The following is a 72,089-nucleotide window of genomic DNA, read 5'->3' as shown; positions in this document are numbered from 1 at the left end:
AAACACTTATTATGTAATTTCTAGATTTAATGTGGTGGATTGAGTAAAAAAATTGCTATAGATAAAGCACTTTTTGCTAATCTATTTCAATTAGTAACATTTTTTGCTAGGTTCACAATTTTTTATGGCTATAATTTTTTACTTTTAAAAAAATTATAAATGTAACATTTTCTTAGTGTTACCGGTGATACAAGAAGTTTTACAATAATGTAGCATTCTGCAACATTTTTTTATTTTTACATATAATACTATAAAATGTAACTAGAGCTCTTTAGTAACATGGGTTTTACCTAACAATTATTCAAATGTTACTAAATTTAATCAGTAACATTTTTTTTGATTTAGTAACAATTTTCAAGTGTTACTAGATGTCAATTATGTTGTAGGGATACTATGATATGGTGACACTATAAATAGACCAAGTTAAATTACCTAAATCATTTCAGCTTCGCAAACTTGCACAAACAAAAACCTCACTTTATTTTCAAATCACACCTAATTAATTGATGGCTTTGATTTCATCCTTGTTTTGTTGTTTTGGCGCTTCTTCAAAATTGTCAAAGGGGGCTCCAATTGTAGTTTAATTAATTACCATTTCCATCAATTTCTCTTTAAAATTTTAGCTCCAACTGTATTATTTGTCTTCAAAATTCTTCAAAAGAGCAAGGATAAATCAAAGGGGGCTCCAATTGTAGTTTAATTAATTACCATTTCCATAAATTTCTCTTTAAAATTTTAGCTCCAACTGTATTATTTCTCTTTAAAATTTTAGCTCCATAAATGAGTATGAAAAATTGTGTGTAAGGTAAAAAAAAATATATATATTTTGAGGTCTTAGACAAAGACCTAACTTGGATAGGCCCTATATATAAGTGGAGATACGTAATGAGAGGATCTTTACTCCACCAAACAAAGACAGAATAGATATCATGTAAATAGAAAACTATTTAAGACAACATCTAATGATATGATTCGATGAAGTACTGATCCCAAATTCATTATCACATGCATCCTGTCACATTATTTAAGACAACATTTATTTTTCTTCTAAGTTCTAAAAAAAAAAAAAAAAAAAAAAAACTCTTTTTTCTGTAACATATAAATTTGCTAAATTTCCAATTCAACAATTACGTTTAAAAAGTGAAAGGAACTATCCCTTTTACAAAAAACACTAATTAAGAGGTAAAAAAACCCCAAAAAAATATAAAATAGATAATTCAATTCAAAATTGTAAAACTTGAAGGATAAGAAAATTAATCTAAAAGAGAAAAAAATAAAAAATACTACTGTATATTGTAGCTTCTATTTCATCTACGAAGTTCAAACAAAAAAATGTCCATTTAAGGCATGTAAACCTACGAAGTTCAAACTCTTACTGACAACTTGTTTTTTTTAAGGAAACTGTACAACTTAATGCTGTTAAGTGAGTTGTTCATAACTTGGTAGCTTGATGCAATTAATGAGAGAGCAATTGGAAATCCAGTGATACAATATTCTTTGTATTGAAATGATACTTGCACACACGCCATTTTTGGACAAATTTGTTTTTAATAAAGCAAAATATATTACGAACAATAAAGTATCCTTAAGAGCATAAAATGTGTCAATAAGGACCTCAAAAGTATACAAACGATCAAGGCATAAAGAAAGCGAAAATATAACAAATTAGTCGATTCCCAGACAAACGGGCTCGACCACCACATATGAAAATTTAGACGAATATTAATATTAGTAATCTTCATCCACCAAAAGGAATGTAGTTTCACTTTATCTAGTAACTGATGGATATGACTTTTGGTGTTCTTAAATATTCGGTTGTTCATATCATTCCACACAACCCAAATGCAACAAAGTCAAACAAGCTGCAAAAAGGAACGACGAGCTCTCAAACCACCTTAAGAATAAGTAAACTGAATAGCATGCTCCTGAAGTTGAGACGGATCAACCGTAGAAATGTCAGGCCAAGACCATGCAAGGCCCCACAGAGAAGCGAAGCAAGGAAAAGACAAAAACAGATTATAAGCAGTCTCTAACCCTCCACACCCAGTCACACATAACTGATTATCCTGAGAAATAATGTCGCGCGCCATCAGATTATCCTTTGTCGGTAACCTATTCCGGAGGAGTCTCTAGGCCAAAACCAAAACCTAATTTTTCGACACCCCCCATGGTTTTGTGTTATACGAGCTCAGTAGGGATAGTAGTGGCCAACCAGTGACGGATCCAGAAATATTAACTATTGGGGGCATGATTATTTATCTAAAATATTTATGAAACAATTTATAAATTACAAATATTGTATATCAAAAAATTAAAGACAACTTAACATATATTAATTATAATTAATTACCTCTATATGTCTTCATGTTTTTTGAAAAGTAGTAAAAAAAAATTATTACTCAAATATATCATAATCAATTTATATTTTTTTGGTAGTGGTTCTTTATTTTTGGTAGTGATAATATAATCAATTTATATGATCACACAATTTAAATTTGGGAGACAGAAAAAAGAGTATACGTATAAAAAAAAAGGAGTAAAAAATTTAATTTTTCTTTGTATTATTTTTTAGGAAATAAAAATAGGAGTATATGTATTATTGGTTAAGAGAATAAAAATAAAAATATTGTATTGAGAAATGGTGAAAAGTTGTTAATTCAATGTCAACATATTACCTTTAGTTTCCTTAACAAATACCTTTAGACACTGGTTAGCATAACCTTATTTTTTATTCCCTAATAAACCTTTTGCATTGAAGCCCCACTCTTGTGTCTCTCTATCTTGAAAGTTGAAAGATTAGGTTCTAGTATCTTGGCATCCCTTTTTTAACGCAATCTTCTCATATTTATTTGCAATATTTTAACACTACAAAATAATTATTTTTTAGATGAACCCTGTAAATAATTTGTGTATGTTTAATAATCAAAAAACAATAATTTATGTATGTATTTTCATTAACAATTTTTATGTGAGGGCAAAACATAAAATTATCATATTATTAGTGAAAAAATAATTAAAGAAGTGGGGTCAAGCGACCACAATGAGCATTGAATGGATCCGTGGCTGTGGCCAACCTCATCAAAGGTTAACTATGATGTAATTTGTGGTCCATGCCCTCTCCTGGCTTTATATCATTTCTTGCTTTATAAAAAAAAAGTTATACAAATCAAAATCAAAATGTAATTTTAATAAAGCAGTGTGACATCAAATCAAAATGTAATTTTAATGGTTTGCAAATCACCTATGATTTTAGTGGTTTATTCTACGCTTCTACAACAACTAACTATTGTTGGAATTCTTAGTTGTTGGAATTTTGTTTGTTTTTTCATTTGGATCTAACGATGACGGTTAACTGCTGTTAAAGACGAATGATAGTTAAGTATCGCTAGAATTAATTAGATAATTTTCTAGTGTGAAAATTGAAAAACTTATTTTTTTTCTATACAAAACTTATGTTTTTTTTTTATCCTTAACTTGTACTCTAAGGGCACAAGTTAACAAGACTCTTTTTTAAAAGGTTACGCTAACCAATGTCCTACGGATACTAGTTAAGGAAACAAAAAATGGTAAGTTCGCATTGAATTCAACAATTTTTTAACTTATAAAAAAATCAATTTTATCACTTTTCACCATATTGCTATACAATATTTCTAAATTTTTTCTCTTAACAAATGCCTAAAGACGTTCATTAGCGTTTCCCTTTTTTAAATTTAAAAGAACAATTTCCGTCATATTTTAAGGATCATAGCAATAGAGAGATAAAGTTAAAGGTAATGTGAGTATTGGTACGTTATGGGTGTCAAATAAGTTGTCACTAGATAAGTTGTTCAAATAACACTCCTCTATATAAATTGAGTGGTAATTCCACGGGAGACAATCTCCTCAACTTTAAATTATTTATAGTTACGAGGCAGTTAGTGCAAGTCTTTATTTTGAGTGACAATATGGACACCCTAGTGATATTAGTGACATTTATTAATTACAATGACATAAGTAGCTTTATTATTTCTCTTTCATAGGAATATTTTGTTTTTTTTACATTTGTGATATTTTGGTTGGCCAATATCAACAATGTTACCAACCACAATGTCATCTAAGTGCTACCCGTGGATCCGCCACTGTCTGGGAGGTTCGAACAAAAAATATTACTTGAATATGAACCTCATTTTAAAAAGCAAATATTAATCAAAGAAAATTTAATTTTGATTATTTGTGAAATAAATAGGTACAATTTTTAATGTATGTTTTTTATTCCTTCCATCTCAAATATAAAAAGAATATTATTTTGAGATAGAGGGAATAATAAATGCATCTTGTAATTTCAAAAGAGACTAATATTTAGAGATAAACTTTTATTACAATGCATACAGCTATAATTTTTTAACACCTATATAATACCTATAGAATGTTGGGACACTCGTTAACAAAACTTTTATTTTTTATTTTTTATATTATCACCAACATATCACCAACACTTGCATAGAACTCGTCTCAGTCTTATTATATAAATAAGGGTCTTGCCAACTAAGGGCACTTGTTAAGGATTTAATAATAGAAATAATCGATAAGTTTTATGTAAAAAAAAAATTACTTTTAAAAGTTTCAATACATCTAATGAATCATTTCCAAGACAAAGTTTCTTTTTTAAACTTCGTGCCTTGAGGGCACTTTTGGGGTAGCACTTTGGAGCCATTAATGGCACCGTGTCATTAAATCTGGGTCATTAATGGCACCAAGATAGATGTGTTGTGTGGCCCAGATGCAATGGCAATGTGTTTGTGTGGCCCATATTTAATGGCACGGTGCCATTAATGGCACCAAAGTGCTACCCGGCACTTTTGTTAGCGTTTTCCTATAAATAAATGCTATTGCCATTGTCATATTCAACGTAAAACTTTGCACCATATCTTAAAAAAATGGTAACCATTACTGCTTCTCACACCGTGATACCAGAAGGAGCAACTCCACAAGGTTGCTTATGGCTTTCTGATATAGACCAGGTGGTAAGGCTCCGCCACACACAAACCATTTATATTTACAAACCAAAACAAAACACAGAAAATGCCATAGGAACCCTAAAGAACTCACTCAGCAAAATCCTAGTTCACTACTATCCAGTAGCCGGTCGTTATTGTTACAAAGAAGGTGGTAGAATAGAGTTGAATCTCAATGCAAAAGGTGCCATTTTGCTTGAAGCTGAAACCACAAAAACAGTTCATGATTATGGTGATTTTTCACCTTCCGACTCCACCATGGAGCTTGTTCCAATAATAGATTACAATCAACCTGTGGAAGAAATTCCATTGTTTGTGGTTCAACTCACAAGATTTCAAAACAAAGATGAAGACCTTGCAATTGGTGTTGCTTATTCCCATCCTTTATCAGATGGACTTGGAGCCATTAGATTCATCAACTCATGGGCTAAAATAGCAAGAGGAGAAACCCTTGAGGCTAATGAGTTACCCTTTTTAGATAGAACAATACTCAAATTCTCACACACCCCTTTAAAACCACGTTTTGAACACAAGGAGTTGAAGCCACTACCACTAATTCTTGGAAGAACAGACACAAGTGAAGAAAAAAAGAAGAAAACTTCAGCAACATTGTTGCGACTTTCACCGGAACAAGTTGATAAGTTGAAGAAAAAAGCAAATGAAAATGACATTCTTGCAATCAAGAAAAAAGGGTCAAGACCATTTAGTAGATATGAAGCAATTAGTGCACATATATGGAGATGTGCTTCTAGGGCACGAAAGCTTGAAGAGAATCAAGAAAGTGTTGTTAGATTCAATGCTGATATTAGAACAAGAATGGTTCCACCTCTTCCTAAGAACTATTTTGGGAATGCTTTGACACAAACAGCAGCAATAGGGTATGTTGGAGAAATCACATCAAAGCCTTTAGGTTATGTTGCACAAATTATAAGGGAAGCAACTGAGTTAGTAAGTGATGAGTTTATAAGGTCACAAATTGATGTTATTAGGGGTTTTGAACATTTGGATGATGCAAGAAAATTGTTTTTAGGTGGTGAAGGAGAAAATATTCCATATTTTGGAAATCCAAATTTTCATTTAACTAGTTGGATGAGTATGCCTATTTATGAAGCTGATTTTGGATGGGGGAAGCCTGTTTATTTTGGATTAGCTTGTGTGTCTCCACATGATAGGGCATTGATTCTTCTTAGTCCTGATGGAGATGGATCTGTTCTTGTGTGTTTGCATTTTCAGATTGCACTTTTGGAGCTTTTTAAGAAGTTCTTCTATGGGGATATATGAGATTTCTTTGTTATGTACTATCATTTCATTTAACAAATCATTTTGTGCAAGTTTGGTGTAGGATATTAAAATCACGATGAGTCGCCGTGATTCTGTGAAACACCCAGAGATCATGATGTTACTTGTGTTGTGTTAGTTGTTTAATTTGCATTGTATTGTTTTGTTTTTCGTTTTCATGTTTGAAAGTAGAGATTGAGATGAAGTTGTGTTAGTTGTTTACTTTAATGAAAATGTTAACCGGTGGCCCGGGGCACTGGTTAAGGAAGCAAATGTAGAAGCTTTTGTATTGAAAATTGTGTAATCAAGGCTTCAAAAGTCAAAAAAGTATCTATTTTTATTTAATATTTTCTTTTTTAAATATCTTAACCAGTGCCCCGATGGCACCGATTAACACAACCCTTACTTTAATTGTTTCACTTAGATATTTTGTTGGTGACTTGCACGAATTAATTTTCCAATTGAAGTTTTTTTATTATTATTATTATTATTATTATTATTATTATTATTATAATACTTGATATTTGCGTGCAACTTTGCCACAACTCTCGTTACTTTTATTTTTAAATTGGAGTGGGTGGTGCTTTGTATGTGGAAATGTGCGGTTTGTACTTTGATCTAGATATATTCGGGTATTTATCATCTTAGTGTAGAAAGTGAATATGATACGATCAGGGCCGGACCCTGGGGAGTGCAAGAGGTTCTACAGAACTGAGCCTCCAAAAATGATGGGCCTCAAAAAAATTATAATACACACCCCGACTTAAATTAAAAAATTACATGTTACTTTTTTTTCTTCAGTACACGAATGAGTTTTTTCTAGACTCTAGTTCTACTTTCTGGACATAAATTTGATGCTATCAAACTACCATCAATTTGTATAATCACTTAATCAGTCAATTTGAAAGGTTATTTCATTGAAAGAATCATAACAATTATTTCTTTTTCGCATAAACTATTCGTTTTCCCCTTTCCTACAACGTAGGAGTGACATTCGAAATGATACCGTTAGGTAAATTTCACCTCTCTTTCACTTACTTTTATTTTGTTTTGTTTTGTTTCATGTTTAAAAGTTCTTCTGATTCTGACTTTTTAATGAAGCTTAGCTGCACAAAAAAATGCGTGTTTATTTTACTCGGTATTTTAAAAATAGAACCGAGCCTCCTATTTCATAGAAACGGCCCTGGATACGATAATGTAGAGTGCACTCTTTGAATCAGCGTCAAACTCCAAATTTTACTCAATAACTACTTATTGTTTTCTTGATTCCTTTCAAAAGCATCCAGAGATCTATTTATACACAAAATATAAAACTAAATTTCCTATTGTTACTAGATTGTAACAAACTAAGATTCCTATTTTTATTAGATCATAACAAACTTGTTATCCTTATTGTTGCTAACAAAACCCTTCAATTTATCATCGTCTGTTTTTCTTCCCTTCACTTTAGCATCGTTTGTTATCCATTATTCGATTATTCGATGTTGCTTCTTCTTGGTTAATGTTATCACTACTCCACTCCTCAAAATTGACCTTGTCCTCAAGGTCGAAGATTTCCATAAATAGAGAGACAGTCAGGTGGTTTTGGAGGTGGAGGAAATGGTGGGATTAGAGAACAAACCCTTTCTAGTGATTGAAGAACAAACCTTTTTTAGTGAAGATTGTGGATCTAGTAGTTTCAGTGGCGGGGAAAGCACCATTTGATACGATAATGTAGAGTGCACTCTTCGAGTCAGTGCCAAACTCCAAATTTTACTCACTAACTACTTATTATTTTCTTGATACCTTTTCAAAGTCTCGAAAGAGTTATTTATATACAAGTATATGAAACTAAAGTCCCTATTACTACCCCTAGCATAACAAACGAATTTAAAACTACTTTCCTATTGTTAATAGATAGTAACAATTTTGCTAATCTGATTGTTACCAGCTAGTAACGTAATCCCTTCATTTTAGCATTATTTGTGGCCGTGAGGGTGGATAGGAAGGACGATAGTCCAGGGCACCATTTTGTAAAAGGCACCAAAATTATTATTTTTACTTAATAGTGAATATTTGATGAGTCATTAATTAGTGCTTTTTATATATTATTTGAGTCTGTTTTATTTAGATTTTATATGTTTTTATTTCCTTTTTAGAACTGTTTTACTTCAATTGCAAGTTATTTAATTTCAGGAACAAATATTTGAAAGATTGAGTCTTGGAGCAAAAGAAAGTCGATTTGGAGCTGATTCAGGCCAAAATTACGAAGATTTGGTACAAAAATATGAAGCCACTACCACAGCACTCCTTTTGCTGCTTTTGCTTCTCCGACAAGCTGCCTATTTAGTTTATTTCTAACCTAAAGCCCGTAGTTTCTTGTGGAACACTCTATTGATGTATTTCTTAGGGCTTAAGTAGTTGTAGACAATAAATAGAGCAGCTAGCAAACATATTCATTCATCTCTTGTTCTTGGAAATAATAAGTGACAATTGTTTCTTTGAATAAAAGTTCATCTTTATTTTCTTGTTATTTTATTTTATTTCTTCTTCTTCTCTACTATGTCTATAATGAACATGAGTGAGTAGACTTCTTTGTCTTGGGATTGTTGGATGAGTTTAATGACCTAATCCCTATCAAACCAAACCTCGAACCCTAATTTTATGTAAATATATTTTCTAATCTATTTCACCGTTTTTATAATGAATTAACAAGTATTAAATCAATAAACTGAAAGACGAGGGTTGATAGTTGTTAATTCATAATCACAAATATCAAGCGAAGGATCGAAAGATGAAGTTTTGATGTTGGAACAAATGAAATTAGACAAGGATTGCGAAACATGAGAATAGTCTAGCAAACCTTGAGACAATAAAGTTTCGTGCTTCAAGGATTTCAATAGCAATCAACCATGAGAATAGGCGTGGTTTCTAGAGAAAAACACTCACTGAGACCGAAAGGAGATGTGATAGGCTAAAGAGAAACTTGTCTTTAGGAAATAGGTCCAACATAAAATTCTAGGTTTAGGGTTTGGTTTGTGAAGGATTTGTCACCATTACGAACCAATAATCCCAAAGGCGCCTTTTTATTATATTTTCATTTAAAAAACAAAATCAAATCTTTTCAACTTGAACTCTCATCTAATCATTGTTGAAAGTCAATCAAATTCATAACTCCCTGTCGGAACGATATCTTTATTACTACATCGGTAAACCGTGCACTTGCGGATTTACTACATCAATATTATATAGGTATATTTCCTTTTAACTCCACCATTTGATTAAATTCTACTGAAAATATGTTTTCAGAGAACCTTGATTATTTTTTGAAGAGGCCAAAATGAATTATATTACTACGATAAAATGCCTTCCTAGCGCAAGATGCGCCGAGGAAGAAACACCAAGGTCAATACAAGGTATAAACAATAGTTACAATAATTACAAGGCTAATGCCTTAACCCAGAGAACCAAACCAGAGATCACTAGTAATTAGCCTATGCCTATAATGGTGAACGGATTAAGCCACCAACCATGATAATTGAAGGGAAGATAGGTAAATTTCACCCTCAACCACCTGTAAGTTACCGACTTAATCTTGTTCACTACCTGCATAATTGAGCATTCTTTTGCATTGAAGATTCTGTTATTTCTTTCTTTCCATATTACCCACACTATTGCAAACCATATCACCTGTAATATCATGCGCCTCGACTAAGCAGTGCCACCTAAAAAAGCGAATTGATTAAAACGACCTGCTACCTCAAGAGGCAAAACCGCAACAACTCCAAGACACCGCAAAATGTGGTTCCAAACAAAGCCAAAAAAATTACATAGTAAAAATAAATGAGTTGATGTTTTGATCAACCCGCAGCCTCCAACACAAAATTAAGCATCATTGTCTAGGACATTACGACGATGAAGATTATCCTTGGTAGGAAGGTGATCACAAAATAAGCGCCACGCGAACAACACCACCTTCAAAGGAACATCATTATGCCAAAGAGAAGACACAAACACCGCATGATCAACAGGAGCCTGAACATTCAAGAAATTGTGCACTACAGACTGAATAAATGTTATTGGGTTCCAAGATCCAATTCCATCTATCCTCCCTGAGCACCTGCAAAGAAACATTTTGAAGTAAAAACCTAAGTTCCCTTAACTCCTCCTCCTCCCATGCAAACAATCTACGCCTCCAATCCCACGCCTTCCCTTCTAACCCCCACCCTAAAGTACTCATGTCAAACACTGACTCCCCCTTCAACATAGACAGTTCATACAACCTGTTATACCTGTCTCGTAACGACACTTCGCCCACCCAAATGTCCGTCCAAAAAAGCGTATTTTTACCATCACCCATAGAGTGACTAACGTGACTAGGAAACCACCCAGCCAATCGCAGTGTAGATATGTCCCTCCACCAAGTAGAGACATAACGCCCCCCCCCCCCCCCCCCTCTCCATCACACAATCGGCCACCAACAACTCTGTACCTCGCCGACAACACCCTAAACCACAAACTATGCCTATCCTTCAACAGTCGCCAACACCACTTCCCTAATAAAGCTAAATTAAATTATTTAATTCTCCTTGCCCCCAAACCTCCAACCTCCTGACTCCGACAAATAGAATGTCAATCAACCCAAATATTTTTCCTGTGGTCTGCACTGCCCCCCCCCCCCCAATTATTATTTTTTTATTTAAAATAGATACAATAGAGGAAATGATACCTGACGGAGCCTTGAAAAAATAAAGAGCATAAACATGCAGAGACGATAGGACAAACTTCAACAAAACTAGACAACCACTCGAAGACAAGTATCTCGATCTCCAACCCGACAGTCCAGAGTTAATTCGATTAATAAGAGGCTCCCAAAAAGCCAACAGGCTAGCATTCCCACCAATAAGCAACTTAAGGTACATAAAAGGAATAACACCAACCTTACAATTTAGAACCAAAGCAGCTTCCGACAACCAAGACCCGCTAACATTCACACCAACCAGTAAACTCATAGAAAAGTTCACCTTTAATCCAGACAACTCTTCAAAAAGTAATAAAATGGCTCGCATTGCTCTGATATTAGCCCACGATTTTCACTTAAAATTAAGGTGTCGTCAGCAAATTGTAGGTGCGATACCACCACCGGATCATGGTTGCCCATCTTATAACCAGTAAAAAGATTATTAACAGATAAAGCATCCATCAAAACATTAAAGCCCTCAGCAGCCAGAAGAAACAAGAAAGGCGAAAGAGGATCCCCTTGCCTTAATCCCCTCCCCAAAGGGAACTCATTTGTTGGCGACCATTCACCAAAACCGATGTTGTAGCCGTCCCAATACATTCTTTAATCCACTTACGCCAAATAGTCGGAAACCCCATTTTCACCATCACTTCCTCCAAGTAGTTACAATCAATGGAATCATATGCTTTCTTAAAATCAACCTTAAAAAGTAACAAATGTTTTTTGCATTTGCGAGCTTCATCAACCACCTCATTTGCACCAAAATCCCATCAAGAATCTGACGGCCTTTAATAAAGGCCGACTTTGAATCAGAAATGACAGAGTCAATGACCAATCAGAGCCTATTAGCAAGAACCTTCGCCAAAATTTTATACATCCCACCAATGAAATGGGCCTAAAGTCATTCAAACGTTGGGGATTATCAACCTTAGGAATAAGAGCAATGAACGTGTTATTTATGCCTTTGGCTAACTTTCCGTTCCTATGAAATTCCAACAAAACACGCATCACATCGATCTTCAAAATGTCCCAAAAATCCTTTATGAACCGAAAAGTAATGTCATCTGGTCCTGGACTCTTAAAATTATCACAATCCCACACCGCCGCCTTAACCTCATCCACCGAGAAAGGTTTAGTCAAATCTGCCCTTTCTCGATTGGATAAAGAACGAAAATGCATAACCTCCATACTTGGGCGCCTATCACGTCGAGATTGAAAATGGGAAGAAAAATGAGTGTACACAGTTGAGCGGACATTATCCACTCCTTCTACCAACACACCATCCACAAGAAAGAAGGGGATATCATTCCTACGATTCCTGCTTGACATAATGTTGGGAAAGAACTTTGAATTCGCATCCCCTTCACTTAACCATTGCATCAGAGAACCTTGATTATTAATGAACCTTTTACAACAAAAAATACAAAAAGAGAGACATTTAAATAATTAAAAGGAGAATGATAATCAGTGTCTCAAGGACATTGGTTAAACATCTAAAAGTACTCCCTCCGGTCCTATTTATAAGAGAAGTTGGGTCAACAAAATTTGATATATCTAGTTAAATAATCAGTCTAGATACATTAACTTTTTTGACCAAACTTTCTCTTATAAATAGGACTGGAGGGAGTAAATTTTTATGAAAATATCTTATATTTACAAGATAAAATTTCTATTTGTAAATTCATTAATCATTGCTCTGGTTTACTTTTTATTGATTTGCGGATGACACAAAATTTAGTACCGATCCTGCCATAACTGGTGGGATTTAGCATGGGTCAGTGGAGTTTTTTCCCACCAATGGAAAGTTCTTTTAAAACCATCAGATCAAAGAGGAGTACCGATCATATTATAGTCTTCCCACATCATATCTTTTCTCACTCTGTCTTCAACCTCACCCACCCACCCCCTTCTCTCTCCTCCATGCCATCCACCACCAGCAACATCACAGTCGTCGTTTCATGCGTGATATTCGTTCAATTCATTCATGTTTCGTGTGAGGTGATTACTTTTTTATTTTTTTGCAGCAGTTAATATTATTCGTTTTTGTTTGTTGAAAAATGGGTTATTCTTTTTGAGTTGTATAACTGTTGAATTAATCCTTATGTGTGAATGCTTTATTTAATGGTGTATTGTTTTGCAGGTACCCACCACCATCATTATTCACATTTCATAGCATAAGCACAAAGGAATATGAAATCAAATTAAATTGTACAAATGTTCATCCGCAGAGGCATAAAAACACATTCGAAATCACCAATTCAAAGACAGAGATCATCAAATAAATTAAGAAAACATAAAAATGAAAATTGAAAATAGATATGAAGAAATGAGAATAATCATGGAAATGGATCTCGAGTTAAAAAAAAAACACAAAAGCAGATCTGGAAAAAAGAGTTACTGAGCGAGAATCAGATCTAGAAAACACAAGGCATTGGACATAGTGGTTAGCGAGTAGTTTAACCGGACGAAGGTGAGTGAAATCAACGGCGGTGAGTGGAGGCATCGAAAGGTCCGTCGGAAGCTCTGAGACGGTTGGTTGGATATTGTTTCCGATGGAGGATAATGGGGATGGAGGAGAGAAGAGTGTGAAAATATCTAGTGTTAAGAATCCATGATAATATTATGTTCTCCATCTGATCTAATGGACATAATCAACTTTCCCATGGTGGGAAAGAACTCCCCTTTCCCATGCTAAATCCCACCGCCATAACTAGTTCCTCCCCAAAGCACCAGTTCCATGCACCAAATAAAGCTTTGAAAAGGACAAAGGAAACAACATGTCGAATACATATGACTAGATTAAAACGTGTCCAAAGCAGCCACAAATGAATTTTTTTTCAAAGTGGTCCCATTTATGCTCTCCTTGGTCGCCAAGCAATTTGACTATCATCATATCTCATATGATATGATATTTTTTTATGAGTCTATAAATAGATCAAGTTAATTACATGGTTCAACCCACAACTAAATCATTTCAGCTTTGCACTCTTACATAAACTAAAAACCCACTTCAAAGTGCAAATTAAATCACTTTTTATGGCTTTGATTTCATCCTTCTTAAGTTGCTTTAGCCATTCTTCAAATTCATCATCTCAAGTTTCTGATTTTGATGAAAAATCATCTACATTGAAATCTTCATCTTTAGAGAAACAAAAGAGCAAGGAAAAATCAAAGGGAGCTCCAATTGTAGTTTCTTATTTCCCTGTTAACTCTTATCTCTCACGTTTGTAGTCATGTTGTATTAAACTGCATCCACTTCTTATCAAGAGACTAGAGCAATCGACATTTATTTATTTATTTATTTATTTATTTTGCCACTTTTTTTAGTTTGAAACATTTATGTTGGTACATAATTTTCTTTTGTTTCTACTTTCTTGTTTTAACAAGAAAAAAAAATACATGATTTGTATAAATAATTAATATTGTACTCTCATGATACAACTCAAATTAAAAAATTCTACGTTGCAGTTGGCTATGATGTGCTAGATGGATTTCAAACGTTTGGATTGGGCTCTCAAGAAAATGGAATTCTCATACAAATATTTCTATACTCATTTTACATGTCAAATACTCTATCCGATCCTATTTATAAGAGATATTTAAGTCAACAAAAGTTAATATATCTAATTTAAATTTAAAATCAAGTACATCAACTTTTGTTGATCCAAATGTCTCCTATAAATATACTATGCAGGGCCGTCTTAACAAATTTGTTGGCCCTGGTTTAGATTTGAAGGGATGAAAAAAAAAAATTAAATTTTGGGCCCGAAAAAACTAAATAAAACACTATAAAGAGTGGCGTGTGCATTTATGATGGAGTCTGATGATGTGGGTTCAACTCCCACCAGAGATTTTTTTTATTAAAAAAATTCTTTATAATAAAAAAATCTATGGTGCGAGTTGAACCCACATCATCAGACTCCATCATAAATGCACACGCCACTGAAGCACTTCGATCTACTTGAAATGTTTTCGCATTATATCTATATAAATATTAATTAAGTGCCTTACAATTTAAAAAAAAAAATGTTTTTGGGCCCCAAAAAAATCGAGGCCCAGTGCCATAGCTCGGCCTCGACAGGCTATGGGCCGGCCCTGATGCTATGGGGAGTAATATCCCTCCAATGAACATGTCTCCTATAAATAGACTATGGGGAGAAATATCCTTCAAACAAATCAAAAAATGTTTACCTAGTTCGGCCTAACAATGACCTACTCTGGGGAGAGATTGATCTCTCCAATACACTATCAATGAGTTCTTCACAAAGAGATACAAAATGTTTACAATAAATCTACTTCAACAAGCTCTCGAAGAACAAAACTTAATTTTACCCTTTTCTCAATCTCTTCCCAAGAATAAGAGGCTCAAAGATTTCACTCACACAAGGTGTTTACAAATGTTTTCCAACCCAAAAGAACCTCTCAAGAGAACCTCATGACACTCAACCATAAAGTTACCTCCTTTGATTGTTTCACTCTCTTGAACCTCTTCTCAAGACATGAAGAACGAAGTCTTATATTGTGCACCGAACCCGAGAAAACTGTGCCCCGATTATACGCAATCGTGCCACGATTTCATGTTAGTGCATGGTACATTACTAACGTTATCCACAAAATTGTGTCACAAAATTTCACCTCTTCGTGCTACGAAAATCATACCCCAATTTTACCAATCGTACCACAATTTCTTCCTAACCTTCAATCATCAAATTTGAAACAATATATTTTCAACAGGATGGGTTGGAACAATGGGTACGTGTTGCCTTGGAAAACATTTTTTATTTTAATAAAAAAAAACTAATTTTCACCTTGTCCAATTAGACCATGCTATGTGTAAAAAAAATCCATATCACCTCAATTTGGCAAGTTGGGGGTGGTAAATCCAAAGGGAATAAAGTTGAGGGGTCAAAATTGCACGTTTTATATTTAGACCATGCTAAAGTGTAAAAAAGAGTCGTTAATATATGATAAAAAGCGCTATAGATTAGTTTTAACTGATTTTACCTTTGTGTTAATGATTGTAATTGGTTACTAAATACATTTCATGAGTTATTAACGAAAACATTCATCGTCCATCTCAGATTCCACCTCTAAATACATTTGTCTCTGAATCCATCTTTAAATACATTTTTCTCTTGATATACCCGCTCTAAGTCCATAGTTGACGGTTGCTATAAGGACTGAATGGTACGTGTCGAGTTGTGGAATACTCCCTAGAAATTCTTTTAACACTATCCTAAATGTGGCCTAGTATAATAACTAATTCATCATGCTCGTCTTTTACTTTGTAAGGCACTCTCAAATAAGTTTGAGATTATGAATATTTTAAAAAGGTGTTTGACGTCATTAACCATCATGTTGATCTCTATATTTAACCACTTATCTACAATTTAATCATTAACTTATCATAAAATTTGATCTTTGACTCTTGGAATGACTCATATGAGTAAAATTTGATAAAATCAACAAAAGAAATTACATAACTCAAGAACGTATTTAATCATTTACTCTATCATTCAAACTTTATTTGTGGAATAATTGTTCATCTTACTTGTCCTACTTTTAGTTCCATGTATTGCACCATAAAGAAAACAATTTAGATAAAATATCCAAATCTATTGGTTCTTGGCTGAAAGAAATTCCTATGGACCCGACGAAGAAAGTAAATAGTACTAATACAAGCATAGAAAATAGCATGGTATTGTCTGATTCATGAGGATAAAAAGACGGAATGTTTTTAGTACCAAAATAGGTACTACCAAAATTGTTAATTCTGTCTAACCCTTCAAAATTATATCACGATATCCTATGATATGATTACACAGTTAATTTCCTGAATTTAATTCACAACTCAATCATTAAATTCTCTTGAATAAACGAAAATCCCATTGCATTTTTGGTCTCACTAATTTAATTTTTGTGGAATTTCTTTGGTCACCCTCCATTTTTTATGATATTACATCATCATGTTACTAAGTATATGTTTGGTATTCCGATAGATTGTCAAAATCACGACGATCCATTGTCTACATTGGATACCAAATATAGGCTAAGACCACGACTAGTTCCTCCCCAAGCAAGGCACCCGTTCCATGCACTACTAGGAAAAGCAAAATTAAGGAGAAAAATTAAGGACGAAAAAAATAAAATCCTTCATAAATTTCTTTGTCGTAATATTTAGTGACGAAATAAGAGAAAGATTTCACGTTTTCCCTCACAAAATTTCCCTCGCTAATTTTTTAATCAATGATGCACTAAATAAAGCTTTGAAAAGGACAAAGGAAACAACATGTCGAATGCTTGATTAACAAGTGTCCAAAGCAGCCACAAATGATTTTTTTTTTTCGAAGTGGTCCCATTTATGTTCTCCTAGGTCGCCAAGCAATTTGACTATCATCATATCTCATATGATATGATATGATGACTCTATAATAGATCAAGTTAATTACATGAAGTTCAACCCACAACTAAATCATTTTAGCTTTGCACACTTACATAAACAAAAATCCCACGTCAAAGTGCAAATTAAATCACTTTTTTATGGCTTTGATTTCATCCTTCTTAAGTTGCTTTGGCCATTCTCCTGACTCATCATCTCAAGTTTTTGATTATGATGAAAAATCATCTAAATTGAAATCTTCATCTTTAGAGAAACAAAAGAGCAAAGAAAAATCAAAGGGTGCTCCAATTGTAGTTTATCATTTCCCTGCTAACTCTTATCTCACACGTTTGTAGTCATGCAGTATTAATTTGCATCCACTTCTTATCAAGAGACTAGAGCAATCGTCATTTATTTATTTATTTTGGTACCTTTTTTTTTTTTTTTGTTTGAGACATTTATATTGGTACTTTTTTTTGTTATCTTGTTTTAACAAGAAAGTTACATGATTTGTATAAATAATTAATATACTGTCATGATATTATTTGATGTAAATTTAAAATTTACTTCATTTGTAAAGTACTGTCATTGAATTCTTCTGCCAAATCTTCTATTTGAACAATAACTCGAAAAATTTTGTATGCAAAACTAAAGCAAATTAATAGGAAATTTTACAACACCTCCAGGCACGGATCTAATGTGGGGGCAATGGGGTCAAGCGACCCCACTTGCCTCCACATGTGTATTGTATTTTTAAACCAAATTAAATATATATCTAGTTTGACCCCTATTTATATAATATTATTGTCTGTACATACTTTATTTATTACATATATAAAATATTACAAAACTAAGAAGGATCCTAACGAGTGTTCTAAGAGCACTAGTTAATAAATCAGAATAAGTAGTTTTTTTTTTTTTTTATAAAAAGTTGTTATAATTATTATATCAATACAAATAATGCTTATTTTTAAGATAAAATTTTCTTTTATGAAATCTTTAACCAATTATCTCAGAGCATATCGTTAGCAAGACTATACAACTATTATTATAATATAAACTATTCTTATATTTGTTGAAAAAGGTAGTGACTGACGCTACGTTGGTGGTGAAAAAATAATTAATTATGGTTATATTATTTATACCCTGCTAGAAATGGACAAATATTTTAAAAAAAAATCAACATTTTAGGGTAATTATAAATATAACTTGTATAATTTTCGCACGCTTACGCATTTATAAATTTTTTATGATATAACTTGACTCCACTTATTAAAATTTCTGGATCCGCCACTGAACACCTCTAGATATTATTTTAGTAATTGAAGTTGTACCTATTCTTATGTAACAATCATAATTTTAAGGACTCTCTTGCAAGCAATGGTGTTCCCCATTTTCAAGCAGCTACCGGATTTTCGAACACAAAGATTGCAAAATTAACACTAATTTTATAATTAAATTACTCTATTGAATTAGAAAAGTATATGATTTTTTTTTTCGAGAAATACTAACATGTGTCTTAAGGATACAAGTTAATGACTTCACAATCGAAATTGTGTTAATTTATTTATTAAAAAGTTGAAAATTAATTTTTATGAATAAATATTTGCTAATTGTGCGATATTAGCCTGTGTCCTCAGGCTACATGTTAACATGACCCTATTTTAAGAGAAAAGTTTATCGTCGAAGGTAATTGGGACGAAAATATAAAATATGAGATTAAAAAGATTTAATTGCACTGTTAACCCCAAGTTTTCCATTTTGGCCCCCTAAGTTTAAAACTTAAGATGTAAATGAAAACGCTATGTTGCACTATTGCACTATCTCAACCCGCCCACTGTTCCATTTTCTTCTCAAATCTTTTTAATTATTCATCAAATTCATCAATTAATTGAAGTTCTTTTCAACTATATTTTCCAATTAATAAATTTGTCACACATAACTCTAGACTAGCATAACACTTGGGTACTCAAAGTCATGGATGCAACTCAAATTGAAAAATTCTACGTTGCAGTTGGCTATGATGGATTTCAAACGTTGGATTGGGCTCTCAAGAAATGGAATTCTCATACAAATATTTCTATAATTATTTTACATGTCAAATATTCTATCCGGTCATATTTAAAAGAGATATTTTGGTCAACAAAAATTAATTTACACTACTACAAAAATGGGCTTATATAGCGCTTTTTTTTGGCTTTAGGTAGCGCTTTTGAAGCGCTATTGTAAATGGCGCTGGTAAAGGTAATATAGCGCTTTTTTTCTGTATAAAGCGCTAGCTATAGCAGGGTTTATATAGCGCTTTATGTCAAAAAGTGCTAGCAAAGGTTATCCTTAGATAGCGCTTTCAAAAATAAACGTCATCTAAGACAAGTTTAAAAACAGCGTTTTTGTTTTAAAAGCGCTATGTAACAATAGGTTTAGATAACGCTTTATAAAGGAAAAAAAGCGCTAGGAAAAGCATTTATTTTATTTTATTTTTTTCAAAAAAAATTCCTTTCCAGATAGCGTTTTTTTATTAATTTAAAGTTATATATATATATATATATATATATATATATATATATATATATATATAAAGTCTGAAATTTAAAGGGAAATGTATATAATTTAGGCACATTATAATTGAGACTATTATTTATCGAATAAAACATAACCATATCATAAAAAATGTATGTATATATAGCATAAAAGTCAGAAATGTATAGCCTCTAATATGGTAACATGGATATCTCTAAGAGTTACAACTAATTAGTTGACATAAAGATCAAAATCTTCTATGGTATCATGCAGTCTTCATCTATCTTCTTGGTTTTCTCAACATTTTTATCCAAAACAAGCACGCAAATCATCATTCATTTCCAAATTTCGTTCACTCTCCTCCACCTGAATATATACCAGAAAACGCCCTTAAGCAATAATGCTATATTATATTAGAGATAAATTCAAAGTACTACTGATCATGAGTAGAAATTAAAGCAAGATTATAAATTAAAACAACTACGTACCACTTCTAGCAAATATATTTAGAAACATTAAACTCACCTTATTATAAAAAAAATCATATAACTTTTAGGCTGATCATGAACCGACACCATTCTTCTTAGATTTCTATTAGTTTATCTTTTGAGTATGTCACACACTTGAAACCATCAATGTACTGTATATATTATAACATTAAAAATAACCATGTTACTTAATAAACTTAATTATACATAGATATTATACTTTAATATAAAAAAAACATACCAACTTTGGAATCTCATTTAGTTTTGAAATGAGAATATCTTTCATAAACCTCATCACAAAGTACCCGCAATCTATACCATTTTCTTGGCAAGGACACTACAAAAAATAAAATAATAAGTAATTGTATAAGTTAGTTTATTTGGTATGCCATGTAGAAGTCACGATGGATGATTATGGAATTGATTAGTAGGTTATACAAAAGGCATATGCATAGTGTATATCATATTATCACATCATTCAATTAGTTTAATAGAAAATAATTCTAGTCACACACAAAAAGTGTTATTGTTTATATATATAAAAAAAAAAATTGAACCAAAAGAAAAATTATTCATCTTACTAGTTGTGTAGAGTTTAATTAAACCCAAAATCTTTAATAAACAATTGTCAAATTTCAGTAATTATTCATCAAACAAAAATTTTGAATTTTCTATTGTCAAATTCATCCTAATCACTAACAGTGAAGTCTTAAATTTAGTTTGAACCTTGAAAACCTAAAATATCCAGATGAAAATATGAAAAAATTAAAGAATATTTGAGTTAAATTGAGGTAAGGAAAGAATGAAGATGGTACCTGAGATGAAGAATTGAGTATTGAAAAAGCTGTAACCGGTCGACGGCAGCGACGATATGATGCACCGCAATTAAGAGTGAGATAGAGGTGGTTGTTCTGGAATGAATCGAAAGAGACGGTTATGGTTTTGGAATAGATCGAAGGAAGCGAGTGATGGTGATGAATGAATTGATAGATATAGGTGGTTGGTGATGAATGAATTGATAGATAGAGGTGGTGGTTCTTGACTGAATTTCCTGCACACGATCTAATGAAAGTTTTGAGTAAAGTAGTTTTGGGTTATGTTATTAATTGCTTTAAAAAATACGTTTAATGAAAATTATGTTATAGTTTTTATTTTATCTTTAGGATGCATTAAAATAGGGATTTCCATTAAAATTGGGATTCTTTGTTACTTTTGAGTATATAACAAAAAGAAGTTACGCTTTGTTGTTAGTGTATAAAGCGTTTTTTTTTTTGTGTAACAAAAAAAAGCATTTTTTTTCAAATATAAATAAAAAAAACAAAAAACGCAAACTTCATGAAAATTATGTTATAGTTTTTATTTTATCTTTAGGATGCATTAAAATAGGGATTTCCATTAAAATTGGGATTTTTTGTTACTTTTGAGTATATAACAAAAAGAAGTTACGCTTTGTTGTTAGTGTATAATGCGTTTTTTTTCAAATATAAATAAAAAAACAAAAAACGCAACGTGCAAAGTAGGATTTATGGAAAAGTAGGATTTAGTGGGACCAGGACATTTGATTTGTTTTTTTAGTTTGGATTTGTTTTTTGGGAAATAGTTTAGATTTGTTTTTTTTTTAAAGTTTAGATTTAGTTTGTTATATATAATATACATAACAAAGGTTTGTTATATATATGATAAAAGAATTAAAAAAGGTTTGTACCAATTTTTTTAAAAAAAAAAGGTGTGCTTTGTTACTGCAATCCATTTTTCATAAAAATTCAAAAAATATTTGAAATATGCTATGCAGGGGATCGAACAGGGGACCTGTTAGTTAATGTACATTAAATCAGTTAATAAAATGGCGCTTTTTTTAACCTATAAGCGCTATCTTTCTCAAGCATACAATAGCGCTTTTTTTAACCTATAAGCGCTATTTAAGGTTGATTTATATATAGCGCTTTTCATAAAAAGTGCCATATACGATTAATCATGTTTTTTATTTAAATAACTATTATTTTTATTTAGCCTATACTGACACTTTCAATACAAAGCGCTATATATACTTAAAATGATAGATAGCGCTTTTTCAAAAAAGCGCTAGCTAAGACCTCCGTGTTTTAATTTATAGCGCTTTAGTGTTAAAAGCGCTATTTATGAGACGCTATATTTTCCCAATTTTGTAGTAGTGATATTTAGTTTAAATTTTGAATTAAGTACATCAATTTTTGTTGACTTAAATGTCTCCTATAAACAGACTAGGAGGAGTAATATCCTCCAATGAACATGTATCTACAGTTGGTAAGTTTCTTACTTATTTATGTCTTGACTTTTTTCATAACAATTGAAGCTCAATTGGTTGTAGTTTCATTTACATTAAGTGATTATTTTTTTTCAATTGGAAAACTCCCTGCAAAAGGTGCATGTGAAGAGAAACTAAGAGATGAAGATGAAAAGAGTTCGGTTTTTCAAACTGAAATGGTTCAAAAACTTCCCTAGAATGAGTAGTAAAAAGGTATGGAGATATAAACAGCGGAATTGAATTTAGGAGGTGGTAGAGGTTTTGTTAGAAAATTTGCTAACTGTTCTTCAATGGAAATAGGAAGTAATCTCAGTATTCCCTTTTGCACCTTTTCTCTCACCAGATTGTGGAGCAAGGTTGATTCATTGACAAAACTGATATAATAGTAGTCATTCCACCACTTGGTAAAATCTTCAGTGTAGAGGAAAAAAGCTTGGAAAGTTATAGGTGTGAATTATGGAGCTTTAGTTGTCGAATCTAGAAGTCGTTTTTGGTAATAAGCCTCAATCATGGTGAATAAGCCAATACAAATTTCCTTTTTCTTCCTGTACATGGGGGCATGTCGAAATTGGCTTAATCTGAATTGCTTGGCCAATAGATTGGGATGATAACCTAGAAGCCCTATGCTATTTTTGTCAGTAGCCATTCTAACTGACAAAATTGGTGGAGTCAAATATGTTTTCCATATTTCGATTGTTTCTTCTTAATATTTTGGGTTGTTTGCTGGAAATTCTCTCTTGAACCATATGAGGCCATTGGTTCGATTGATGAAAGGATCCATAAAAGGGATAAAAAAAGGTGCAGCGCAGGAATGTATTGAAGTATTATGAAAAAAGTTGTGGAGTCGAAAGATTGATATCCCTTCTTGTAAGGAAAGTCAATCTTGTTCCCTCTACTTTTCGACTCTTCGCCTCTCACTACTACAAAAATGTGCTTATATAGCGCCTCTTTTTTCTTTAGATAGCGCTTTATAAGCGCTATGTAATCTTGCGCTGCTAAAGGCTAAATAGCGCTTTAAAATATGTAAAAAGCGCTAACTAAGGATGATTTTATATAGCGCTTGTGCTTTAAAGCGCTATCTAATGGTGTCTTTAGATAGCACTCTCCCTACAAAGATCTATGTGAGATTGCTTTTGCATAGCGTTTTAGCTAATAAAAGCTATAACAATGTGATTTACGATAGCACCTTTTACAGTAGTAGTGCTATTAAAGGATGGCATATAATAGCGTTTTTTTTATTTCTTTTCATAACCTATACCAATATACAATGGTACTTTTTAAGTTTCCACATAAAATTCAATATTACCATTGCAATGAAAATATATATTATATATATTTGCACGTAATAATTAAGATTGTTATTTATCCAATAAAACTTTAAATATATCATAAAATGTATGTAAATTCTTTATATAGCATATAAGTAACAATTGTATAACCCCTAAAAAGTTATAAATGATTGATTATTTCTAAGTTACAGCTTAATCAACAGAAGCATAAAACTCTTAGGTACGTAGCATTCAATCTTCCTTTGTCTTCTCGGTCGTCTCAATCTTTCTCCCCATAACAAACGGATAGATCATGATGCACTTTCATATTTTGGGAACTGCCTTCACCTGAATATAGAAAAAAGACATTTGTAACTCTTTGGTTGAACTCAAATGTGTACCCGTGTTCTGATATTATATAGGCTATGATTATGTGGCTTCTTAGAAACTCTTTGGCTTATCAAGGATACAAACATATATATTGACCAAATCTTTATTCAAAATGAGTAAAAGATAATTAAAAAAAAGTTGATTAATTATATTGATTAAGTTTGTTACCTTCCCATCATATTCTCTTCTTGACAATCCCTCTGGTGCAATATGAGCAAGGGTTCATACAATATATTTTGGCTGAGAATGTAGACCATATGGTTGAAAAAATTCAGAACAGTGTCAAAATAGTGTATAATTAACAACACTCTGAAACATATGCTAAAAGTGATTTAAGTAACAATTATATCTTGCATTTTAGTAAACCAAAGTCCATATTTTGAGTCATTGTTGAGCTTCCAACTAGAAGTATATTTTCTAGCTTTAAGATATGTACGTAAACTACATGTAAGTGTTCAAATGTGACAACTAACCACAACTGAAAGAGCCACATAGGTATTGAGAACGCAAGTGTTTTTTCCTTCCTCCAAGTGTTGCATTGATTGACTACTATAACCCAAAGACTCATAGAGGCATCCTAAAATGAGTCGACCTAAGCAGAAGTTGTTGCCTTCATGTAGTTGGATAGCCATTCCCATAAACTTCTTGGCCACATGTAAATAACTTGTACAGAACACGTAGTGAGATAACCAATAGGTGAGAAATACAATGTGCTCTTGGTCGGAAACATCATTGGTGTCAATTTTGTAGTGGTCAGAAATGTAATTGGGGTAGCCGGCTCTCTTAGCGGGGAAGTCGAAACTATGTGTTGCTAATTCGATGAAAAACTCACACCAATAACAACTTGATGTGTGGAGCAAGGGATAATTAAGCAGCCAAAATCAAAGTGTATGGAACAATTATAATCGCAAGCCAAAAGTAGAAAACAACAGCGAGAGAAAAGGAAGAGAGAACACAAAGAATTTGTTGACCCAGTTCGGTCCAAATTGACCTAGTCTGGGGGAGAGAGCAGCCCTCCGTTCCACTATATGATGAGTAACGTTACAAAAGAGATGTCAATGGGTTACAAGAATAAGTCTCCTGCCTAATTCTACCCAAATCCCAGCCTCTTCCCGTAACCAAGAGACTCAATCCTAATAGTGTTTCCCAAGGTGAATCAACCCTCAAACCCTAGTGTTTGTTCCAAAGAGACAAACTCTACACAAACCCTAGATTTGTTGTTGCCTTTCTAAACCCTTGTTTCATCCCCCTCTATCTCTCAAGGTTTACACTGATACAATGTCTATATTTATAGTAAAAGAATCCTCAATAAAACTGGAACAAATCTAGGCCCAAAAATATGTTTCTGTTTTATTTTCTACTGTCAAAATCGGCCATCGTGCTCACCAAATCGGCCACCGATTTTTACAGAACCAACAGACAAAAAAAACAGAGTCCAAAATCGGCCACCGTGCTTTGAAAATCGGCCACCGATTTTCTGCTACCAGAATACCAATTTCTTCAATTTTGAGGCACTTTCACAACAATCTCCACCTTGACTCAAAATTAGTGATGATGCCCATTTAACATCAACACCTTGCTGCTCTTTCCCTTGCTTCCCTCTACACCAAGTAGCTCCACAAGTTTACACCGTAATCCCTTCAGCCATCGGAATGTCTTCCGCCTTCTCGAAGGTACTTGCAGTCCAACTACGCTAGCAATTTTAGGTAGTTCCACAAGCCTTTACCTCAACCTCTTCAGCCATCGGAACGTCTTCCGTCTTCTCGAAGAGTCTTTGCAGTCCAACTACACTAGGAGTTTTAGGTAGTTCCACAAGCATTCACCATGACATCTTCAACACAGGACATCTCCCGCTTCCTTGAAGGTCTCCTTGCATCCAATCACCTTTGGCCTTCTTTTAGGGTAATCCCGCAAGCCGTGCTATACATTCTTCAACCTTATGAAGAAATCCCTTGCTCACCATAGAGCATAGCACCCAAGGTCCTCCATAGTCGTACCATTACCGGTGTGTTCAACTCCACCTCACGCTGAGCGTACTCTACCTCAACTAGCAAATGCGTACATCCCACTATGTCTTCAACCTTGAAACTCCACCTCAACAGGTAGATCATGAGTATTGTTGCCTCCGCCTTTCCAGACTGATAATGAGTATTATTACCACCGCCTCTCCAGGTTGATGTTGAGTGTTTAACGTCTCTCCAGACGAACACCGCTCCACTAGGCATCAATACCAAGGTGACCAACTGATGAGTCATAGATAGTATAATTTATTGCCTTATTTAGTTTAGTTTTATTTTAGATTTGATTTAGTTTTATTGCATTTTATTTTATATTAGAATATTTTACTTCAAATTGTATTTTATTTTATTTTAGGAATAAATATATGGTGGAAGGTGCCTTGGAGCAAAAGAAAGAGGACTGGAGCAAAATACAGCGCAAGAATACGAAGATACGGGGCAAAAATATATTCCCCCAACTCAGAAGCTTGGCACGGCCCGTGCCAACATGTGGCACGGCCGTGCCCGTCCCAGAAACCACTTTTGCTGCTTTTTCTTCAAGGCCAAGTTACCCTGTTGCGGCTTTACCGTTTTATCCTTTTAGTTGCTTAGTTTCTAAGTCAATTGTAAAGCTATAAATAGAGTAGCTCTCCACCATAAACAATCATGCTTTACTTTGTTTATTTCAATTGCTATTTTAATAAAAGTCTTTATTTTTCCTTTTACTTTCTTTGCAATTTATTTTACCGTATTTCTCTCTTCTTCCCCCATGTCTACAATGAACGTTAGTGAGTAGACTTCTTTGTCTTGGGATTGTTGGTAAGTCTAATGACATAATCCTAAACAAACCAAGCTTAAACCCTAATTTCTATGTAACCCTAATTTCTAATCTAGATTCACCGTCTTAACGTGGATTAACAATTATCAAACTGTGGAAGCGAAAGCGGAGGGTTTGATAATCGTTAATCCATCATCCCAAACATCAATTCATAAAGCGAGAGCGGAGCTTTGATGTTGGAACAAGTGAATCTAGACAATAATTGCAAAACAGTGAAATAGTCTTTGCAATTATTGAGACAAAGAGTAGTTTCAATCCTCTATGCATCTTCTAGTAATCAAGTCAGCGAAATAGGCTTGGTTACTAGAAGTAAACTCTCACCGGACTTTCATCGGAAAGGTGAGGGGCTAAGGGAAACCGGTCTTTAGAAATTAAGGTGTAAACCATGAAATTAGATGTTTAAGTCTTGTCTAGTGAAGGGTTTGTTATTGTGATAAACCAATAATCCCAAGGCTCTTTTATTATTATTGTTATTCATCTTTAGCAATTAACCCCCTATTTCATAATCTTTCTTCTCTTCTAATCATTCTCTAAAAGTTAATTGAATTCACAACTCCCTAGCGGAACGATACTCTTCTTACTACTATTACTTCGATAGGCCGTGCACTTGCGGTTTGGCTCTATCAAGTTTTTGGCGCCGTTGCCGGGGAGTTGTTGAAATTTGATTAACTTTTTAATAGTGATTAGACTATAAAAAAAAATAAAAAAAAAAAATCTTTTTCGTTGTTTTATTTTATTTTATTTTATTGTTTCTATATTTCTTTCTATAAAAAAAAAAAAATCTTTATTTTATTCTATTTTATTTTATTTACTTCATATAAAAAAAAAATCTTTCTCTTTATTTTATTTTATTTTATATATATAAAAAAAAATCTTTTTCTATTTCTTCTTTTGCCTTTAACTTCTTGGGAAGATAATAACGATATGGCTAAGGAATGCACTCTCATAGAGTATGCAATCCCATCTTCAAATGAGTCATACGATGCTATTGTGTACCCAACGGTTGATGACAATTTTGAAATAGAACCTGAACTTATTGAGTTAGTTCAGCAAAATCAATTTTTCGGATCAACCACTGAGGATCCGAATTTTCATATTTCAACTTTTTTAAGACTCAGTGGAACCGTGAATGCAAACCAAGAGGTCGTAAGGCTGCACTACTTTCCTTTTTCCTTAGGGGGAAGAGCTAGTGCTTGGTTTAATTCATTAAAACTTGGTTCTATCACTTCATGGCAACAAATGAGGCAAACTTTTCTTGCCCAATTCTTTCCTCATTCTAAAATTGTTCACTTAAGAAAACAAATCATACAATTCACTCAAAAAGATGGAGAATCTCTTTACGATGCGTGGGAGCGTTTCAAAGAAATGCTTAGACTTTGTCCCCATCATGGTTTAGAAAATTGGCTTATTATTCACACTTTTTATAATGGCCTTTTGTATCCCACAAAAATTTATGTTGATGCAGCTGCAGGTGGAGCTCTGATGAACAAAACATACACAGAAGCATATGCTTTGATCGAGGACATGGCACAAAACCACTATCAGTGGACCTACGGAAGGGACACCACTAATGTTGCTCCTTCACCCTCTCAGAAAGAGGTAGGTATGTATGAAAATTCTTCCCTTGATCATCTAGCTACTAAAGTTGACGCACTCACACAAAAATTTGATAAAATAAATACTAGTGCTGTCACACCTCCCCCTGTATCACCTCTTTGTGAAGTTTGTGGTGTATTTGGCCATATTGGCATTGATTGCCAACTAGGTAGTGTTGTTAGAAGTCCTGAGCAAGTAAACTATGCTCAATATAATCAAGGGTTTAAAAATAACCAATTTTTTTTTTCAAACCCCTCAAAATCTTTTTGGACAAGAAACAACACCACTCAGTTATGCAAACAACCAAATAGTCCCTCAAAAATCCAGTTTGGAACTTTTTTTAGAAAATTTTCTTATAAATCAATCTGAGCAGCTCCAAGAGTTTAAAAACCAAACTGAATTTTTGAAGGACTCTCTTGCCAAACATACATTGAACGTAGACTCCATAGTTACTCACAGTAAGATGATAGAGACTCAGACTTCCCAAGTACCCCAACAGCTGGCTACTCCCTCTCAAACCTCCGAAGTCCTTCTAAGCCAAACCGAAACCAACCCCGAAGACCATATACGTGCTATTATTTTTAGGGATGGTAACCAATTAGAGGACCCCGTTGTGAAAATTAAGAACAATGAACGAGAGATAGGAAGTGATAAGCCTCAAAGTGAGAAAGCTATAGGAGAGAATGACAAGCCATTTGTTTCACCATCTCATGAGCCTAAAATTCCTTTAACACAAGAGTTTGCTAAATCCAAGTTAGATGAGCAGTTTAGAAATTTTATTGAAATACTTCCAAACAAATTGCCACCTAAACTTAAGGATCCAGAGAGATTTTCCATACCTTGTGTCATAGGATATAAAACATTTGAGAAAGCCATGTGTGATTTGGGAGAGCATGTTAGTTTGTTGCCATTATCCCTTTCTGAGAGATTGGGTATAGGATAGATAAACCACCTTCTAACCGTCAAGCTAGTGACTCTAAACAAGCGCTTCGTGGGAGGCAACCCATGACTTTTATTGCTTTTATTTTGTTTGTTTTGTGTTGTTTTAATTTGTTTTGTAGGTACTTGTCCAAATATGATGCGAAAAAAAAAATGAAAAAAATTGAAGTCATTGACCCGTGCATGGCACGGCCCGTGCCCGTGCATAGCACGGCCGTGCTAACCAAACCTACCCAAAACCATTTTTTTTCCAGAAGCTTGGCACGGCCGTGCCTGTCCAAAAAAAAAAAAAAAATCCCGTGCATGGCACGAACAGTGCCTGTGCTTGGCACGGTCCGCACTTGTGCATTGCACGGCCGTGCCTGACTTTTTCTCCCTAAATCCTTAATAACCAGAAACCTTCAAACCTTCATATCTCCCTAAAAACTTCACCAAATCAATCAACTCCTTAACCCAATCAACTCTTAACTTCATTCTACACAAAACCCTTCCATCAAAAACAACTTTCATCCACCCAAACCCATAATTCACCAAAGCCTTATTTCCCTAAAACCTAACCCAAAAACCACATATTCTTAACCAATCTCCATATCTATACTCATAACCCTTACTTGAACATCAAACCCAAACCTAAACCAACCTTTCCTACCAAAATTCTTCCCAACCCTAACCTTGACCCAAACCACACAAAGTCAACCTAAGGTTAATGGCTTCAAGAAGAGGTGGTAAAGAAGTAGCAAGCTCTTCCGGAGGACCTCAAGCAAAGAAGAAAGCACCGGCAAAGAATCATGGAATCCAATTCAAAGACAACACACAAAGGGATAGGTATAAAGTTCTAACTTCTAAACCTGTACATCCTTGTCGATATCCTGATTCTCATAGCTTGAATGTGCTAGGCATTAGAGATAATGTGTATAAGTTGCTAGGAAACTTAGGATGGATTGAGATATTGAAACCTATGAGAGGGTATGAGAATTTCACCTATGAGTTCCTAAGTTCAATTGTTTTTTTTTCTAAAAATAGGTTGACTTTTGATAATCCTAACCATAGAGTTGTTTCCACTTAGGCTATGAACACTTGTTTCTACTTGCTTGATTATCTTGCGATGTAGGTAATAGACCTGCCGGAAAGGGGGAGATAGTAGTGGGTGGCATCATCACATACATAACTAGGCAATTTTGAGTGGGTGAAAATGAGGGGGTAAATCCAATTGAGAGAAACAATAGGCTAAACATAGAAACCCTCATTGCAATGAACTTCATAAAACATCATCCGCCCATGCAATATTCACTCAAGCTTCATGTGTCTATTTTGTTACTACTTCCTAATCCATCTCGGACTAGCATCGAGGTGAAGCAAATTTGTTGTATGTTGATGATAATCAGGTACATGAAGAGAACAATCTTGATGAAGGAGACAGTGCTAACTTGCACCAAGAGGAGGAGCACCATGGCCATAACACCGATAATCTAAATGAAGATCAAAGATGGACATGGATCCACAATGAGATTGAGAGGATGAGCACCGAGCAACAAAGGCAAGGTGTTGAAATCTTCGGGCTTCGAAATGATGTTCAAATTTTTAGAAGCAACCGCTTAACACAAGAAAATAATGAAATGCTCCGCCGGATGATGCAACACCTTCATCTCCAAGGTCCTCCCTATGGACCTCAATGAACAATTGTGAGCTTTCCTCTTCCTCTCTTCCCTTATCTTTTCTTCTTCATCTTCTTCTCCTATTCTTCTTCTTCTACTCCTTCTTCTTCTTCTCTTTTAATTTCTTTTTCTTTTTGAATCATTGAGGACAATGCTTCTCCTAAGTGTGGGGGGGCCTAATAAAGTGTCTAGAGTCGTAGTGTTCCAAACTCCCTTGAACTTTATTCTTTTGTTTTGTTTTTATAGCAAGAGGCATGACTAGTAGCTTGTTTTTAATGTAAAAATTGGCATGAATTTTTTTTTTGTTTTGTCTCTTCTTTAAAAGGTTGCTTCTTGTACATAAAAGTAGTTTCTTGTGTTTCTTATGTTCTTGCTATACCCATATCATGTTTTATTGTGAAATTCTCCAATGAGAAAAGCACCCGGTTGCAATCCTTGAGTAAATGTATGAATAGGTATTTTAAGGAACACGTTCTAGCTTTAGTGTTAACTTAGACCCTTTAAAGTCTTAAGAGTAAAAGTAGTATAAGTTTGTGTGGGAAAATTAATCAAATTGTTCTTAATTGTTATATTCTTTTTAATTTGTTAATGTTAAATGGGGCGGGAGAATGGCACCAACATGTGGGGGAAAGGACAATCCCTAACTTCCTAATTGTGGTGGTGACTCCCTAATTTGAACCTAAAGTGAAACAAATCCATTAATGCTAGGGGGAAAGGACAATTACATCCAAAAAGACTTCCTACGCGGAGATGAAACAATAATTTTGCAGCACTGCTTAGGGTGATTTTGAATCTAGGGGGAAAGGACAATTACATCCGAGAAGACTTCCTATGAGGATAGATAGCCCCTAAGCATCTGCAGCCCCTTGTGCTCAATTGTTATATCTAATTTAATTTTTAACTCAAATTCCCATCACTCCTATATGAAATGAAGAAAGGACTTTTCTCGGTTACTTTAGCACTAAGGATAGAACCTATTCCTCATAATATCTGTCTTATACAGGAGCAAGAAAAGGGTTGGACTGCACACACACACTCACTTGAGACTTGATGTTGGGTAGAATAGGTTCATGAGAAGTATTTGAAATTGTAATTAGTGTGCTTGAGGCAAAGCCTTTCTCTAGAGACATTTGCTCTTAATATTGCCATAATCAAATCTTTTGTTGCTGCTATGTTTGCTGCCTTTTGCTTGAGGACAAGCAAAGATTCAAGTGTGGGGGAGTTTGATGAGTCATAGATAGTATAATTTATTGCCTTATTTAGTTTAGTTTTATTTTAGATTTGATTTAGTTTTATTGCATTTTATTTTATATTAGAATATTTTACTTCAAATTGTATTTTATTTTATTTTAGGAATAAATATATGGTGGAAGGTGCCTTGGAGCAAAAGAAAGAGGACTGGAGCAAAATACAGCGCAAGAATACGAAGATACGGGGCAAAAATATATTCCCCCAACTCAGAAGCTTGGCACGGCCCGTGCCAACATGTGGCACGGCCGTGCCCGTCCCAGAAACCACTTTTGCTGCTTTTTCTTCAAGGCCAAGTTACCCTGTTGCGGCTTTACCGTTTTATCCTTTTAGTTGCTTAGTTTCTAAGTCAATTGTAAAGCTATAAATAGAGTAGCTCTCCACCATAAACAATCATGCTTTACTTTGTTTATTTCAATTGCTATTTTAATAAAAGTCTTTATTTTTCCTTTTACTTTCTTTGCAATTTATTTTACCGTATTTCTCTCTTCTTCCCCCATGTCTACAATGAACGTTAGTGAGTAGACTTCTTTGTCTTGGGATTGTTGGTAAGTCTAATGACATAATCCTAAACAAACCAAGCTTAAACCCTAATTTCTATGTAACCCTAATTTCTAATCTAGATTCACCGTCTTAACGTGGATTAACAATTATCAAACTGTGGAAGCGAAAGCGGAGGGTTTGATAATCGTTAATCCATCATCCCAAACATCAATTCATAAAGCGAGAGCGGAGCTTTGATGTTGGAACAAGTGAATCTAGACAATAATTGCAAAACAGTGAAATAGTCTTTGCAATTATTGAGACAAAGAGTAGTTTCAATCCTCTATGCATCTTCTAGTAATCAAGTCAGCGAAATAGGCTTGGTTACTAGAAGTAAACTCTCACCGGACTTTCATCGGAAAGGTGAGGGGCTAAGGGAAACCGGTCTTTAGAAATTAAGGTGTAAACCATGAAATTAGATGTTTAAGTCTTGTCTAGTGAAGGGTTTGTTATTGTGATAAACCAATAATCCCAAGGCTCTTTTATTATTATTGTTATTCATCTTTAGCAATTAACCCCCTATTTCATAATCTTTCTTCTCTTCTAATCATTCTCTAAAAGTTAATTGAATTCACAACTCCCTAGCGGAACGATACTCTTCTTACTACTATTACTTCGATAGGCCGTGCACTTGCGGTTTGGCTCTATCACCAACATCACCTTCATCCTCCAAGCAACACCACACCATCAGAGCACCTGCATCCTCATAACCCTCAGTGACAATTTGTGCGGAGTTACCATTAATCTCCGGACAATCCTTCATGAAGTGACCCATCTTGTGACAGTTAAAGCATTCAGACTTTGACTTCTTACCACTCTTTCTCCGGTTACCTCTACCTCCACCATTCCCTCTTGAGACACTTAGGCCTTCACCGTTTTCATGAACTCTCAAGTCCTTGAACTTGGTCAACTCCTTGGTTCTCAAAGCCGCTTGAACTTCTTCCAAGGTAACAGTGCCTTCTTTGCCATAGAGCATGGTATCTTTGAACGATTCATAAGATTTCGGTAGAGCACACAACAAAAGTATAGCTATATCTTCATCCTCAAGTTGCACCTCAATATTCTCCAAGTCATCAAGGATTTTGTTGAACTCCGTAAGTTGCTCCATGATGGCCTTTGACTCCACCATCTTGAATGAGTAGAGTTGTTGCTTCAGGAATTGCCGATGAGCCAAAGACTTTATCATATACAAAGATTCCAACTTTGCCCACATCGATGCCGCGGTTGGTTCCTTTGCTACTTCTCTCAAAACTTTATCCCCGAGGCACAAGACAATGGCACTCCTGGCCTTGTCCACCATCTCGGTCTTCTCCGCTCGTGACATGGTGACCGGTAACGAACCTTCACCCTTCAAAGCTTTCTCACACTTTTGCTGTATTAACACCGCTTCCATCTTTACCTTCCATAACCCAAAATCGTTATCTCTGGTAAACTTCTCAATATCCCACTTCGAACCCATGGTACTAGATTATCCTTTGACCTTTGCCCCACGGTGGGCGCCAATAGTTGCTAATTCGATGAAAAACTCACACCAATAACAACTTGATGTGTGGAGCAAGGGATAATTAAGCAACCAAAATCAAAGTGTATGGAACAATTATAATCGCAAGCCAAAAGTAGAAAACAACAGCGAGAGAAAAGGAAGAAAGAACACAAAGAATTTGTTGACCCAGTTCGGTCCAAACTGACCTAGTCTGGGGGAGAGAGCAGCCCTCCGTTCCACTATATGATGAGTAACGTTACAAAAGAGATGTCAATGGGTTACAAGAATAAGTCTCCCGCCTAATTCTACCCAAATCCCAGCCTCTTCCCGTAACCAAGAGACTCAATCCTAATAGTGTTTCCCAAGGTGAATCAACCCTCAAACCCTAGTGTTTGTTCCAAAGAGACAAACTCTACACAAACCCTAGATTTGTTGTTGCCTTTTCTAAACCCTTGTTTCAGCCCCCTCTATCTCTCAAGGTTTACACTGATACAATGTTTATATTTGTAGTAAAAGAATCCTCAATAAAACTGGAACAAATCTAGGCCCAAAAATACGTTTCTATTTTATTTTCTGCTGTCAAAATCGGCCATCGTGCTCACCAAATCGGCCACTGATTTTACAGAACCAACAGACAAAAAAACAGAGTCCAAAATCGGCCACCGTGCTCTGAAAATCGGCCACCGATTTTCTGCTACCAGAATTCCAATTTCTTCAATTTTGAGGCACTTTCACAACACTATGTTTCTCACTCACTATTCTAGGGTTATAGGTTTCCCCAATGGGTCGAAGCCCAGTGATAGCTGACACATCAATAAGAGTGGGGGTGAGCATGCCACATTTTAGCTGGAGAGTGTTATTCGAACCCTCCCAAAAATGGATGGCAGCAAGGAGTAAATTGGAATCATACTTAGGGTCAATCCTAGAGAGTTGGATGAGGTCGAAGATGCATAAGGTTTTCCATAACTGGGATTTCTCAAGTGCTACTTTGTTTAGCCATTCGACATAAGTAGGGTTACTAATAAAAGGGGTTGATCGAAAAACTCTATGTACTCATCATAATAACATAGGGACCTTCTGAAAAAAATCCTAGGAGTTGCACCCTCATATTCTAATGTGGTCAGAAATGTAATTGGAGTAGTTGGCTCTCTTACAAAAAAATCTAGTATGACCTAACTTGATTTAAACTAGGTTGTAGACCCTCTTCAATCAACTTGATCTATTTTCACCCTAGTTGTTACACCTCAAATTCTACTCATTTTAATTTTTTATGTAATAATCATAAAAATGAAAACACAACCAAATATATTTCAAGATTTCCTTGCTTTATAATTATTATGTTTGAAAAAAAAAAGATTTATTTCCTTTCAAAACTGAAATAAAACAGTATCATCAACCTGGAATATATTATCCTTAATATGGAGTATCACCCAAACTTAATTCGTGTAATATTTGTTCATCTTACTCGTTTAATGTTTTATGGCATGAGACTTGATTTTTCAATAGTCAAGTCATTACTAAATATATGTTTGGTATCTTGATATCCACTATCTACAATGCACTATCCATTGTCATAATTTTTAACATACCTATCGGATACCAAATATAGGCTAAGACCACGACTTGTTTCTCCCCAAGCAAGCACCAGTTCCATGCACCAAATAAAGCTTTGAAAAGGACAAAGGAAACAACATGTAGAATACATGACTTGATAATCACGTGTCCTCCTTCAAAAAAAAAAAAAAAATCACGTGTCCAAAGCAGCCACAGATGAATTTTTTTTCAAAGTGGTCCCATTTATGTTCTCCTCGGTCGCCAAGCAATTTGACTATCATCATATCTCATATGATATGATAAGATGAAACTCTATATATAGATCAAGTTAACTACATGAAGTTCAACCACACGACTAAATCATTTCAGCTTTGCACACTTACATAAACAAAAAACCCACTTCAAAGTGCAAATTAAATCACTTTTTTATGGCTTTCATTTCATCCTTCTTAAGTTGCTTTGACCCTTCTTCAAACTCTTCATCTCAAGTTTCTGATTTTGATGAAAAATCATCTAAATTGAAGCCTTCATCTTTAGAGAAACAAAAGAGCAAGGAAAAATCAAAATCAAAGGGAGCTCCAATTGGAGTATATCATTTCCCTGCTAATGCTTATCTCTCGCGTTTGTAGTCATGTAGTAATATAACCTGCATCCACTTTTATGATAGAGAAATCGATTTATTTTTTTGGTCAAGTAATTTAATGGCTAAAACTCACATTTTAAATGTGGAGAACTGAGATGTTTACGGTTCAAACCCTAACCCTGCATATAATATGCAGCATCCCTATCAGCTGAGCTAAACTCATGGGGTAGAACAATCGACATTTATTTATTTATTTATTTATTTTTGGTACTTTTTTTAGTTTGAGACATTTATATTGGTACTTGATTTTCTTTTGTTTTTAGTTTCTTGTTTTAACAAGAAAAATTACATGAGTTGTATAAATAATTAATATTGTACTCTCATGATATTATATAATGTACAGTCATTGAATTATTTTGCTAAATCTTCTATTTAAACAATAACTCGAAATTTTTTGTATGGAAAACTAAAGCAAATTAATTGGAAACTTTAAAACCACCTCTGGATATGAATTATTTTAGTAACTGAAGTTGTACCTATTCTTATGTATCAAACATAATTTTAAGGACTCTCTTGCAAGCAATGGTGTTCCCCCTTTTTTAAGCAGCTACCGATTGTCGAACACAAATATTGTGAAATTAACACTAATTTTATAATTAAATTACTCTATTTAAATATAAAAGTATATGATTGATTTGTTTTTGTATAAGGTAAAAAATATATGACTGATTGTCAAAGGTAATTGGGATAGAAATATAACATATGAGATTAAAAAAGACATAATTGCAATTTTAACCTCCAGCTTTTCATTTGTGTGATTTTATCCCTCTAAGTTTAAAACTTGCAATGTAAATAAAGAAGTTTTGCTGCACTATTGAACTATCTCAACCCACCCATTGTTCCATTTTCTTCTCAAATCTTTTCAATTGCTCATCAAATTCATCAATTAATCGATGTTCTTTTGCAACTATATTTTCCAATTAATTAATCTGTCACTCATAACTCTAGACTAGCATAACACTTAAGGTACTCAAAATCATGGATACAACTCAAATTAAAAAATTCTACGTTGCAGTTGGCTATGATGTTCTTGATGGATTTCAAACGTTGGATTGGGCTCTCAAGAAATGGAATTCTCATACAAATATTTCTGGACTCATTTTACATGTCAAATACTCTATCCGATCCTATTTATAAGAGATATTTAAGTCAACAAAAGTTAATATAAATTTAAATTTAAAATCAAATACATCAATTTTTGTTGATCCAAATTATATCACGATATCCTATGATATGATTACACTGTTAATTTCCTGAATTCAATTCACAACTCAATCATTAAATTCGCTTGAATAAACAAAAATCCCACTGCATTTTTAGTCTCACTAATTTACAATTTGGGGAATTTCTTTGGTCACCCTCCATTTTTTATGATGTTACATCATCATTAATGACGTGATAGCAATGTAGCATAACTAATTTGGATTAAACTAAATTTACATTAGCATTTTAATTGAATTTTGGTCAACTTTTATCCAAAATGCAAAGTTGACCTAAACTAATTAAAATACTAATGTTGATTCAATTTTATCCAAGTTAGTAATAATGATTCAATATCATACAATGGGATGGAGACCAAACAAATTCCATAGGTTGTAAAATATGGGGACCTTTGTTAAAAAAAATATATGGGGACCAAAAACTCAGTTTTAGAAATGAGGAGACTATTCTGTCAAAAAAAAAAAGAAATGAGGAGACTAATGGTTAATTTTGAACAAAAGAGAGGGATCAAATGTGTATTTAAGGTAAAATTTAATTATATTAAAATAGAAGTGTAATACATATTTAATTTTTAATAAAGTGTAGTATAATCATCTCTTAGAAGATAATAGTATAATTTACTCTCTATATTTACTTTTCGAGAAATATATATTTTAACACAGGAAAGAAGTGTAATCCAAGATTCTCTCAATAAAAGGGAGAGTATGACAATCTTTCAAAAAAAGAAACCTACTCTTAAAAAAATCAGGTCCGATCTAACCTGATCTAAACTAGGGTGTAGACCCTCTTCAATCAATTTTATCTATTTTCACCCTAGTTGTTACGCATCAAATTCTACTTATTTTAATTTTTTATGTAATAATCATAAAATGAAAACAAAACCAAATATATTTCAAGATTTCCTTGCTTTATTATTATTATTTTTAAAAGAAAAAAGGATTTCTTTCCTTTCAAAATTGGAATAAATCCGTGTCAAAATGGAATATATTATCCTAAATCCGTGTCAAACTTAATTTGTGTAATATTTGTTCATCCTGCTTGTTTAAGGTTTTATGTCACGATTAACGTTTTATCTCACGAGACCTGATTTTTAAATAGTCAAATTATATTACTAAGTAGATGTTTGGTATTCCGATAGATTGTCAAAATCACGACAAACCATTGTCCACATTGGATACCAAATATAGGCTAAGACCAAGACTAGTTCCTTCCCAAGCAAGGCACCAGTTCCATGCACTAAATAAAAAGCTTTGAAAAGGACAAAGGAAACAACATGTCGAATACATGACTTGATTAACAAGTGTCCAAAGCAGCCACAAATGAATTTTTTTCAAAGTGGTCCCATTTATTTTCTCCTTGGTCGCCAAGCAATTTGACTATTATCATATCTCATATGATATGAAATGATAACTATATAAATAGATCAAGTTAATTACATGGTTCAACCCACAACTAAATCATTTCAGCTTTGCACACTTACATAAACAAAAAACCCACTTCAAAGTGCAAATTAAATCAACTTTTTTATGGCTTTCATTTCATCCTTCTTAAGTTGCTTTGGTCATTCTTCAAACTCATCATCTCAAGTTTCTGATTTTGATGAAAACTCATCTAAATTGAAATCTTCATCTTTAGAGAAACAAAAGAGCAAACAAAAATCAAAGGGTGCTCCAATTGTAGTTTATCATTTCCCTGTTAACTCTTATCTCTCACGTTTGTAGTCATGCAGTATTAATCTGCATCCACTTCATATGAAGAGACTAGAGCAATCGACATTTATTTATTTATTTTGGCATTTTTTTAGTTTGAGACATTTATATTGGTACTTGATTTTCTTTTATTTGTAGTTTCTTGTTTTAACAAGAAAAATTACATGAGTTGTATAAATAATTAATGTTGTACTCTCATGATATTATATGGTGTATATTCAAAATTCACTTCTCATTAATAATGCACTGTCATTGAATTCTTTTGCCAAATCTTCTATTTAAACAATGATTCGAAAATTTTTGGATGGAAAACTAAAGCAAATTAATTGGAAACTTTAAAACCACCTCTGGATATGAATTATTTTAGTAATTGAAGTTGTACCTATTCTTATGTAACAAGCATAATTTTAAGGACACTCCATGCCTTCATCTTGCAAGCAATGGTGTTCCCCCTTTTTCAACCTGCTACCGGATTGTCGAACACAAAGATTGTGAAATTAACACTAATTTTATAATTAAATTACTATATTGAATTAGAAAAGTATACGATTGATTTTCTAGAGAAAGGCTAACATGTTAGTGCCAATTTATTTATTAAAAAGTTGAAAATTAATTTTTATCATTTGCTAACTATGCAATCTTAACATGTGCCCTTAAGCCACGTGTTAGCATAACCTTTTTTTAAGGAAAAAGTATATGATTGATCGTCGAAGGTAATTGGGACGAAAATATAAAATATGAGATTAAAAAGGTTTAATTACACTTTTAACCTCAAGTTTTCCACTTTGGCCCCTAAGTTTAAAATTTACGATGTAAAGGAAGACCCTTTGTTGCACTATTGCAATATCTCAACCCATCCACTGTTCCATTTTCTTCTCAAATTTTTTCAATTATTCATCAAATTCATCAATGAATCTAAGTTCTTTTACAACTATATTTTCCAATTAATAAATTTGTCACACATAACTCTAGACTAGCATAACACTAAGGTACTCAAAATCATGGATGCAACTCAATTTGAAAAATTATACGTTGCAGTTGGCTATGATGTACTAGATGGATTTCAAACGTTGGATTGGACTCTCAAGTCTCAAGAAATGGAATTCTCATACAAATATTTCTAAAATCATTTTACATGTCAAATATTTTCTCCAGTCCTATTTATAAGAGATATTTGGATCAACAAAACTTAATGTATATGGTCTAAATTAACTTTTATTGACCTAATTTTTCTTATAAATAGGTCAGAATGAATAATATATATCCTTCCAATGAACATGTTTATACGGTCCGTAAGTTTTTTATTATTCATGTTTATAGGGGCTCAATTAGGTGTAGTTGATTTTTTTTTTTGTTGCAATTGGAAAACTCCCTGCAAAAGGTGCATGTGAAGAGAAAGAGAAGAAGATGAAGAATTGTGAAGATTTTGAAGACAATTGAACATTGGATGGGTTGGAAGAATGGGTACGTGTTGGCTTGGAAAACATTTTTTTATTTCAATAATAACCAATTTTCACCTTGTCCAATTAGAGCATGCTAAGTGTAAAAAAAAGATCCACCTCACCTCAATTTGGTGAGTTGGGGATGGTAAATCCAAAGGGAGTAAAGTTTAGGGATCAAAATTGCAATTTTAAATTTAGGGGACAAATCCCACAATATAAAATTTGGAGGCTAAAACTGCAATTAAGTCATTGATACATGATAAAAAACGCTATGGATTAGTTTTAATTCATGGGTTATTAACAAAAATATTCATTGTTCGTTTGTCTTTGAATGCGTTTTTAAATACATTTGTCTCTTGATATGACCGAATGGTATATGTTGAGTGGGAGAATATTCCCTAGAAATTCTCTTAATATAGTATTATCCTAAATGTGGCCTAGTATAAAAGTTAAACCATCAAGTTAGTCTTCGACTTTGTAAGGCACTCTAAAAAAGTTTGAGACTATAAATATTTTAAAAATGGTGTCTGACGCTATTAAACAATCAATTAAACTCTTCGGTCACTATTATTAGTAAAAATTCACTTTTTAAGTTTATTCAATAAATGATATATATGGTCTATATAATAAACGGCATACATCATTTATTAAATGAATCTAAAAATTATACTTTTGATTATAATAGTAATCGGATGGTGTACATCTCTATATTTTAGCCATTAATCATCAAGTTGATCTCTATTTTTAACCACTTATCTACAATTTAATCATTAACTTATCATAAAATTTGATATTTGACTCTTAGAATGACTCATATGAGTAAAATTTGAAAAAATCAATGATTTTTTTTAAATAATTCAAGAACGTATTTAATGATTTACTCTATAATTCAAACTTTATTTGTGCAATAATTGTTCTTCTTATTTGTCTTACTTTTAGTTCCATGTATTGCACCATGAAGAAAACAAAGGAAATGAGATAGTTAATAGTAGTAACTTGTAGTACAAGTCACAATAGTGCAGTACAATTCTAAGATAGTACATGTTAGTTAGTAGTATAATATCATCAATGTATAAATACTTGATATACTCTCTTATTCTCTTAATGGAAAATTCACTCTTTCGTTCATTTGATAATACCATGTTTGTTCCACGCAATTGTGCTAAAGTAACTTTGTTTCACAATGGCCAATCATACTTAGACCTTGACTTGTTCCCCACCATTACCAATTCAGGTTCCATATTGCACACGCACCAAATAAGCTCAGAAAAAGACAAACGAAACAACATTGTAATATCGAATACATATACACCCTCTGGTCACTAATATAAGCAAAAATCTACATTTTAGGTTCATTCATTTAATGATATATGTGGTCTATAATAAAGACCATGTGCATCATTAAATGAATGAATCTAAATTGTAGATTTTTGCTTATAATAGTGACCGGAGGGTGTAGTTAACAAGTGTCCAAAGCAGTCACAAGGAAAAATGTCAATGTTCTTACTGTGTGGTCCCATTTATGTTCTCCTTGCTCATGAAGCAAATAGACTAACATATATCTTTCTAAGAGCATCCACAATGGAGACATCCATTTTTGGGTACTTAAATGGGTTTCACACGTACACATCACTCTTTTATTATTTTTTAATAGTAGTACCTAATAAGCGCTCAATCCCTCCAACCCAGATCTCACACAAAAGTTCTTAAATGGGACCTACTAATCAACTATCAATAACTTTATATCACTACATTTCAATTTTTTAATATTAAAAGCGTGCGGTTCCCGTTTAAAGTTGGGGGTCTTAAATAAGACCCCGGGTCTTAAGAGATCCCAAAAAAAAATTCTCCAATGGGGATACTTATTAGGTACGGTGTCTTAATTGATAAAGACACCACCACACCACTGGGGATGGTCTAACCCTTCAATATTGTTTCACAATATCCTATATGATATGATTACACAATAAATAGACCAAATTAATTTTCAATGATCTTACTCTGCTGTGGTCCCATTTATGCTCTCCTTGCTCGCCAAGCAAAGAGACTAACATGACATAAAATTATATCAAAATAATAAATTAAAGAGAAATAGTGACACCAATTAAGTACAATTCAGAATAAATAAAAATATAGATGACCTAAACTTATTTCTCGTTAAAATAGTTGCAGTTTGATGTTGACAGCCAAAATTAACAACCAAGAAATCATATGAACCAATAATAAAACAGTAAACCGTGAAATGAAACCTAATGGAGAAGAAAAGAGTTTTTCCTTGTTTTCACATAAGTGGTATATTTTTTGGGGACTGCGTTTTTCCTTGTTTTCCTATGGTGCAGTTGTTTTTATGACTTTTCTGGAAAAGTCGCTTATGTGGCTTAATAGGAGAGTGCCACGTGGATGTCTTTTTAAATCGGTTATTCGGAAAAAACGATTTTAAAAAGCTTTTGTTTTATATAAAAAATATTTTTTAATTTCTTTTTTATTTTTATTTTCATATTTTTCCCTTAGGATTGTGTTTCCTGCTCTGATACCAGGTTTGGAGTGGGGTTTTCAGCGGAATTTTTTCGAACTTCGTTTATCATTTGTTCGATTTTAGTTAATCCTTGAAAAGGTTTTAAAAGTGTTTTAGCTCTCTGTTTTTGTATCTGAGTAAGATTTTCTAAATCTTCTGTATCTCTTAATAGATCTTCAATATATTCTATATGATGTATAACAAATTCTCTAGAATTGTAAAGAGTTTGTTTAAAAACAATTCTTTCATAATATAATTCTATTTCAAAGACTATGTCTTCTAGCCTTTTCTTGAAGAGTCTTAATTCTGTTATAAGATCTAGTCCAGGCATATCTTAATTGTTGATTCTCCAGCGGAGGTTTTCTTGTTCTAGCATTTGATCAGTTTTTATTTGTTTTAACATTTTTTCGATTTTTTCTAAACCTTGAAAGGGTTCTAAAAGTCTTTTTGCTTTTTCTTGCTGAATACTTGTAAGAGTATTTGAATCTTCTATTTCTTCTAATAAATTAGAAATATAACCTACATGGTAGATTATTAAATCTTGTGAAGCAAAAAGAATTTGTTTTAATATAATTCTTGTATTTTGATAATTTATTTCAGAAATTATTTCTTCTAGTCTTTGCTTATAGAGTTGTAACTCTGTTTTTAGATTTAATCCAGGCATTATAGATTTTCAGCAGAATTACCAGCGGGATTTTCTCGAGCTTTATCTTTTTCTCGAGCTTCGTTTATAAGGTGTTCAATTCCTTCTAAGCCCCAAAAAGGTTCTAAAAGAATTTTTGCTCTTTTCATTTGAATCTCTGTGAGATTTTCTTGCATTTCTTCTACCAGTTCTTCAATTAAATCTATATGAGATCTCATTAAAGTTTGTGCTTTATATATTATTTGTTTGTATAATATTAGATCATAATACCATTCTATATCACTTACTAGATGTTGTAACCTAGTTTTAAAAAGTATTAATTCTGATTTAAGAGTTAGACCAGGCATTTTGACTTTTTATAGTCTTTGGTTAATCTTATTAACCTGTATCGATAGAGTTTTTATAGAATCATGCAGATCCTTAAGCTCTTTTTCTCTGCTTATTTCGAAATCCTTTCTAGGTGGTTCGAATGAGGATGAAGTATCATCTTCAAATATGGTTTGAGAACTTAATGATTTGCTAAAATCTTTTTGATCTTTGTTTGGTGATGTTATTCGAAGACTTTGGCTTCTAAACAACGGTTTTTCTGTTTCTTCAAACATATTCTTTTCTGCTTCTATCAGAGAAAAACTATTTCTCGTGATATCTTTAAATATTGGTGTTTCCAAAGTAATTAATGGTGTAAATAACTCATCAATATGAATTGTTTCTTTTCCTATGAATTCTATGCTATGATGCGAATTACTCAAAGCATAATTAATTCTGTAGTAAATTGTAAAAGGATGATTACCTTCTTTCATAAATGTTGAATCTTTTAGCTTATAATGAAAAACTATAGATTTATTCAAATCTATATCTTTTAGGGATAATCCCATCTGTAAATTTATATCAAATTTTATCTTTCCATATTTTAGATTACAATTTCCTTTTGCAATTACTGCTTGTTTTTTATTTCTAATTCTAGAATCTTCTAGAGCTATTTCTAGAGGTGAATCAATACCTTTCATGAAGGTACTTTTGATTAGAATTTGAATGGTTGATATATGAATATAACCAATCTTTTTTCTCTCGTTTTCAGAAAATTTTCCAAGTCTTTTATCGATTTGTTGTTTATCTATAGTTGATATAACTATTTTTCCATTAGTTGTTTCAATTGGAATTGCTTCCTCTCCTACCATTATTCCGAATTTTAGAATATTTTTTCTTGACAGAAATTCCTTAAGTTTACTAAACTTTCTTTTAAAATTTTCTTCAGCAGTTAAAGACAAATCTGCTTCTTCAATTTTATTATCTATTATGCTATCAGCATGATAACTAGATGTTCCTTCAAAATATGAAACTTCAGACATATTTTATAATAATTTTGATAAATTCATACCTGATTTTTCTTCAGAAATATGGGTTGTTTTGCTTCAGCAATCTGATCTTCAGCAGTTTTTTCTGCTTGTATTGAGTTTATCCCAACTCAGGGCGAATTCCTCCAGAGTATTACCTCAAGAATTCTCAACTATAGTGTTTTACCACTATAGGACCACTAGTTCTTAAAACTAAGAGGCAAGCTCATATCAAACGATATAACTTATATTGCTTCAAAACATGGTGAATACAAATGAGCTTCAAGGCTCTTATTTATAGGCATAGAGACTTACAGATAGGTACTACGTCTCCATCCTTACAGCTGGCTACAGCTTACTATATGACAAAAGAAATAAAGAAAATGCAGAAAAGTAGATTACATAATTGCCTTAGAGATAAGGCTTATCTCTAAATGGGTCCCATGCCCACTAACTTTCTACATTTTCTTCGTTATTTGGTGATATGTCACTATCATACAACGATTCTTTGTCGGCCACGTTTTTTATGTCCTTTGCGCACCACTTGCATTGGTGTCCTTTGTATTTTTGAAAGTGTCGGCAGCACTCCTGTTGGATTGGGTCGGGTAGATGGCCCAAGTCTGCTTCAAGCCCACTAAAGTTTTCTTCAAACTTTAGGATTTGCTGAAGATGCTCTTCTTTTGCTTGTTTCCTTGAATCACTATAGACTAGAAAACTTTCTTTTGCAGTAATTACCCTGAAGTTTGGTAATTTTACTCCAAATCTGATGAGAGTATCATAGAATTTTTCCATTTGATGCAGAAAACATTCTGGTCTTGGATCTACATTTCTTCCATCATTTGTTGGATATGAATGATTTGAAATGCCAATCTTGATTAAGTGTCTGGCTTTAATAACTTCATCGTCTTCAAACCATGGATAAGTTGAAGTAAAAGATAAAAAGAACTCTTTACCTTTTGCAAAGCTATTGTTGAACTTATAAGCGATTTCGCCTATATCTTTTGGAAGAAGTTCTAGTTCATGAATTTTTCTTCCTGCATCTTCTTGAAGATACATTGTTTTAATCATTCCACAATCATAGAATGATCTGACTAATTCTTTTCCTATGCCTGGGACTGTTACAGCTTTTACTTCTATCCCGTTATTGCTGGGATAAAAACATTCTGTTTTTAACTCTTCTGAGTAGTTGGTTAACCATCTCCAGTTTTTGTAGTAGTCTCCAATGATGACTTCTTTAACAAATTTACTTTCTCCATAGATAATTCTATCTACAGATATTTTCTTCTTAGTCTCCATTTTTGATGGCTGGACTATATTGTTTGCTGTTGCAACTTCCTTGTAAACAGCGTTGTAGGCTGTTTTTGCTTCTTCAAGGGTCTCATACCCTTTGTATCTGACATTTTTGCCGTTTGTATGTAACTTTGTGGTTTCCCAGTTCTGGTAGATACCTTTCATAGGTCCATCAAAAATTACATAAGCTTTCTTTTTGCCTCCAAGTTGACTGTCAATCTTTTGACTTGTTTGTTGATCAATGGGTTCTTTTTCTTTTCCATTTTTTCTTTCATCTTCTTCGACTTTATCAGCCCAAGATGTTTTTGGTAAATCTGCGAGGACAGTTGTTGGGGATTTCCATCCTTTTGGTTCTATTGATTCAATTGGGATGTTTGACTCTTTTGGAGCTGAGTATTTTACATAGTAGTTGAACTTTCCAGAATCTTGACCAAGCAGATCCCAGTTTTCACTATTTTTAGATTCTGAATTACACAGTTTTTCAAGGTTTTGAATTGTTAATATCATCTCCCCCTCTTCAGAAAGAAGAGTTTCTAGACGATTTTTTGCAGAGGCAATTTGCTCCTGTTTTTGTCTGAGAGAATTCTGTAGCGTCTTTATAGCTGCTTCCATTCTCTTGTCAGTGCATCTGCGAAGCAATTCTTTTCAGATTTTATATATTCAATATATGGGTGAAACGGTTGAAGTTTCATCTGCCATCTTACAAGTCTTCCATATTTATAATTGACACGAAGGTCATATTTCCAAAATCCAGTTACATATTTGGAATCTGTTCTTAATAGAAATCTGGTTGGAATTAATTCCATTTGCCATTTTGTTAAAACTTTAACACAACTCAATGTTTCTAATTCATGGATTGGATATCTTGTTTCGGTATCTGTAAATGATCCTGAAACATATTTACAAAGTAAAAGATCTTCATCTTTTATCTTATTTTTAATATTTTCATAAGAATAATCAATCTTAGTATCTTTTGATACTAATTTTTCTGATGAATCAGAGAGTTTGTCTAATTTCTCTTTCGAGCTACTAGACTTAGCGTACTGGGTTGCTCCAGTATCTTTCATTCCTTGTTGATGGGTTACATCATCAACATAGTTTCCTGAATCATCAAGATTCAGTATCGCTTTACCATTAGGTAGAGCTCTCATACAACCTGCCCAGGTTGTTTTATCAGCATCAATCTCAACAATTAAAAAATCATTTTCTGTCGGATTGTATAAGCTGGGTAAAACTTTAATTTTTCTCTTAATAGTTTTTACAGTTAGAGTATCTTGTTCAGTCCATGACCATGGAACTTTCTCAGATATCTTTTTCTGTAAAATCTTTCTTTCAGTTGCCAAATTTTTGAAAAATCCTTCATTGGCAATATAATTCAAACATCCTAAAAATCTTTGAATTTGTTTTCGATCTTTCAATTCATCAGGGAAAGCTTGAACTTTTTCCTGAACATGTGGAGATAAATCGAGGGTGCCATTTTCTTTAAAAATAAGGCCCAAATACTCGATTTCTTTTTTGGCTAATTGTGATTTCTTTTTTGAAATAACAATTCCCTTTTCTGAAATTCTATTTAAAACAATTTCTACATCTTTAAGATGTTGTTCTTTAGTTCCTTTTGTAAAAACTAAAATATCATCAATATATGCCAAACATATATGTTCTAATCCTCTAAGAGCATTATCCATAAATCTTTGGTATATAGATGGTGCTTGTTTTAGTCCAAATGGAAGAACATTCCATTGGTAGTGTCCTTGTGGACATGAAAAAGCTGTTAAAGGCTTAGTTCCTTCTGAAAGTCTGATTTGATAGTATCCTGATTTTGCATCAAAAGATGAAAACCAATCACATCCTTTTATTTTTTGCAAAATATAATCCTTTCGTGGTAATTTATAAGAATCTCCGATTGTAGCATCATTGAGTTTCTTATAATTTATCACCATTCTAGCTTTTCCTCTTTTTATTTCATTGTGATTTGTCACATAAAAAGCGGGTGCTGAATGTGGACTTGCAGATGGAGTAATTAACTTCTTTTCTTGAAGTTCTTTTATATCCTTTTGGAATTCTAATTTATCTTGTACTGAATAAGGCATTTTATATTTTACATTAATCTCCTTATTAGGATCTCGTAATTTGATGGTAACAAGTTCATGATTTGTATTTTTCAGATTATCCAAAGGATCTTCTGAACATACAGCATCAAGTTTTTGTTCTATTTCTTCAAGATTTAAAAATAATTTACCTTCTTCCCAAATACTCTTTAGGTTTATAAGATTTTCAGAAATTAATTGAATAATCTCATTTCTAGTTATAATTTTTGTTGTTATAACTTTTGTCTTTTCTTTGGGGTTTGCTAAATTTTTCCAAAGTAAAGAAATAGTTTTAACATTTTGCACAAACGGTGCATATAACTTTAAAAAGTTATTTCCAATGATTAAATCTAATCCTGAATCATGGAGATAAATTGTTGGTATGAAGAATTCATAACCTTCTATAGTAATTGAGATATTTTTCAAAACAAACCATATTTGATGTTTTGACTTATCTGCAACAATTATTTCTTTGGGTTTTCCTAATCTTTCCCAATTTCTTGATATGTTTCGTTTTCCAAAACATAATGTCGCGCCTGTATCTAAATAGGCTAAAATTTCCTTCTTACGAAGTTTTATTCTAATAAAGGTAGCACTAGGGTTTCCTTTACTCAAAATCTTGGTTTTGCTCATCTTCGGAATCTGTACAAAGTTCATAGAAACTTTGTTGCTCCCAATCAGAATCTGAGTCTGATTCTACTGGTTCATAACCTATTCTATAGATCATGTTTAAAACTTGTTTCTTTTCTTTAGAAACTTTCTTTGGACATTCATTAGCGTAATGCCCTGTTTCATGGCATAGCCAACATGTGCATGATTTTTTACCTTTAGGACAGGTTTTATTTTTTCTAGGGTACTCCCTTTTTCTTCTATAGAATCTTTTCTTCCTATGTTTCTTTTTATCATAGGAAAATCTTTTAAATTTCTTTCTTCTAGGATATTTTCTTCTTTTCCTAGTTTTTTCACAACCATATGCTCCAATTTTCCCTTGGATTCTATCGCAGCACAAACCTATTCGTGCGTCTCGTTTTGATTGTTTCTTTAAGCATTGTTCTTGCATCCAATTTCTAAGGATAGAAATTCTAGCTCCTAAAGTATCTTTAACCGTTCCTTGGGATACTGCACTGTTAAATTCATTTTGAATTATTTGGGACATAGACATAGGTAATTTTTGGTAAAATAATTCGACAACCTTCTGGTTTTCTCTAGTGTCTTTATTTAAATCATAATATAATTGTGAAAATTCACAAATATAATTTTCTATGTAACAAGGATTACATATGGATAAATTCATTATTCTCCATAATTTTTCAGTGTTAAAGGCGGTATTTGAATCTACCGTATCTTGCCATCCTTTGAATTCATTTAAAAGCCATTCAAAGATTTTATTAATCATTCCCATACTGTTTTCTGCAGTTTGTTCTTCTTCAGGTTTTTCGGCCAGAAATTTATATGCATTACCTTCTGTTCTACACAAAAGATAATTAAAAATTTGTTTTGGGCTTAGACCTTTTAAGTCACTATCTAACTGTATCTGGATAGTATTTTTATTATACCAACTTCTTATGGCTTGGACAAGATTGTCAACACAATCAATATTTAAAATTCCACTTCCATCGTTTACACTATGTTTGGGAATATAACTCATAGGAATTTTTTGATATTTAGCTTGGGAAAATTCCCTATGGAATTCTGTATTCCAATTATAAGAGGGTCCTCTTTTTGTTCCTGAGCTTTCGCCCATTTCTAATTGTTCTATTTTAACGAAATTTCCGTCGTCTTTTGAATCATCATCGGAACTAAAGTCGTAGATAATATCTTCTAGATCTTTAGGTTCAGGTTCTTCCTTAATGGAATCTTTTTCACTTATGTCTAAAGTAGCCATAAGTTGATCTAATTTTTCGAGTTGATACTCTATATTTTCTTCTATACTCATTTCTTATAGTTAGAAAATAGAGTTTTTTCAATTTCTTCAATTTTTTCTTTATTCTTCCCCCCTTTTTGAAGAGAAAGATGTTGTTTACAACAGTTTTTTATCAGATAATTAATCATATCAGTGATATTATTTAACTGAGGATTAAAAGAATGATATATATGAGGATATTTATTATTCTCATTTTTATTGTAACACGGAAAATCTTTTTCCATATTTTCCCAAGTTTCATGGGGTCTTTCTAATCCTTGCTCATAATCTTTTGTAAACAAATTATTTTGTTTATAGATTTGAGGTAAGGTTTCAAGAAAAGAAATCTGTCTTTCAAATCTCTCATTTAACTTCTTGGTTTCGTCAAGCAAAGCTTTGACTCTGGTTGTGAGCGTATTATTTTCTTCACTCATCTAGCTATTTCTTTAAGTTTATTCCTTAAATCTTGAGCTATTCCTTTATATTCATTATATAAAAAATGATATATATTTTCATGGGTTTCATATAAATATTTGTCTAAAAAATATTCAGCCGTTGTATCACACCATCTAATTTGTGCTTTAACTAGTGTAATATCTTGATAATTTGGACATAATATAAAGGGTTGTAAAATACATTTCCCTGTTGGTCCTTTAATAAATTCCATTTCCACAAACTGATTTAAAATGTTTGACTTTATTGGAAAAGTCATTTGGGTGACTGTACCGTAGAATTCTCCATATTTTTTTGGGTAAAGTATATTTTTTGTCCTTATAAATATACGAATCTTTTACTTTAATTTTCTTAAAAAATTTCTTTAACTTTAAGATTCTCAAAAGTTTTGCATCACTACTTTTGATACCTCCAATTGTATATTGTTTGATTCGTAAAACTGAAATTCTTATCCCTCACTAAACCACAACACAACTCTTTATCCCAAGTACAAATTATCTTAAATACTAAAATGACATTTTGTCAACTGAAAATTGTACAAGATCAAAAATTGTTCAATACCATAAAAAATTGTCTTATGCTGTTCTGTCTTGTATTGTAGATGGAATCGCCAAATACGGCTTGAGTTTGGATACAAGTATTAAGTTTTTCGAATTTTCAGCGGTTTTTATTTCAAATGCTTTGTTGGCGGTGCTTGTATTGTTTTTTCTAGAGGTTTCTAGTTTTTTGTTTGAGACTTGGCCTTTTTTATTCACGAAATCAAAAATGAAAAGTATGTATATTTACATAGACCAAAAATATATTTAATCATCTTTTATATATTAAATAGTGTACTGCTTTCTCATATATAGATTGATACATTGTACCAAAAAAAAAAAAAAGATTGATACATGTACACACGTACGACCCTTTTTTTATCAACAAAAAATGAAGGAATGGGTGTATTATTTGTGTTTTTGCAGACACGTGAAAAATCCAGCTTTTGAATGAGCCACTCAAAGCAAAAATATAGGAGCACTTGCATCATGAAAGGCTAACCAAAAATGACGTTACTATTAATGGGAAATATATATACCTATAGTCAGTAAACAAAAGAGAAACTCATGGCCAAGTAAGTAGAGTAAATCGAGTAAAAGTAGGCATTGACCAAACACAACAAGTAACCCACGTAAAAACCCTAAAAAAAAAAAAAATAACCCACGTAAAAATCTCATAGAAAAGGTAATTAAAACATGTGCAAAATATAATAATTTCCAAAAACTTTTGAAATAAATATTAATAACTTTTGATTTGGTGACACTATAAATAGACCAAGTTATATGACCTAAATCATTTCAGCTTTGCACACTTGCACAAACAAAATCCTCTCTTCATTTTCAAGTCACACCTCATTTATTGATGGCTTTGATTTCATCCTTCTTCAATTGTTTTGGTCCCTCTTCAAACTCATCATCTCAAGTTTTTTATAATGCTGAAAATTCATGTCAAGAGAAACCAAAGAGGAAGGAAAAATCAAAGGGAGCTCCAATCGTAGTTTCTTATTTCTCTGTTAACAATTGTCTCTCACGCTTGTAGTATGAATCTGCATCTGCTTCTTATCAAAAAGTGCAATCCACAATTTTTTAATTACTTTGGTGCTTGATTTTATTTCGTTTTATTTTTCTTGTTTTCTATAAGAAAAATTATATTTTTTTTTGTGGTGGCGAGGATTTGAACACCGACCTTGCATGTATTATGCATTCATTGTCCCTATCAACTGAGCTAAGCTCACGACACATAAGAAAAATTATATAATTTGACATAATTTGAAATTTGTTTCATTAATAATGTATGTACTGTCACTGAATACATCTTCCAAAACTTTTATCCAAACAGTAATTATAAAAATTGTGTGTTAAAAACTAGAGCAAATTTAGCTCTATTTGATAAAAGTAGTAGATAATCGATAAGTTAATTTTATTTTAACAAGGTCAAATAGAATATATTAACACAAAAACAATTATCCAAACAGAACCAAAAAGCAGAAATTAATGTATGTCCACACAAACAAAGGGTTCCGACACCAACTATGATAGTCAAAAGCAATATGAGTAAATATTGCATTAATCCACCAGTAAGAAAACAACTTAATTTTATCCAATAGGTGATAAGTAGAGCTTCCTTTATTATTAAAATTTTTGCTCTTCCAATATTTTCAAATAACTCGTGCACAAGAGAACCAAACTAAGTAACTAAGTCCAATAGAAAAAGGTAGTCCCTGCAAATATGCATCGCTTTGATTTTAGTCCCCGTAAAAAAAAATTTAGAAAAAGGTCCCTACAAAATGAGTTCAGTCATCATGTGTCACGTATGCAAATCATCACAAAAGTGGGGACATGGACTATTTTAAAAAGCAAAATATTTTGCAGGGACCTCTTTCTACAAATTTTTTTTACAGGGACGAAAACCAAAACGAGATATATTTGCAGGGACTAAAACCATATTTTAGCCTAATTTTTTTAACAAGGAAAAATGGAATATATTAACACAAAAACAATACTGAAACAAAACCAAAAAGCATAAATTAAGTATGGATATGCAGTCCTCTCTTCATTTTTGAATCCTTGCCAAATGTCCTTAGCAAGACCCTTTTATAGAGAAACTCTTGTGTGAACCAGGACCAAGAAATTTGGTTTGGTCACACATAGAGTTTTTTCCTTCTCTCTCTCCTCACAAATAAACAAATACTTTTCATTTTCTCTCTCTTCTCTCTTCTCTCTCTTCTTTCTTTGGTTGTGACCAAAGAAAATTTCTTGGTCCTGGACCACCTAAGAATTTCTCCCCTTTTATAAATGGGAAGACTGCATATCCATTAAAATATCTTTCAAAGAAAAATATCCATTAAAATAATTATTGATTGATGTTATAGTCAAAGTCTTTGCTGTCATTTCCTTGTTGTGGAAGCTAAACTATTCAAAAGCTTGCTGAGCAAGGATGTATTTTAAAATATTAAAATACATTTTCCTTATTATTATATTCACATGGTCCTAAGTCCCTTTCGATTATTATATATACCCAAAAGCTCACAAAAGCATGTCCATCATCACACAAAAATCATGACTGTACTCTCAGCCATATTCTGCTGCTTCAAGTCCGAAGAAGAAGATAAGAGTACTCATGTGGTGGTGGAAGCAGGTTCTTTGTCAAAAAAACCCAAAGGGGAACCTCAACGATCTTCAGCTCCTATTGTTGTTTCTTATTTTCCTGTTAATTCTCAACCTTCTCGTTTGTAGTTGTCCATCTAATTTGTACAACTTGTGTTCTCAACTCTAATTATGGTTGTTGATTACTCTATCACTTGCTACAGGTTGATTTCACAATTTTGTAAGATTTTGTATATGATCTGGAGTAATGATATTTTGACATCCATTTGATGACAACTTTGTTGACAACCTTGTTTTTCTCTCTTCTTATTGGTCAAAAACAATTGAAAGAGAAAAAGGAAGAGAGAGAATAAGAGAATCATGTGAGTATGAGAGAGAAAGTTGTCTAAAAGTTGTCAAAAAATGGTTGTACAAATATCATTTCTCTATGATCTGTGTTCAATTTTGACTTCCCATACACTTTTTGTTTGGAACCAATCTTTCCATACACTTATAGTATTGGCTAGGAATAAATTAAAAAATATTTGTCCCCGTATCCTTCCTTATCTCAGTCGGTAAGGATAATGCATAATATATACAAGTGTCGGAATTTGATTACCGGGCATCTCACTCATATACATTTAAAATGTGTGTGTGAGCTCTAGCCACTAGACTACTTAACCAAACAAAATTAAAATGATTTCAAGTGTAATTATAAGGGACAATTTAAATTTTTTTCAAAGGGACGTCTTTTGGGAATAAATATAATAATTTATTATAGTTTCAACTCTCAACAATGGCAAAAAGACATAGACAACTATCATTTTAAATTATTATGGGTTAATTAAGTTTTTAATCCCTATAAATATTCACAGTTTTGTTTTTAGTCCCTACAAAATAAAATCACACTTTTTAGTCCCTGTGACATTTTCCTTAAGTATTTTAAGGACCAAAATGTTGATGGAAATTTTTGACAGGGACTAAAAATGCTGATGAAAATTTTTTTAGGGACTAAAAAGTATGATTTTATTTTAGAAGGACCAAAAACAAAATTTTAAATATTTACAGGAACCATTTACTTAATTAAGCCAATTATTATTCCCTCCGTTCATAGATACATATCATATAAAACAATTTCATACATGTTAATACGTAACTTTGACAATTAATATATTAATGAATTATTTCCCAAAAAAATATTAATGAATTATATTAAAAAATTATAAAAATTTGATATTTAAAAAATGAACTTCCCATCAGTTAAGTTTTTTGGAGGGTGTGCATTGAAAAATTATTATGCAACTGTACACGGACTTGCAATCCGCAATTAGGAATTGGACCTTGACGATTCTCTTTGCCTTGCCTTTCGCGAAGGTTACCAGGAGCTCTACGTATCATCATGGTCAAGTAGTTGAACCATTAAATCCTTGCAAATCGAACCCAACGTATGAGGTGGCACTTTGGTGACATAATATCACCGTGACATTAAATCTGGATCACACAACACACATCTTTGTGTGGCCTAGATTTAATGTCACCCATACAACACATCTGGGCCACACAACACAACCCTTTATGTGGCACAGATTTAATGTCACGGTGACATTATGTCACCAAAGTATTATCCAACGTATGGGATGAGGTTCTTTTCTATTAGTTGTAGAGTTTTGAACATATTTGAATACATGATATTACAGGATGCTCCTTAATCGAGGATGATTCTGCGAACATCGAAATTAGCCATATAGGCTTGGACGAGTAGTGGACTATCTATGAAGCCCGGATACTCCAAAATGGTGCCGTACCCGTGTCGGATACGTATCGGATACCGATACTCCGCGGATACTTCGGATACCGTATCCCAGAAGTATCGGAATTAATTATTTTAATTTAAAATATATATTTTATCGGATACTTATAAGATACTCGACGGATACACACAGATACTTATAAGATACTTCACAGAGACGTATCCAAAAAAAATGAAGTGTATAAAAATGAGATTATGTTGTGAAAATTTAAGATACGAATCACTATAATTATTTTTCGATTAACAAATTAAATATTATGATTTTGGTGGATGAAAGTAACGAGAGAGGGGAGATTTAATCGGTCAACATTAAACAAAATTTGTTTTGTGTTCTTTTATTGATACATTTGTTGATATCATAACATATGAATGAAAATAGAATATGATTTATACAAAAACTTTACATTTTTTATTTTGATCATATGCATTTTATTTTTTTGTAAATTGTGACTTTTATGATTATATAGTATGAGTAATCAATGTTTTTTTTAAGTATTTTACACTCATATAAATATTTTGTTAACGTATCTTAGCCGTATCGTATCCTAAATTTTAAAAATTTCGCGTATTCGCGTACCCGTATCGTATCGTACCCGTATCGCACTACGTATCCGGGCTTCATAGTGGACTATGCATTTTATTTTAGAGCAATGATATTTGTACATCTATTTATTTACAACTTTGGTTCCAACCATATTTTTCTCTCTTCGTATTGATTAAAAACAATGGAGAGAGAAAAATGAAGAGAGAGGGTAAAAATAATATGTGAGTATGAGAGAGAAAGTTGTCACAAAATGGTTGTACATATATCATTTATCTTTATTTTATCAATCTATAAATACAAAAAAATTCTGATGAACAATGCATTTTATTTTAAAAGTTTTAAAAATCTATAAAAAAAATTATATTAACAATGCTCTATAAAAATAAATAAACTAATTATGCAACATAAACTTAAATAATTATATATAACACAAAACATTTAAGGGTTAAATATGTTTTTGGTCCCTATATTTTCCCTCAAAAAAAATGTTTTTGGTCCCTATATTTTGCGCCACTTTGATGAATAGTCCCTACAATTCAATAAATGTTTTTAAAATCCCTACATTTTTATTCCGTTAACAAAATTAGTCCCTACCGTCAAATTTCACTGACTTGGCAAACTAAACATGCCACATAGACGCCACTAATAACACATCATGCCACATATTAAAATCCTAATTTAAATTAAAAATTTTAATATTTTTTATGTATATTTGGTAAACCAATCTCTCTTCTTTTTTTTTGTTGATAATCTCTCTTCTTCTTGTAACCGGAAAAAAATTCTCTCTTCTACTTCCTCCATGATCTCTCTACTAGTCCACCAACACCACCCATCATCATATCTCTTTCATCTTTTTTTTCTTCAGAAAACCTAGAACACCCAGAATAGTAATGAGAAAAACACAGATTTGAGGAACCACAAATCTAATCTGTGATCGGAGCACCGCCATCACTGCCATCTCTGGCCAGCGCAGCTCCCACCACCATCAAACCTCTCTTCAGCTCTCTCAAGGATCTGTTTGTAACCACCCTCACTCTCACATGACCCCTGTCCCTGGACGATTTAACCCCGCCACTTAAGTGCCGCTTATCGCAAATCAGAACTCTCATCCTCTACGTTTTCCACGCTTCACAGTCACAGCCATCACGACCTCACCATACCCATACCATCACTGCTGTCGTTGATGCTCAAATCCCACCACTCTCACCGTCTCACCACCACACCACTTCCCTTGTTGTTTTTCCGATGCAGTTGAAAATGGTGTGACATCATGTTTGGAAACAACGGTCTGAGTAGTTGATGATTTTTCGGATCTAGCTTTGTCTGATTTTCTTAGCATCTGGATTGTCATGAATAACAAATAGATGAAAATCGTTTGGCTTATTAGAAATTTTTTTGATTCTTTTTTCTTCTTTCAACATGCCTGCCATATAAGACAAAAATGGACCCCACTGTCATGCCACATCAGCATTCTGTTAACTAAATAGACGGCGGGGACTAAATTCAGTAACGGAGTAAAAATACATGGATTTTAAAAATTGTAGGGACTATTCTCAAAATGACACAAAATGTAGGGACCAAAAACATATTTAACCCAACATTTAATTAAAAAGAAAAGAAAAAAAAAAAACAAGAGGAGAAAAAGCATCAGCCATCAAGTGAAGCATGTCCCTCCCGAAACCCAAAGGCGAACAAGAACAACTCAAACACTGTCTCCTCAATCTCTCCAAAGTCCAATTCAAACTCTTACACACAAAAAAAACAACCTTAATTTAAAACCAATAATTTCCTCTTTCATTTTCTTCACAAACCAAACAACCCAACATGGCTCTTCTTCACAAAATTCCATCTTTCACACCAAATCACCATTTTCTCATCAATCAACGCCACCCCATTTCAACAATCTCCTGCACAACCTCATCAACCTCACCTTTCACAGAGAAACACTCTTTACAAAGATACCAAAGAGATCAATGGGTTTATCAGAAAACAAGTTCATGTAATCACACCCTTTTTGATGATTCAAGAGGTTCAATAAGAGAGGATGATATAGCTTTACAGCTTCCGGAGCTGAAAAAGCTTGTGAAGGTATTGAAAGAGAAGAGGGAAAGTGAAGGGAAATGTAGTGAAGAGGAGTGTGTGAAGGGTGATGTGTTTTTGGTAGGAACAGGACCTGGTGATCCTGAGTTGTTGACTGTTAAAGCTGTTAGAGTTATTAAGAGTGCTGATTTGTTGTTGTATGATAGGTTGGTTAGTAATGATGTTTTGGATTTGGTTGGTGATCATGCTAAACTGCTTTATGTGGGGAAAACTGCTGGTTATCATAGTAGAACTCAGGTATGGAAAGTTACTGTCTTTTATGTGCTTTGTTAAGTGGGGTTGCTTTAATTTTTGTGTTGGTTATTTGTTTAAGGCAAAAAATTTGATGACATGTTAATTATGTATTGGTCTATCATGGAGACTAGACATGATACTGACTCCGACACGTAGATAGCAACACTAATTTTAGAAAATAGAAGTGGTTGTATGTAATTACATGTGTCGGTGTCGTGTTGGTGGATACACTTGGTCACATATTTGATTTTGAAGTGTTGGTACTTACATAAATGTCAATTATTGTATCCCTTCTTAGATGTCAATTTATGAAGCAGCGACACCAGACATGATACTGACGCTGACACATAGATACCAATAATAATTTTAGAAAATAGAACTAATTGTATGCAGTTAGATGTACCTGTGTCTTGTCTGTATCGACACGTGTTACACAAGACACTCAGACACGCTTTCAATATGAAGTGTCGGTGTTACAAAGATGTCAATTAGTAGAACTTAGGTATAGAAAGTTACTCTCTTTTTTGTGATTTTACAAGTGGGGTTGATTTAATTTTTGTGTTGGTTATTGTTAAGCATAAATTTTTATGATTACATGTCAATTTATGAAGTAGAGACATAGACACGATGATGATACTGACACTGACATGTAGACACCAATAATAGTTTTATAAAATAGAAACTGATTGTATGTAGTTACATGTGAGTGTCTTGTTGATATGTCTTCTAAGTATCAACACATGTCAGGCAAGACACTCAGACGCACCTTCAATGTGAAGTGTCAATTCTTACATAGAAGTCAATTACTATATCCCTTCTTAAGGTATCATAGTAGAACTCAAGTATAAAAAGTTACCTTCTTTTTTGTGTTTTCCTAAGTGGGGTTGTTTTTATTTTTGGTTAGTTATTTGCTTAAGACAAAAATGTTATGCTTAGATGTCAATCTATGAAGCACACATACATCATCAAACACCATACAAACAAGATACCGACTCTGACATGTAAATACTGATAATAGTTTGAAAAATAGAAGTGATTGTATTTAGTTCCATGTGTCAGTGTCATGTCGATATCAGACTCTGAGACATGCCTTCAATATAACGTGTTAGTGCCATATAGATGTCATTTCATTCATCCCTTCTAAGGTTTTTGTTGTTTTTAATTTTCTTTTATATTTTAGGATCCAGTTGTGATTTTTATTTTGCTGGGATAGAGTTGTTTTGGCTACTTGAAACTGATGTAATGAATTTTTGTTTTGTTTGATTGTGAACTTGTTGCAGGAAGAAATACACGAGCTTCTTTTGAGTTTTGCAGAAGCTGGGGCTACTGTTGTGAGACTTAAAGGGGGTGATCCACTGGTGAGTTATCATGTTAGATTTTTTCTAGTGTCGGTATTACTGGTGAAGAAATGTAATGCGTTGGATGGTTACGGTTTGTATGACCAAACATGTCTGAATGTGAATGTCTTATTGTTTGGTATATGTAGGTGTTTGGGAGGGGTGGTGAGGAAATGGACTTTTTACAACAGCAAGGTATCCATGTCAAAGTTATTCCAGGTATGCTGCTGATTGATATCTTTTTCATATCATGTTGAAGCTGGTAATATGTTTGAATCATCGTCAATGTCAATTGGCACTATTGCTCCATCGTTGTGATTGTGTGTGTATGTTTGTTTGAATATGTTTTTGACATCGATCATAACTGTTCATACATCGTTGTTCTTACATTGACAGTGTATCAAAATTAAACTAAAAAAGTAGTCATTAAAAGGAATGCATGATGAAATCTTGAAACATTGTGCCTGCATATGTTATCGTTTTTGTTTTAATCATCATTTTGTTTACATTTGTGAGAGACATCTATGGATGCAATGTTGTCTTAAAGAAACGGTGGAATAGAAATGATGGTGAGTGATTATAAATTAATTAGTTCGCATTGGTTGCAGGTATAACAGCAGCCTCTGGAATAGCAGCAGAGTTAGGGATTCCATTAACTCACCGCGGTATTGCAAATAGTGTGAGATTCCTCACCGGGCATTCGAGGAAAGGAGGAACCGATCCTCTATTTGTATCAGAAAATGCTGCAGATCCTGATTCTACCTTGGTGGTTTATATGGGCTTGTCAACTTTCCCTTCCCTTTCGCAGAAACTAATGCATCATGGTTTGTCACCTCATACACCAGCCGTAGCCATTGAGCGAGGGACCACACTTCAGCAGCGCACGGTAATATTGATCACATCTCCCTTTTCACATCATTGTTTTCTTTCTATAAATATATTGAGTTACTAGCATATCCAGTTGGTTTATGATGGAAATAGCCATTTTCATTTTAGCGTACGAAATATATATGAATAATCACCATGATATCCTATAGATTGGAGTAGCTTGAACTATTGAGATTTAATTTCACTTCTATTCTTTTATCCAATACTTACACTAGACTAAAAGTGAATTAGAGTAGTTAAAGAGTTGTTAAAGCAATTAGTTAGTGATTTGGTTAGTTGGTCATGTGGTTTTTCAACATGTGAATAGTAGTATGCTATTTCTGTTGTTATTTCGGTTATTCTTAGCAACTATTTAAATATCCCTCAATTGATAGAGGGGAATAATTGATTTTTATGACCGGTTAATCCAGTGTGAAAGGAGAGTGCTCCTTTATGAATCTTCTGAATAATTCAAGTCATTCTTTTTTGCAATCTTCATTCTTATGATTACTCAATACTGTTATGTTCTGGCACTCAAATAAAGGATCCTAAGAGAATGATTTTTGACAGTCGAATGATAAGAAACTATGATTGTAAATTGTAATGTTATGAGTTCATCTCTTCTTTGAGGTCCAATGATTGATTATTATTTGCAATCATGCAGGTGTTTGCAGAACTTAAGGACCTACCTGAGAAAATTGCATCTAACGGACTGGAGTCACCAACTCTGCTAATAATAGGAAAAGTTGTCGAGTTATCACCGTTTTGGCCAGTGCCTACAAAACAAGAATCATCTTTAATGCAAGCATGATGAATTTTTTGCGAAACATCGTTACTGTGAAGCTTGTGAAGATCAAGGATTACCTAGGCATACAAAAGGGTTTAAAGTAATATAATTTGAGTGTATTTTTTGATGTTTGGCGAAACGAAGAACTTTTGCACTTGGATTGCGGTTTCTATTGAAGTTGTTGAGTTTGGACAGAAGCACTTCAGAACAAATTTTGATTCAACATGTTCCAGATTGGAAATAAAACAAAGTGATGCTCAAATTTTGCTCATTTTTTAACCGATGAACAAAATAGTAGTCTACAGTGCCGGCGGTTTTGTTTGAGGCCACAGTTTTCTGGATTGGTCTACTTAGTCATTAGGTAAGAAATTTAGCCATAAGCATTTAGGATCATTCTTTAATAACAGAAAAATGTTTTGTTTGAAGAGGTGATTTCATAATTCAGTTTTACTTGTCATTTTTAGAATTTGGAGATGCTCATTCTGTCACCATTTATTTGTTCTTGTCACTTGCTAGTTAAGAATCTTGTAATGGTTTCAAATTGTGATTACAGTTGCAAATGCATTTTCTGACTGTCACTGCCGTATGATTGTTGTGGTGGGAGTTTATATTTGCGTCGGATATAATCTACTATCTACCTGTTGAATGAATAGCCTCTCAAAATATGGAAAATCAAAATGTGTATCTCTACAAATATGTGCAAATATTTAATGATCGACGATGATTGATCCAGAAGTATCTGTAGTGGAAAAAGTATAAAAAATCGTAAACTCTTTTAGTTTTTCTTAATATATAGAATTAGCCCTTTCAACATATCCCTTTGACTTTTTGTCTCTTTATGCAATCAAGAGATTAAGCTTGAGATTAATTAGACAGTTAATTTTTCTTTGCAATTTTTAGAATTTGTTTCATAATGTAATAATGATAATTTTAATATTGGAAATGAATAAGTTACTAGCTAGCTACTGGATTCTAAGCCACGCATTTGAAGCAGAACAAACCATAGTAGTAAACTTTTATCAACATGGATGGAAACAGTAAACTTCTATCAACATAGGTGTTTCCGAAATGCCTAGAAGATTAGCATTGTTGCCGTCACAAAGAAGATGGTCCACTTTCTTAGAATACACCCGAACCACACCAAAGACTAGATGAGCTAACATTCTAAGTGACATTGTAACCCTGCTTACATTATAGACTCTGAAAAAAAAAAAAAAATCAAAGCCATGATCAAATAAATATACATATCAACGTTACAATCTTCAAAACAACTATCTTCAAAACAATCTTTGAAATTTGGTCTTTAAAACTGTTGGACCATATCAACGTTATCTCCTTATCAGTATTCTAAAATGATATATAAAATTGAAAAATGTTGATCAAGTTTGAACCTCCTTGTCATTTTATAATATTGATCATGTAATCATACAACTTTAGAAACTAAATTGGATATTTACTCTTTATATGATATATAAAATTGAAAAATGTTGATCAAGTTTGAACCTCCTTGTTATTTTATAATATTGATCATGTAATCATACAACTTTAGAAACTAAATTGGATATTTTACTCTTTATTTTCCAATATTGAATTCCCTCGTCATTTTTACTGTATTTTGTGATATTGAGTGTACAATTTCCCCTTCTCGAGAACTAATACTTAATATGCACACTAAACATACGGAATTGGAAGATATCCTGCATGATCTCATTTTCAGATGACTAGTATCCTCTCTTTCCACAATGCCCTGATAGTTCAATACATGGCAACATGTAGTGAAGATTTACTTCTCCAAACTTTGCTTGTAGATAATGATACTAATCTTCTAAGTGAATGCCAAAATTTGGTCTTTAAAATTGTAGGACCATATCAATGTTATCTCCTTATATTATTCCAAAATTATATATGAAATAAAAAATTTAGTCTTTTACATTTCTTACAAAATAGGATTATTTTTTGTCCACATTTTAATTTGGTCTTTGTAGTTGGAAACATTGTTGGATGGAAATAAAATTGTAATGTTGGTTGAAATTTAAAACATTGCTGAAAATATGTTGTCTTTTTCTTTTTAATTTGATTTTAACTTTGAAAAAAAAAATATCGTCCAAAAAAACTGCACCAACCGATCCAATCCAAACCACATTGGTTTGGTTTTGTTTGGTTCAGATTTTATTTTAAAAGTCAACCGAACCAAACCAAACCGCATACTATTTATCTTGCAGTTCAGATGACTTTTAGCCTCAAAACCGAACCAAACTGCACCACGAACACCTCCACCTCCATCTGGACCTATTATCAAATGCATCCCTGAACTTATTTTAGAATATTGATCATCATGTGAATATACCTATTATCAAATGCATCCCTGAACTTATTTTAGAATATTGATCATCATGTGAATATCTAATTTGACATAGTCATACAACTTTAGGAACTAAATTGGATATTTACTCTTTATTTTTCAATATTGAATTCCTTCATAAAGTTTTCGTTTATGATTATATCATCTTTCATCTAATCTAACTTATTTCTAATACTAATAACAATGTTAAGAAAAGTTGCCAACCCTAATTCTACAACTATTGGCGCCAAGGACTCTTTGGTGTTCCCATATTTAATGCAAGCAGCAATTCACAGCAGCTCATTCAGCTTCAAAACGCCTATATTTGAGGAATGCAAGCAATCATGTGCATTGATTGACAACAGGTGATTCAGTTTCAAAACGCCTCTATTTGAGGAATGCAAACAATCATATGCATTGATTTCCCAATTCTCAATTCAATGAGGAGTTCAAGAGTAGTCAGCCTACTATATATTCATTCATTCAGAGTTTCCTGATGCTCATTCATCCTTTTTTTAAAGAGTGTTGCTGCATGATATCAGATTGCTTAAAAGGGATGTTTAAGCAGAGTCAATACATATGTTGAAGGTTTATGATTGCGAGGAGTGGATTTTGGTACTTTTTTAGGTTTCTTTCATAAATCAAGGTTGGTGTTGAGTTTTTAAGAGTTGGTTGTAGATTGACATATGTAGTGATTGATGTAAATGAAACATTTTGATGATTTGCAGCTGGATTTTGAGAGTTAAATGAAATTGAATTGGCAAATTTTAGAAGTTGGGAGTCAAGATAGTCTTTGCGCTTTTGGTGTAGATTTTGGATGTTGCAGTCTGATTTATAAAATTGATGTTGAGTTATTGAATCCTGTGTTAATATTTGTGCAAAGAGTAGCAGCTTCTCTTTTGAAGGGTGCTATAAGGTGTTGTTTATGTTAGTAATATCAAGGCAAATTATATTTTACCCCTAAGAAATGTATTAGAACATGTGATCTAAGCATGTGTGTTTTTTAAGCTTGCACTTCAGATTTCATCTTCCAAGAGAAGGCCCTCGGTAATGCTAGACCAGTATATGCCTGCCATAAGACACTGGTGCAAACTCTTTTTTCCATCTAATTAAACAGCACAAGGTGCATACTCTTTTTTCCATATAATTTATGCATTTTAGGAACATGATCCATGCATATAAAAACACATTATAATGCATTTAAAAACATACATGGAAGTGGTTTCAATTTTCAAATGCTCAACTGGTTTTCGACATGAAGAATGGCTACAAGGATGGTAATGATTTTCAATACAATGTATATGAATTACAAGCATGACTTGAATAGTGTAAAGAAAATCAAGTCGGGAACATTTAGATTTCATATTTTTATTGATAACATGTTTCATTGTTTAACTATAATTGTTCTAATGTTAACTTTACATAGTTTGGTGTAGTTTTGGGATGAGAGTTCCAAGATTATATAAGTTTTTTTATGTATATTTTTCAGCAAAACAGGGTAATGAGATGTCTTGGGTTTATCTTTAACTGGTATGGCGTTGGAGCTATGCAACTATTACATAAGCATCAAGTTGTGCCTATGAGAGGTCCAATTTTTTGTTTTGATTTGGATTGATTAATACTGAGAATGGTTTGATGTGTTTTTATTTTCAAAGAATAGCAATTTATTGTTACATTGTATCCAATTTACCCGCACATGCAATCAAGTCATGTTGAGACCACAAAATTCCATAAATATTTGATTCAATTATGTGTTTGGCTGCTAGAGCATGTATTTGTTTCAAGGCCTCTTCCTAATTAGTTTTGTCTGGACGACACTAGCTACATCAGTTTGGCTGATGGTTTTATGCACAACCACATGTTGATATCCATTTATGAGCATGTGTAATGTGTAATGTTCTTTGGTGTGCAAATATAAAAGGAAACTTGGCCAATGAGATGTTTAGTTTAATCTTCAACTTTTGTTGAAATGGATGTCCATCTCTCAGTGTATTTTATTTCTTTTCAATGTAAACTTGAATTTTCAAATGTAGAGATAACTTTTGTTGCAATGGTTGATACCTCTCACTTTTTTTTATTTCATTGGAAGTTGTTATGTTTGTGGCCGTTGTTGTCGGAGATTTCGGTTGCTTCTTTCAATTCACAAGTGTAGGAATTTATTTTGTAGCTTGATTGAAAATTCTGCAGGAAGGAATGTTGGTTCAGCAGGAATGTTGGTTTCAATTAATCACATTTACTATTGGTAACTCTAATTCTTTGGAATTTTGTAGCTGGTGTATTTTCAATTAAACAAAGTTAGGAGTAATATAATAGTGTGATAGATGCTCATAATGAGAGGTGTGATTTTCAGTTTCGTTTTTGTAACCATCTTGGACCTCTGAGTGTTTGTTGATAGATTTCACCTTTGTAATATTACATCATCGGCTGTACTCATTTTGCCTTGCTCTTGATTTATTGTACTACCAATTTAGTATACAACTATTATGTTTCTCTCAAAAAAAAAAAACTATTATGTTATATATGCCAACAAGAAATGTGAGTGACTACTCATCTAAATTATTTCAGGGGCTACTCATATAAACTTTTGACTCCATATGTATAATTATGTAGAAAATTCTGGGTGCTTTTTTTATAAAGATTATCCCATGAATCATGCAAATATATTGTACTTGATAATTCTAAAATACTAAAGTTTTGATTATAAATGACCTGTGCATCGCACGGGTCGGAGGTCTAGTTAATCATATTACAAGTGTCCCATCTCCAAATATGTTCCCTTTAAAATTCAATTTTTGTTTGAACTTCTATATGTTTGTTCAATAGTGTTTAATGAGTGATTAATTTGGTACTAAATACAAAGCTAACTCTGATTTTCTAATTGTTATTTACCTTAGAGAGTATCAAACAGAAACTGGTATTTGTTTTCAATCTAAGAAAACTAAATTTTGCATGAAAAATCAAAACCCATATGGGATTATAACTAATTACGTTTATCCAAAGAATCTCAAAACACAGATGGGATTTTGAGAAAAAAATACAACTTTAAATTCTTAATCATTTACATCAAAATATAAATCAATGATCATCTTTTTATTTTGAAAAACATAGAAGACTTGCTAACAGTTGATGAAATATCAACCGAAGCATATAGTTTTCTTCAGCTTTTCATCGATGTGCGCCGCAATCCATACTTTTGCCAGCGGTCCTTTTTTACGTCAGGAATGTGTGAGAGTAAAACATTTTCTCCTTCTTCTTCTCTTCTTCCTCTTCTTCTTCTTCTTCTTCTTCTTCTTCTTCTTGTGTTTCTTGTTCTTCTTCTTTGTGCATTCACCTCATAGAACGGGGATCAAATGATTTGGCGCGTGTGTTTTTGTTTGAAATGACGTGTTTTTTGTTTTATTTTATGAAAAGTTAGTTACGAAATTAACGCATGATTATCAACAGAATTTTGCGCGTTTGTTATTTGTTTGACGAAGTCGCTTTTAATGCCATATCGAAAGCAATTATGTTGTGTTTTGCATTCGTGTGGTTTGTTACTTTTGTAACAAACAAAAAAACACATTGTTCAAGGCCTTTCAAAAAACACGTTGGTTCATTCCAAAATTACGATAATAACCATTATCATGAACATTAAATAGGGTACAGGGAGATGTTAACCAAGGCACTACTTAAGGAAGTTAAAAGAAATACTTTTTAAATTTTTTTGAAGCATTTACTATACAACTTCTAATGTAATACTATATTGTATTTTATTCCGTAACTAATGTGTCAAGTGTACTAGTTAGCATTTTCCTATTTAATAATCATAATAAATAATTAATTTCTAACTTATTTCTAATACTAATAACAATGTTAAGGAAAATTGCCAACCCTAATTCTACAACTATTGGCGCCAAGGACTCTTTGGTGTTCCCATATTTAATGCAAGCAGCAATTCACAGCAGCTCATTCAGCTTCAAAACGCCTATATTTGAGGAATGCAAGCAATCATGTGCATTGATTGACAGCAGGTGATTCAGTTTCAAAACGCCTCTATTTGAGGAATGCAAACAATCATATGCATTGATTTCCCAATTCTCAATTCAATGAGGAGTTCAAGAGTAGTCAGCCTACTATATATTCATCCATTCAGAGTTTCCTGATGCTCATTCATCCTTTTTTTAAAGAGTGTTGCTGCATGATATCAGATTGCTTAAAAGGGATGTTTAAGCAGAGTCAATACATATGTTGAAGGTTTATGATTGCGAGGAGTGGATTTTGGTACTTTTTTAGGTTTCTTTCATAAATCAAGGTTGGTGTTGAGTTTTTAAGAGTTGGTTGTAGATTGACATATGTAAAGTGATTGATGTAAATGAAACATTTTGATGATTTGCAGCTGGATTTTGAGAGTTAAATGAAATTGAATTGGCAAATTTTAGAAGTTGGGAGTCAAGATAGTCTTTGCGCTTTTGGTGTAGATTTTGGATGTTGCAGTCTGATTTATAAAATTGATGTTGAGTTATTGAATCCTGTGTTAATATTTGTGCAAAGAATAGCAGCTTCTCTTTTGAAGGGTGCTATAAGGTGTTGTTTATGTTAGTAATATCAAGGCAAATTATATTTTACCCCTAAGAAATGTATTAGAGCATGTGATCTAAGCATGTGTGTTTTTTAAGCTTGCACTTCAGATTTCATCTTCCAAGAGAAGGCCCTCGGTAATGCTAGACCAGTATATGCCTGCCATAAGACACTGGTGCAAACTCTTTTTTCCATCTAATTAAACAGCACAAGGTGCATACTCTTTTTTCCATATAATTTATGCATTTTAGGAACATGATCCATGCATATAAAAACACATTATAATGCATTTAAAAACATACATGGAAGTGGTTTCAATTTTCAAATGCTCAACTGGTTTTCGACATGAAGAATGGCTACAAGGATGGTAATGATTTTCAATACAATGTATATGAATTACAAGCATGACTTGAATAGTGTAAAGAAAATCAAGTCGGGAACATTTAGATTTCATATTTTTATTGATAACATGTTTCATTGTTTAACTATAATTGTTCTAATGTTAACTTTACATAGTTTGGTGTAGTTTTGGGATGAGAGTTCCAAGATTATATAAGTTTTTTTATGTATATTTTTCAGCAAAACAGGGTAATGAGATGTCTTGGGTTTATCTTTAACTGGTATGGCGTTGGAGCTATGCAACTATTACATAAGCATCAAGTTGTGCCTATGAGAGGTCCAATTTTTTGTTTTGATTTGGATTGTTTAATACTGAGAATGGTTTGATGTGTTTTTATTTTCAAAGAATAGCAATTTATTGTTACATTGTATCCAATTTACCCGCACATGCAATCAAGTCATGTTGAGACCACAAAATTCCATAAATATTTGATTCAATTATGTGTTTGGCTGCTAGAGCATGTATTTGTTTCAAGGCCTCTTCCTAATTAGTTTTGTCTGGACGACACTAGCTACATCAGTTTGGCTGATGGTTTTATGCACAACCACATGTTGATATCCATTTATGAGCATGTGTAATGTGTAATGTTCTTTGGTGTGCAAATATAAAAGGAAACTTGGCCAATGAGATGTTTAGTTTAATCTTCAACTTTTGTTGAAATGGATGTCCATCTCTCAGTGTATTTTATTTCTTTTCAATGTAAACTTGAATTTTCAAATGTAGAGATAACTTTTGTTGCAATGGTTGATACCTCTCACTTTTTTTTATTTCATTGGAAGTTGTTATGTTTGTGGCCGTTGTTGTCGGAGATTTCGGTTGCTTCTTTCAATTCACAAGTGTAGGAATTTATTTTGTAGCTTGATTGAAAATTCTGCAGGAAGGAATGTTGGTTCAGCAGGAATGTTGGTTTCAATTAATCACATTTACTATTGGTAACTCTAATTCTTTGGAATTTTGTAGCTGGTGTATTTTCAGTTAAACAAAGTTAGGAGTAATATAATAGTGTGATAGATGCTCATAATGAGAGGTGTGATTTTCAGTTTCGTTTTTGTAACCATCTTGGACCTCTGAGTGTTTGTTGATAGATTTCACCTTTGTAATATTACATCATCGGCTGTACTCATTTTGCCTTGCTCTTGATTTATTGTACTACCAATTTAGTATACAACTATTATGTTTCTCTCAAAAAAAAAAAAACTATTATGTTATATATGCCAACAAGAAATGTGAGTGACTACTCATCTAAATTATTTCAGGGGCTACTCATATAAACTTTTGACTCCATATGTATAATTATGTAGAAAATTCTGGGTGCTTTTTTTATAAAGATTATCCCATGAATCATGCAAATATATTGTACTTGATAATTCTAAAATACTAAAGTTTTGATTATAAATGACCTGTGCATCGCACGGGTCGGAGGTCTAGTTAATCATATTACAAGTGTCCCATCTCCAAATATGTTCCCTTTAAAATTCAATTTTGGTTTGAACTTCTATATGTTTGTTCAATAGTGTTTAATGAGTGATTAATTTGGTACTAAATACAAAGCTAACTCTGATTTTCTAATTGCTATTTACCTTAGAGAGTATCAAACAGAAACTGGTATTTGTTTTCAATCTAAGAAAACTAAATTTTGCATGAAAAATCAAAACCCATATGGGATTATAACTAATTACGTTTATCCAAAGAATCTCAAAACACAGATGGGATTTTGAGAAAAAAATACAACTTTAAATTCTTAATCATTTACATCAAAATATAAATCAATGATCATCTTTTTATTTTGAAAAACATAGAAGACTTGCTAACAGTTGATGAAATATCAACCGAAGCATATAGTTTTCTTCAGCTTTTCATCGATGTGCGCCGCAATCCATACTTTTGCCAGCGGTCCTTTTTTACGTCAGGAATGTGTGAGAGTAAAACATTTTCTCCTTCTTCTTCTCTTCTTCCTCTTCTTCTTCTTCTTCTTCTTCTTCTTCTTCTTCTTGTGTTTCTTCTTCTTCTTGTGTTTCTTGTTCTTCTTCTTTGTGCATTCACCTCATAGAACGGGGATCAAATGATTTGGCGCGTGTGTTTTTGTTTGAAATGACGTGTTTTGTGTTTTATTTTATGAAAAGTTAGTTACGAAATTAACGCATGATTATCAACAGAATTTTGCGCGTTTGTTATTTGTTTGACGAAGTCGCTTTTAATGCCATATCGAAAGCAATTATGTTTTGTTTTGCATTCGTGTGGTTTGTTACTTTTGTAACAAACAAAAAAACACATTGTTCAAGGCCTTTCAAAAAAACACGTTGGTTCATTCCAAAATTACGATAATAACCATTATCATGAACATTAAATAGGGTACAGGGAGATGTTAACCAAGGCACTACTTAAGGAAGTTAAAAGAAATACTTTTTAAATTTTTTTGAAGCATTTACTATACAACTTCTAATGTAATACTATATTGTATTTTATTCCGTAACTAATGTGTCAAGTGTACTAGTTAGCATTTTCCTATTTAATAATCATAATAAATAATTAATTTCTAACTTATTTCTAATACTAATAACAATGTTAAGAAAAAT

At 32.8% G+C, this 72,089-nt stretch overlaps 3 protein-coding genes, 1 long non-coding RNA gene, 1 other non-coding gene and 1 pseudogene across 6 annotated transcripts; 2 read left to right on the top strand and 4 right to left on the bottom strand.

The window, feature by feature from the left end:
- Nucleotides 1-4,887: 4,887 nt before the first annotated feature.
- On the top strand, nucleotides 4,888-6,633 carry LOC146936337 (hydroxycinnamoyl-CoA:piscidic acid hydroxycinnamoyltransferase pseudogene; annotated as a pseudogene). Its single transcript, XR_015030553.1, has one exon. The product of XR_015030553.1 is annotated as a hydroxycinnamoyl-CoA:piscidic acid hydroxycinnamoyltransferase pseudogene (transcript).
- Nucleotides 6,634-10,136: 3,503 nt separating this feature from the next.
- On the bottom strand, nucleotides 10,137-11,592 carry LOC146936336 (uncharacterized). The gene is made up of 4 exons (XM_085749196.1): nucleotides 11,389-11,592; nucleotides 10,964-11,275; nucleotides 10,372-10,509; nucleotides 10,137-10,286 (listed from the first exon to the last, which is right to left on the bottom strand). Exons 1-4 carry the CDS (start codon nucleotides 11,590-11,592, stop codon nucleotides 10,137-10,139), a joined length of 804 nt encoding a protein of 267 aa, XP_085605322.1.
- An 8,440-nt stretch (nucleotides 11,593-20,032) lies between these two features.
- Nucleotides 20,033-21,388, bottom strand: LOC146936335 (uncharacterized). Its single transcript, XR_015030554.1, has 4 exons — nucleotides 21,195-21,388; nucleotides 20,621-20,716; nucleotides 20,417-20,531; nucleotides 20,033-20,257 (listed from the first exon to the last, which is right to left on the bottom strand). It is a non-coding gene; the product is annotated as an uncharacterized LOC146936335 (long non-coding RNA).
- Nucleotides 21,389-28,442: 7,054 nt separating this feature from the next.
- On the bottom strand, nucleotides 28,443-28,550 carry LOC146936334 (small nucleolar RNA R71). Its single transcript, XR_015033698.1, has one exon. It is a non-coding gene; the product is annotated as a small nucleolar RNA R71 (small nucleolar RNA).
- A 16,153-nt stretch (nucleotides 28,551-44,703) lies between these two features.
- LOC146936333 (uncharacterized) lies at nucleotides 44,704-46,021 on the bottom strand. Its single transcript, XM_085757693.1, has one exon. The coding sequence runs from the start codon at nucleotides 45,694-45,696 to the stop codon at nucleotides 44,704-44,706; it is 993 nt and encodes a 330-aa protein (XP_085613819.1). The 5' UTR covers nucleotides 45,697-46,021.
- A 12,674-nt stretch (nucleotides 46,022-58,695) lies between these two features.
- LOC146936332 (S-adenosyl-L-methionine-dependent uroporphyrinogen III methyltransferase, chloroplastic-like) lies at nucleotides 58,696-62,801 on the top strand. The gene is made up of 5 exons (XM_085751249.1): nucleotides 58,696-59,227; nucleotides 60,505-60,582; nucleotides 60,711-60,780; nucleotides 61,170-61,447; nucleotides 62,093-62,801. The coding sequence occupies exons 1-5, from the start codon at nucleotides 58,715-58,717 to the stop codon at nucleotides 62,237-62,239; spliced, it is 1,086 nt and encodes a 361-aa protein (XP_085607375.1). The 5' UTR covers nucleotides 58,696-58,714; the 3' UTR covers nucleotides 62,240-62,801.
- Nucleotides 62,802-72,089: the final 9,288 nt, after the last annotated feature.

The sequence above is a fragment of the Medicago sativa genome, chromosome 3, assembly GCF_051527215.1.
Source record: "Medicago sativa cultivar Bolivia chromosome 3, Bolivia_mono, whole genome shotgun sequence".
NCBI lineage: Eukaryota > Viridiplantae > Streptophyta > Magnoliopsida > Fabales > Fabaceae > Medicago > Medicago sativa.
This window is presented reverse-complemented; position numbering and strand designations above follow the sequence as displayed.

Excerpts from the sequence above, each read along its gene's own strand:
- LOC146936336 (XM_085749196.1), bottom strand. The coding sequence starts at position 11,592 with ATGTATTGGGACGGCTACAACATCGGTTTTGGTGAATGGTCGCCAACA. Across the intron at positions 11,276-11,388 it reads GCAACCATGATCCGGTGGTG|GTGAACTTTTCTATGAGTTT; the intron begins GTATCGCACCTA and ends TCTGGATTAAAG. Across the intron at positions 10,510-10,963 it reads CAGGTATCATTTCCTCTATT|GGGGAGTCAGTGTTTGACAT; the intron begins GTATCTATTTTA and ends TCTATGTTGAAG.
- LOC146936333 (XM_085757693.1), bottom strand. The coding sequence starts at position 45,696 with ATGTCTGAAGTTTCATATTTTGAAGGAACATCTAGTTATCATGCTGAT.
- LOC146936332 (XM_085751249.1), top strand. The coding sequence starts at position 58,715 with ATGGCTCTTCTTCACAAAATTCCATCTTTCACACCAAATCACCATTTT. Across the intron at positions 59,228-60,504 it reads GTTATCATAGTAGAACTCAG|GAAGAAATACACGAGCTTCT; the intron begins GTATGGAAAGTT and ends AACTTGTTGCAG. Across the intron at positions 60,583-60,710 it reads TTAAAGGGGGTGATCCACTG|GTGTTTGGGAGGGGTGGTGA; the intron begins GTGAGTTATCAT and ends TGGTATATGTAG.